We start from the raw sequence: 60,948 nt of genomic DNA, 5'->3' as shown, positions 1-60,948 counted from the left end.
TAATGGCTTTAAAACAAACTCACTGATAAATCAGATTACTCTGCTTTTTGTATTGAAAACACTTTTACTTAAAACACCTGTGTGATAATATTTCATTCACTGTATCCCAACGTTATCATTAAATATCAGATTATAAGTGTTATATCCAAATCGCCCCATTGGCATCATTATGTGATTAAAATAAGCATGAGAAACATATCGCAATACTATCGATCGAGCTTGATCGAACATGTTGCATAGGCAATAAAGGTTCAAACAGGTTCCTGGCGCCCTCATTATCATTATTAACATATTGTCAAAACATAATAAATAGCTTAGATACACCCCTGGCACTCAAACCCTGTGCTTGGTCTGGCACGACCAAGGCACGTAGCCCTTCGAGACCAATTAATCAGTGAGTGAGTGAGTGAGTTTAGTTTTACACCGCTCTCAGCAATATTCCAGCTATATGGCGGCGGTCTGTAAGTAATCGAGTCTGGACCAGACAATCCAGTGATCAACAGCATGAGCATTGATCTACGCAATTGGGAACCGATGACGTGTGTCAACCAAGTCAGCGAGTCTGACCACCCGATCCCGTTAGTCACCTCTTACGACAAGCATGGGTTACTGAAGATCAATATTCTAACCCGGATCTTCACGGGTCAATTAATCAGATTCCTGATCAAACCTCATAGTAGTTGTAAGAACCCACTATGATGTGGGCCAGATGGTCACGATGCTCGACCACTGTGACGTTGCATATGCTTTCAAGCACCAGAGCATCTAGTCTAGATTCGAGAACTTAAAAGCTCCTGTGGCAAATCTATGATATACTGAAAACCACAAACAAAACAAAGGCATTCTGTTCAGCGTATCCTTTACACAAGCAATGCGTTTTTCCGTTTGTCAGTAAATTGTACATGCCCACGATCCTGAAAACAATATTGTGAAAAATAATGAATATGTTTTGACCTTGTTATTTGAATCTATGTCACACGCGTAGGGTCAGATTGAGAGCGTAGACAACGTAATGATTTAATGACAGGAAGCTGAAGGTCTCGTCCGTCCCATATTCAGCCAACTAGACAGATCCGTACAAGGATCACATGCTGGCAGTCTCTGAAGGAACCCTTGTATTAAGGTAAGGGAACGGATCATCTACTTAAATGACCACTTACGTTTTTGTAACTTTTAACAGCTGAATAGGAAATCGTTTGTATATTCCAAAGTCACATACTGGCTGAATTATCCTCTATGTTTAATGTTGAATGTTTAATGTTGCCGAATGAAAACATTTAAAATGTCATTTTGCGTGTCTGACACGATTCAAGGACAATACCGAGTGTAACCTCCATGTGACTGTATGACAGCCAGCACCCTCCTCCTTATACCCTCTGTCAGGCTCCTGATCCTGCTATTCCTCGTGTAAAGCAGCTTCCAGTTGGGCCAGGGTCTGTACAAATATTCTCCAAATGGTTAAGATCGGGGCTCATTCAATCGTGATATTATGTCAGGGGGTGCTTGACTAAGTTCTTTGTGTATATATGTTTCCATATAGCTGGAATATTGAGTGCGGCGTAAAACCAAATTCACTCACACATTGTTAATCTTACCGTTTCCACGCTATATGGAATCGGCAAAACCCAGTCCATATCCTTAAGAAATTTGAGCTAAAAGGAAAGTCGATTGTACATTTCCTATTACATAATGAGCATGAGTCTATGAAACACCAACAAGTTGTGATGATAACAGATGTTCGCGAACAGGTGTGAGCATATCCTGCCCCACCCGTGGCACCCGTCATAAATACAAGCTGAGGTTATTATCGTTTTACAACATAAAATGAAGCAGGGCTCCAGATAATTTTTCAACATCAGGAGTACGTACTCCTTATTTGTTCAATACTGAGTACTGGAAAACCTTAAGTGTACATTTAGAGTACTGAATGGAAGTTAATGGACTATCAGTAATCTTGTTTCGTTTCATATATGCACCACAACATTGCTACTCTTGTGTAAACAGGTCAATTAACAATAAAACAACATTTTTTTCAGATAAATACGTCTGTAAATGATTCTAAGACCGTAAACCATTGCTGTGGTGCGTATCTGCTACATTTTCTAAATTATTTCCTACTGTATCGTGCATATTTTTTATCCGTACATACGCCGATACGGCCCTTATCTGGAGCCCCGATGAAGGTAACACAGAAAAGCATGATTCAGATTTTGGACCTGAACATTAAAATGACAATATCATTCTTAAAGTGAAAAGATATTTTGAAATGGTATTTGTATGATAACAAAAATAGAAGTACAGGGATATACCTACACCCCTTTGTTCTAAAAACCGTGTTCAGATCACAAATTGTCTCACGAAGAGTTTTAACGACAGTATGTATCCTGCACTGCTTAAAGAGCGAAGTTTTTTTCGATATTGAGTTTAGATTAATCTTCGATAGAGCGAGTTTTTGAATATAGTTTAGAATAATCTTCGATAAATCTGACTTCAGATTTGTCAGTACAAATTAAAACCAATTTGCATGGAAACAGCATCAACCTACCTGTTTTGCCTTGTGAATCAGAAATCAATACTGGAATTTGTTAAATACGTCTGGTATTAGTTCAGCAAGATCACACAGAAGAATAATACGTTCCTAATCGTTTCCGGATACCCAGCAGTCCTACACTGAATGCCACAGCAGTATGGTCAAGCAAGGAAGCAGAGTGCTAAGTGCGGGCCAAGTGACAACACCGGGTGTTCGGGCAGCTGCATCTGACAAGACACCCACACAGACATGCTGCACGACACGCGTATGGGTAGGAATCGGTGAATAATTATTGAAAATGAATACATCTAATACCTTTTGTTATCGGTGCTCATTCTCTCGGCCATTGGTTTGTCTGGTCAGGTTAACAGACAGGCATCTTAGCATAACTGGGATATTGCTGTGGCTTAAATCAAAATCATGTATTCGACTCTGTGATCATCCCGTACTATGTGCCATTTTAATCTCAGGCTTACAATTTGCCCATTGGATCTTGGATTCTCGTTGTTCTGCAATCCGAAATAATTGTACAGTAAATGTCATTTGCAGTGTATGTTGCTTTCCTACGTGTTTACAGATTGTCATAGTGACGTTGTGCTGTGTCATAACCATAACCAGTTTGGCAGTCCTTATTTGGAGAGAAGTGTAAGTACACCAGCCAATCCAATGTGGTACACGCGTCAATCCATACACTGAAAAGAAGTGTCAATACATTTGTCAATCCATTGTGGTACATGTGTTATTCCTTATAAGGAGGGAAGTATAAATCCGTGTGTCAATCCATTGCGGTACATGTGTCAATCCATTGTGGTACATGTGCCAATCCATTGTGGTACACGTGTCAATACTTATATCGAGAGAAGTAGAAGTACATCTGTCAATCTGTTGTGGTAAATGTATCAATCCTTATATGGAGAGTACATGTAGAAGTACATCTGTCAATCTGTTGTGGTAAATGTATCAATCCTTATATGGAGAGTACATGTAGAAGTACATCTGTCAATCTGTTGTGGTAAATGTATCAATCCTTATATGGAGAGTACATATGCCAATCCTCATATGTATCAATCCTTATAGGAGAGTACATGTAGAAGTACATCATCTTAAAATACAAACATGTTGTATATATGTTCAATCATATGGAGAAAGTGTAGAAAGTACATCTGGAGAGTACATCAATCATGTTCAATCTGTTGTGGTAAATGTATCACGCTCTCAATCTTTGTGGTATATGGAGGTACATGAAGTGTAAAATGTACATCGTGTCTCTCTGTATATGGAAGGAAGTGTATATGGACATGTATTCGACCTCAATCCTTATCAGATCTGTTGAGTACAAATGTAAGCACATGTATCCTCCTATATGGAGAAAGTGTAAGCACATCTGTCAATCTGTTGTGGTAAATGTAGGAAATATGGAAGTACATGTACAAGTACATCTGTCAATCTGTTGTGGTAAATGTATCAATCCTATGGAGAGTACAGTGTAAGCATCAGTCAATCTGTGTGGTAAATGTATCAATCCTTATATGGAGAGTACATGTAGAAGTACATCTGTCAATCTGTTGTGGTAAATGTATCAATCCTTATATGGAGAGTACATGTAGAAGTACATCTGTCAATCTGTTGTGGTAAATGTATCAATCCTTATATGGAGAGTACATGTAACACATGTAGAAATTGCATGACTGTTGTGGTAAAATGTATCAATCCTTATATGGAGAGGAAGTGTAGAAGTACATCTGTCAATCTGTTGTGGAAAATGTATCATATATCGATCCTTATATGGAGGAAAGTGTAAGTACATCTGTCAATCTGTTGACATGTGTCAATGCATATGGAGGCAAGTATAAATACGTGTGTCAGTCACTGTGGTACATGTGTCGATCCATACATGGAGAGAAGTGTAAGCACATGTGTCACTCCATTGTGTTACATATGCCAATCCTCATAACAAAAGCAGTGAAAGCACATGTTAAAATACAAACATGAATATATATGTTCCTCAGATGGAAAAAAGTGTAAGCACATGTGACGCTCTTTATATGGAGGGAAGTGTAAGCACACGTGACTCTCCTTATATGGAAGGAAGTGTAAACATATTCGACCCTCATTTTATGGAGGGAAGTGTAAGCACACATGTGACGCTCCTTATATGGAGGAAAGTGTAAGCACATGTGACACTCCTTATATGGAGGAAGTGGAAGCACACATGTGACGCTCCTTATATGGAGGGAAGTGTAAGCACACGTGACTCTCCTTATATGGAAGGAAGTGTAAACATATTCGACCCTCATTTTATGGAGGGAAGTGTAAGCACACATGTGACGCTCCTTATATGGAGGAAAGTGTAAGCAAACGTGACAGTACTTACATGGAGGGAAGTGTAAGCACATGTGACACTCCTTATATGGAGGTAAGTGTAAGCAAATGTGACACTCCTTATATGGAAGGAAGTGTAAGCACACGTGACAGTACTTACATGGAGGGGAAGTGTAAGCACATGTGACGCTCCTTATATGGAGGGAAGTGTAGGCACATGTGGCACTCCTTGTAAGCATGGAGGGAAGTGTAAGCACATGTGACACTCCTTATATGGAGGGAAGTGTAAGCACACGTGACGCTGGGAAGACGCTCCTTATATGGAAGGAAGTGTAAGCACACGTGACAGTACTTACATGGAGGGAAGTGTAAGCACATTATGACACTCCTTATATGGAGGGAAGTGTAAGCACACATGTGACACTCCTTATATGGAGGGAAGTGTAAGCACACGTGACGCTCCTTATATGGAGGAACAAGCACTCTCCTGTGACACTCACTTTGTTAGCATGGAGGGAAGTGTAAGCACATGGATGTGACGCTCCTTATATGGAGGAAGTGTAAGCACACTCTCCTTATGTGACGCTCCTTATATGGAAGGTAAGCACATGTAAGCACAGTGACGCTCCTTATATGGAGGAACGTGTAAGCACATGTGACAGTACTTACATGGAGGGAAGTGTAAGCACACATGTGACGCTCCTTATATGGAAGGAAGTGTAAGCAAACGTGACGCTCCTTATATGGAGGGAAGTGTAAGCACGCGTGACTCTCCTATATGGAGGGAAGTGTAAGCACACTCCTTATATGGAAGTGACACTCCTTATATGGAAGGAAGTGTAAGCACACTCTCCTTTATATGGAGGGAAGTGTAAGCACACGTGACGCTCCTTATATGGAAGGAAGTGTAAGCACATGTGACACTCCTTATATGGAAGGAAGTGTAAGCACATGTGACACTCCTTATATGGAGGGAAGTGTAAGCACATATGACCATACTGATATGGAAACAAATGTTAGTACACGTGGCAGTGCTTATATGGAGAGAAGCCTTGGTACATACGTCAAACCTCATATGAAAAGTATATTTGTCAATTCTTCTATGGACGAAGTGTACGAACATTTGTGTATGTACATTTGTCAGTCTGTTTATGTACAAAAGGGTATGTAAACGACAGTCCTTGTATGAGAGAGGCATTGAAGAGACCTGTAGGAGAGACCTGTAGAAATACTGCAGTAAGGACCATTTAGGCGTGGCAGATTAAATGTTGTAATTACTCCTTTGAGTGCACTGACTATGCCATCACCAATTCACGTGACGTGGCTGTGAATAAGATGTTTTTTTCTTTCACGTGATGTGGCTATGAATAAGATGTTTTTTTCTTTCACGTGAAGTGGCTATGAACAAGAATGTCAATGAACATCAATGTTTCCTGCAAAGTAACGGTTTGCACAATCTCTATTTCAACAAGGAACATCAAGTTGTAATACAACTTCAAATTCTTTAGAAGTAACCTGTCCATAAACATTAATATTAATAGCAATAATGATATGAAATGGATGCTCTTCCCTTCAGGCACACTGGGAACCTCGAAGACCAGGTCAGTGAGCGGTTCCCTGGGTTCTTCAGGACGGTGGAGCAGCAATTTGACTTCGAACAGACATTTTTCAACATCTCCTCCCAGTACCATGAAGTGAACTCCAGCGTGGAGGACGAGGCTTCTTGCCAAGTCTCATGCCACGCGACGCACACACCGAAGTACCACAGGGACCGGAGGATGGCCCCGGGCCTCGTTACATTCCACGCCTGTTGTCAAACGTACGTCACCATGCTCATGATTGGAGGTAGCTAGTGGTTGAGTGAGTGAGTTTGATTTTACGTCGCTTTTAGCAATATTTCAGCAATATCACGACGGGTGACACCAGATATTGGCTTCACAGATTGTACCCATGTGGGAAATCGAACCCGGGTCTTAAGCCTGACGAACGGGCGCTTTAACCACAAGGCTACCCCACCGCCCCAGGTAGCGAGTGAATGATGTTGAAACCATTAATGTAGCTATATCATGGTGATCTGCCTGCAATCGAGCCTATACCAACATAGACAAACTTTATAGATAACATCTATTCTATTTCGTGAGAGCGACGTTTCGATACAGATTCTTGTACCGTTCTCCGTACTTCCCAACTTCTACAATGACACTCAAAGAAGTGACTCTTTCGACCCGCATACCACCTCTACACTGTAATCCTATTCCTTTACATGCCCCAAAGAAGCTGACAGATTCTTGTACCGCTGTCAAGCACGGACAACGGTACAATAATCTGTATCGAAAGTGTCGCTCTCACGAAATAAAGAAGCTGTTATCCATAAAGTGTGTCTGTGTTTTACTTCCAAGCTTCTACAGTGCCACTCAAAGAAGACCAGACCAGACAAACCGATTGAAAGTGTTTTCTGACACAAGGCTTGGTGCTACACTATCAGCCATGTGCACCTTTTGATCATGTGATCGGACTCTTTGCGACAAGCATACCGCTTCTACACAACAATCCTATTCCTTTACATGCCACAAAGCAGTTGCCTTCATGCCTCTTAGGCATCATAAGACGTCAAGTATCAAGAGCCCTTGATCCTACTGAGCTGCAACACTGAGATTTCATGATTTCTTCATAAAAATATAAGGGGTGGGGGTAGCCTAGTAGTTAAAGCGTCCGCTCATCACGCCGAAAACCCGGGTTCGATTCCCCTCATGGGTACAATGTGTGAAGCCCATTTCTGGTGTCCCCAGCCGTGACATTGCTGGAATAATGCTTAAAGCAGAGGAAAACAATACTCACTCGTATAAATATGAAAGAAATTGAAATATTAATATCCGGCAATTTGACCGATATTGTATCCAATACAGTTGATCTTGGTCGATAATATGTGGTATTATTTGGTGAATGTTTTTGGTAATGCCGCAATGTCGTACTGCTTAGCACGACACCACTGATCTTGGGTTTTTATGTATTTCTTATCACGAAACATGCAGTATATGCACTTTCAGCTGGGAAGGCCTAACTCACTTGATTTATTAATTATACTTTGATACCGAGAACACACGATGTTATTTTGAAAACATATGACAGGCAAACTGTCAAATATTTCATTTACAAATGAATACTTCATATTGAGCTCATTGCCCATTTTCATTTTTGTTTGCAGGATAACGTATTTTAAGTCTAAAAGTCACCTTCTCAACGTGTACGGCGAGAAGAAGAAGATAGCCCAATTTCATACCGTCAAGCAGTTTTTCAAGTTTGAGCAATGTCAGTGAGTATAACAATTCGAACCTATCAGTAAATTTACAGTGACAGGGCAATAGTTGGAATTGCGAACATCAAATTGACAAAACTGTTGGCACAGGCGCAGTCAATAACGGGTGCAACTGCTCAGAGCGGACATAGCGACAACAGAACGTCTCCTCGTGGAGAACCTGTACGTACAGTATATTGTGATCGGAGGGCTAGCCCAAGTTCTTGCAAGGTCAGGGGTTTATTCATCTGCTGTCTTCCCAGCTCATCCGACATGTGTTCGTTCGAGTTCAAGTCTTGGAAGTGAGAAGGCCATGACATACAGCACAAGAATCGAAGCAATACTTTGGGAGCTTCGATTTTTGTGCTGTATGTCTCATTTTGTAGGTAAATCTATTGGCTTGAAATGTGTGCATACTTTAAATGGGATAAATACAGTGAGCATTGTTGAATTCGCCCTGAAACGAACTTGGTGCGTTGACCTCGTTACATCCCTTTCCCTTTATATAATACTGAGGCCCCGTCAGTGACAGTATTACTATCTACCTTGATGGCAGTTTTTAGCGTTACAGGCCCCTGTGTTGAAAATGCTGTGTGTTAGCTGGGCATGTACATAATATACATGTACATAATATACTTGCATTTAAAACATATATAAATTACCTTTAGTTTGCAAACAATCGTCAAAATATGTAACAAAAGTGTTGATAACGTGATTTTACACAATTGCACAAGTAAAAAATCGTCTGTACCTGAAAATGTTCATTTTGGTGAGATTTCTTACAAGGATTAAAAACGCACCGCCACAACGCAAAAAAATCACCTTCCAGTTGAAATTGTGCAACAAAAAAGCATGCACTGTCTGGCTATAAAAATCCAGATTACTTACGGAAATCGGCATTCGTTTTGAAGGAGTTTCCAGGTCAAATCACTACGCCACGTCTTGATGCTGCGACACGAACCATCGCCATTGAAAGAATGCACGCTGGAGATTACCAGGCGTCTGAATGTTAGTCTGAGCACAATATCACGGCTTGCAGCTCGTTACAACCAAACAGGTATAACAAATTACCGTCGCCTTACAGGCAGACCTCGAGTCACCACTGTAGCCCAAGATCGGTACATCTGGGTACTACATTTGCGTGATGGTACTGCCAGGGGTGAGTGCACAGCCGCCCGGGTGCCTTGACTTCGGAGGATATCCGGTCAAACGGTACGGAACAGGTTGAGCGAGATTGGACTGAGAGCCAGGAGACTGGACGTCGGGACCGTGCTACGTCGTCACCATCACGCTCACGTTATCAAAAATTATCCACTTGGTTGTACAGACATTTCCTTCTTCTAAACTGATGTTTTCGCAGTGGCATATGCGTTTCTTTTTTGGGATAGTATATTTGTGACTTGTTAGTCCAACTGTGAAAGAAATACTTTTTACAGAGGTATTAAGCTTAGTCTACACTCATCCTTGTCATACTTGGCAAACCATTCATCGTGATGATCAGTCCTGTTTCTCTCGTTGCAGACATGTGACGAACTTCCAGTATGGAAAGTGCATACAAAGGTATGAGTCGGCAACCGCTGTCACTGAAGACCCTCAACGTGGTACCCATGACAATCGGAAGTACAACATAGAATGGGTACAGGTACCCGGATGCTGCAAGTGTATCAACACTTAAAGGACAATTTTCAGAAAATGTAATTAAAAAACAACAGGCATTAAACCTTGTCTTTTACATTCACCTTTTACTTGCTTTTGTGAAACCCACGAAGACGTTGGCTGAAAAACCATGGAGGAATCTTGGAATAAAACACGATTATTGGTTTCTTGCAGGCAAAAGGGACGCTACTCTGAAAAGGAAATACAGCATCTTAACAAGTGTACAATTAGTAGCATAACCCCAAGATAAGACTATGTGCATTTAACAGATTTGAAATATTGAAAGGGATAACGAAAATCGCAATTATTTCATTTCTATATTTATTCCTACTGAACAACTGAATAATTGAAATCACAGATTATGGAATAATAGACGATGGGTAGTGTTTATCACAAATTCATTCTTAAGTGACAATACCCTGGAAGTATTCGCCATCACAGCTTTGTTTTGGAGGCACGTCGCCATCTTCATTTCTCTCATCACACCATCATAATTTAAAGTTTTGCACTGCTGTTTTTAGCACCATGTCGTTCAAATTGGGCGCACACCGATTTGTATCGAATTTTGTCACATATTAAGATGGAGCGAATGAGTTTGGTTTTACGCCGCACAAGCAATAATCGAGTCTGGACCAGACAATCCAATGATCAACAGCATGATCATCTATCTACACAATTTGAGATACGATGGCATTTGTCAATCAAGTCAGCGAGCCTGACCACCCGATCCCGTTAGTCGCCTCTTACGACAAGCATGGGTTACTGAAGATCAATTCTAACTCGGATCTTCACGGGTCAATTAAGGTGGAGATATAATACACTGTTATCGAGGATGGCTAGTGTGGACAAGAGAAATAATGAGTAAATCGAAGTTATCACCAGAAGAATTCGATTATTTCAAAGGTTCCTTTTACGCTTCAAGAGCGAACGAAACGCATTCCAGTCTCCGCAAAAGTGAAAGTGTCCCAGTCTGTTGGAGCGAGTGTGTTTATTTTTACGCCGCTTTTAGCAACATTCCACCAGGAATAGGCTTCACACATATGTGCTACTATGTGAGGAATCGAACCAGCGTCTTCGGTGTCAATCTGTTGGTAGACTGGATGTTGTGACCCAGATGCCACGATTCCTCCCTCCTCTTTTCGGCGGGAGGTTGGGTACCCAAGTGGTTTTACGCCGCACTCAGCATTATTCCAGTTATATGGCTGCGGTCTATAAATAATCGAGTCAGACAATCCAGTGATCAACAACATTAGCATCGATCTACACAATTGAAATAGAATGACATGTGTTAACCAGGTCAGCGAGACTGACCACCCGATCCGGATAGTCGCCTCTTTTGACAAGGATGTGTTACTGAAGACAAATTCTAACCCGGATCTTTGATAAAGTAAACTTCCCATTAGTGTTGTTATACAGTGTAAGTGGAACCACATGGACTCCACAGATACTTGATACTTGTTGATAATCAACTGCCAATGTCAAACTGCCAGCAGTGTTTCATCAGTAACACTTACATAAGAAGATGGGACAGCACCAACAGTAAGTACATGTATACGTTCGTGACAGAGTTAAGCCGATTAACTTGGTATCAGTAACAATTATGTTCAATAATTCGACTACAAATGCAAGGATGATAAACCTGATGTAAGGATATAGTGTAGAAAGCATATAGGCCCTTGTACTGTGGCTTACTTTGATTGTATCCTAGCTATAACACAGGATATACTTGCTATAAGTACATAGCTTTTAAATTTCTCGGATCCTATATAATAGATCAAAATATTTGCTTTTGGACCACAGTTTTCCCACAAATTATCTTCAAATTAGTTCAAATTCATGGATGTATATTTACACCTATCGGAATTGAAACCAGTTTTTAAAAGCCTCTCGTACAGTTGTGAAAAAACAAATATAACTCTCGTGCTTTGTGTTTGCTTTGATGACAATATTCAGGGTGATGTTGCAGCTGGGGGAATGTCATGGCGGGGCATGTAAACAAGTGATTCTCGTGCAGGACCTGAGGTCACGCTTACAATGTGTGTCATGTCAGTTTGACATGTAAAGGGAGCGTCTCAAAAGTGAAGAAGCTCTTACTTTCAACACTCATCTTGAGACAACTGTTCCTCAATAGCATTTAAGTGAGTGAGTGAGTTTAGTTTTACGCCGCACTCAGCAATATTCCAGCTATATGGCGGCGGTCTGTAAATAATCGAGTCTGGACCAGACAATCCCGTGATCAACAGCATGAACATCAATCTACGCAATTGGGATACTGATCAACAGCATGAACATCAATCTAAGTCAGTGATCCTGACCATCGGTCCCGTTAGTCGCCTATTACGACAAGCATGGGCTACAGAAGATCAATTCTAACCTGGATCTTCACGGGTTATATTTACTGTGTCGTCATCCTGGGCTGGGCTGACTACATGTTGGCTGACACGTGTTCTATGTAGATCACCTTTGAACCAATATTGCTTTCTACGTTAACTACAGGATCTCTGCAATGATAACTCAGATGCGGTATAACAACTGATAGTTCTTCTTTTACAATGATTTTTAACATCTTGCAGTTCGAGTGAAATATTTTTTGGTACTGATCTTTCAAATTACCCTGGATGAGTTCTATCGGGTTCAGGGCCTCCTTTCACAAAGCACTAAGGTGATCGTAAGTCACTGCGGTAACCTTAGTGCAATGTAAAAGAATGGGAGTTAAGGTTAACCTTAGTAAACACTGCTTCGTGAAAAGAACCCCAGGTCATAATGGTATGGGAGCAGACCCAAGACTGCTTGTCCATGATTCTTCAAAATTGTGTCTATTAAGTACATTTCAGGATGTTTGTTGTATGATTTCAAAGAGTTCTAGTGCCCCTTCTTGAGTACACTACACCTTGCCTTGACAACCATGAGGTCATTTTGGCTTTTTTCAAAGCCAAGGCTGGACCTATCTTCATGTGGGTCCCAAACATATGGTGTCCATTACAACCGAACTCTGGGGAAGCCATCCTCGATTATCTCCAGGTATACTTTCCGAGATTTATCGGAACGTATACCCTGGAGATTATCAAGGATGTGGGGAAGCAGGAGAAAGCTGTACCTTTGCAAATTCTGCAAATACCTTATAGTTCATTTCAGTCTGGTTGTGTTAATTTACGAAGAAAGAAAACAATTTGCAATGTCGTAAGAAATTCCAGTTTGAACCGCATTACAATAATAAGTCTCATTTCCCTTGTGGTTACAGACCCGTGAAGATCCGGGTATTTGGTTATGCAGAAATTTCTGACTTGGCGACCCAGGTTAGAACTGATCTTCAGTAACCCATGCTTGTCGTAAGAGGCGACTAACGGGATTGGGTGGTCAGGCTCGGTGACGTGGTTGACACAACTGAGTAGATCGATGGTCATGCTGTTGAGCACCGGATTGTCTGGTCCAGGCTTGATTATTTACAGACCGCAGCCATACAGCTGGAATATTGCTGAGTGCGGCGTAAAACTTCACTCACTTCCTTGAGGTATCTTACGAGTTTTGACTAATGTCGTGTCACTGATAAGATGGCGTTTGATTTGCATTTATCCACGTTCCATCAAGATAAATAGGATAAATAATTTCTTCTCGTTTCCCCGAATTGGTGCATAAAAAGTATGCACGCCTATTTAGCAAATTCAGTGTTTCACACAGAGCTAGTTTGGTGCTCGAGTCCAAAGATATCCAAACTTTTGTTTATCATATTTTAAGTTCTCATGATGAAAACTGGTGAAATCTTCGAATAGAGCATCTGTCTAAATCTGCTGCGCATGTTGGCTTAAAGATGGATTAGGAATAATTCTATACAACATTGAACAATGCTGTCAAGTTTTTCTCTTTAACCCTAAAAACTGCACAACAGACACTTTATGAAGAACAAAAGCAAATTTCTGATTCCTATGACCCCCTTGATCAGACTCTGAGCGATAACAGTGTTGCAGTCCTCCGATGTAAGTCATCTTAAACATTTAGCAACTTACATTAAACATGCCACAAACTGACACTGTAAAATTTTAAAATACTTCATTATATTAGCTGTACCTTGGCCTTGGGCCTTAATGACCCGTTAGACATTCCACCATTTGCTACTGCCTCGTGGATGCTGGCATCAAAACAAATACGAAATATGAATGGCAGTGGCACTGGTAACATTTTCAGAACTTGTCTGCATTGAGGCACAAGCAAACATGTTCTTTTGGGTGCAATTACGATTATATCAACATGGGTTATCTTGAAGATGATTAAGAAAAACGATGTCACAAAGTCAGTTTGACGGACGTGATTGTTTTGATGTTAGTTCCACATATATGTAAGTATTTATTTCGCCGTCCTCAAAAATATTAAAGGCATATTTGTATAGCCTGAATGAAACCAAAATGAATTTCAATTTTGTTGTGAATCTATACCTATGCACATGTTCATATGGGAATTTGGTTTGGATGTGCCCATTCAAGGTACTCTTACAGTACGTAATTATAGTAATAAGAACATGCTTTATAACATGCATAAATATGTTTCACTCTGGCCCTATCTTTCAGAGCTTGAGACTGCGAAGGGCAACATGTATTTACGTTATCTTCTACTTCTGTTTGGTAAGTATAATGATGAAGTTGTTCATTTGTAATCCTACTAACTCCACTTCAATGTCTGAGGTAAATGGCGACATTGAAGAGGGACAATGTTAAACTGCGGCTCATGGATGTCCCAGTGGAATGAATAAATCCTGAGTCTTTTACATCTAAGATTAGCCACCGTTCTGATTGGTCGTCAGTACGAAACCAGGGTTGTTTATTAACACCCTTCGTCTCACATACTGTTAATCTGAAACAGTTTTCAAAGCAGTCTTAACGCCGCTTTTAGCAATATTCCAGCGGGGACACCAGCAATGGGCTTCACCCACTGTATACATGTGGGGGTTCGAACCCGGGCCTTCGGCGTGATGAGCGAACGCACAAATCACTTTGGTTACCCCACCTCCCCTCACAGCTGTGTTACACTCAAACCAAACCAAACCAAACCAACCGACGTGTATACACCAGTCGACACTCTAGAGTTGCTTGGTTGTGTTGTTGTTTTAAGCCGCACTATTCCAGTTATATGACGGCGGTCTGTAAATAATCGAGTCTGGACCAGACAATCCAGTGATCAACAGCATGAGCATCGATCTACACAATTGGGATTCGATGATATGTGTCAACAAAATCAGCAAACCTGACTACCCAATTCCCCTAGTCGCTTTTTAAACAAGCATGGGTTACTGAAGACCAATTCTAACCCGGATCTTCACGGGTTCGACACCCGAGAGGCCGGTCAGCGTATCAGTGTAATTATCACAGGCTTGCATGTTACTGCAGCACACATATGACATAATAATACAATCGTTTTGTCAGCTTAACTATCTCCATGTTTCATATCTTTCTTTCAGCATTATCTGATTCCTGCTGGGGCTGCCAAAAGAATCACAGATCAGATGTAGATGTAGAAGGTATGTCTACATTGTGAGAAGTCTACCCTCGCATCCTTACCGATTGATATAGCATGGAAAGCGGACACAGCGAAGTTCGCGACAGGGCCTAAAATAGTAAAAATACGTCCCCTGACACCTATCTCACGGAGCTGTGTTTCAGTTAAAATGGCCTGGAAGGTGTCGCAACAGAAATTTCTTAGCTCAGTCTATTCGTCTCACGAGGTCCTTCATTTTACTGAATAACTGCCCTGGACTTAAACCAAGCCTGCACATCGATTGACACCTTGATTACACTGCAGTTTCTTGTCACCAGTGTGCAAGAGTTCATTTTAATTATCTTGAAAATAATCTTGAATGCTTTCATAGCGAAGTTTGAGGTTCATGATTGACATACCACTTACTTGATGAATTTCTGTATTACTTGTTTAATCAGATATATTCAAGACTGCAGACAAAAGGGAAATCACCGAGACGCCCTCTTACATTCATACCAAACGAAATGAAAACGACAGTTATATCGTCAAAAAAATATAGCTACCTCATCAGGTCTAGCAAACTTGGATGGCTGCCAAAGAGTTGATCACGTGACACCTTTGAATACTGACTTCAGATGAATTGACTCACTTCTGGTGCCGTTTCCGATGTGATAGAAATGCTTGTTATAAATTCATAGTGTATACAGTGACTATATGTTACATTGGCACCCTACCCGTAAAGATGCGGAATAAAATTGGTCTTCAGCAACCGGTGCTTGTCGTAAGAGGCGGTTAACGGGATCGGATGGATCTGGCTCGTTGACTTGGGTTACACATATCATCGTATCCAAGTTGCATAGATCGATACTCATGCTGTTGATCACTAGATTATCTGGTCCAGGCTCGATTATTTAGACCGCCGCCATATAGCTGGGATATTGCAAATATTATACTTACAATATTCTGAATTATTTTATTCCCGTACAGAGATGTTTTAGTATGAAAGTCAGTTCCTCAACAGCTGGTATGCTCTGGGGGCAATTTGTGTCCTAGTTTTAAGTACTTTGACCTACAAAATCAACATTTAAAGTAAGCAGTCTTCATTATTCATCGTATCCAAGTTGCATAGATCGATACTCATGCTGTTGATCACTAGATTATCTGGTCCAGGCTCGATTATTTAGACCGCCGCCATATAGCTGGGATATTGCAAATATTATACTTACAATATTCTGAATTATTTTATTCCCGTACAGAGATGTTTTAGTATGAAAGTCAGTTCCTCAACAGCTGGTATGCTCTGGGGGCAATTTGTGTCCTAGTTTTAAATACTTTGACCTACAAAATCAACATTTAAAGTAAGCAGTCTTCATTATTCATCGTATCCCTATTGCATAGATCGATGTTTATGCTGTTGATCACTTGATTGTCTGGTCCAGACTCGATTATTTACAAACCGCCGCCATATAGCTGGAATATTGCTGAGTGACGGCGTTAAACAACAAACCAACCAACCAACCCAGTTGGAAACATCCGCTTTCAGCCCTCAGTTCCTACAGTTCATTCGTATTTCTGGACATTTTGGGATGGCCTCATCATTTTCTCCCCATTTTCTAAAAAAGAACAGACATTAATTTATTGCTTTCCTTACAAGCTGATAGGACAAGGCCATCATCGAAGACGTCATGCTAAAGCAAGTGACGACTCTTTCAACCTTTGTTGTCAAACTTATGTTTGCTGTATGAAGCCGTATCATGTATTCCCAGGCTTACCACACATATCGTACTAAGCGTAACTCTACATTTGTAACAAATAAACATGCTGCAACCGTCAAATAAGCTGTTTCAATCAGAGTTTGTTATTGGGATTTGATACCTCTGCTAGAATCGGCATTGTGTAAATGTCCGGCTATCTATTTCAGAACCAAGAGAGCCCATTGACATTACCTTGAAGCTCGACTGTCCTTTTCGTTCTGACACATGGCGCACTTTAGCCGACATAAAGTATGACACTCCAACAGTAAGCTTGTTGGAGTCGAAATATAAAAGGTGAGTACAACCATGTTTCTGTAACTTGAATCCTATACACTGAATACACACTATAGGCTATGAACTAGTGAACAGGCTGGAGGGGGTATCAGGTGTTGAAAACAGTTCGAAATACAAACTTTCTATGGAAAACAGTTCTGCTGTCAATCCATATAAACTTGTTCCTCTACAGCTTACCAGATGAGTGAGTGAGTGAGTGAGTTTACCTTTAGGCCACTTTTAGCAATATTCCAGCAATATCACGACGGGGGACACTAGAAATGGGCTTCACACACTGTACCCATGTGGGGAATCGAACCCGGGAATCAAACGCCTTTACCACAAGGTTACCCCACCGCTCCGATTTTCAGGTGAAGATCTGGATATCTTTAATCGCAGTTCATCATGCATACTAACGACTTCAAAATGCCAAATATCACTTACATATTATACTAACGGCCATTACAAACTTTACAAATATCCATCAGCCCTGAACAAGGCGAACCTGCTCGCGTCACTGAAGACGACCCTCTGCCAGTCACGTCACTGCCAACGACGTACAGTTCGGACCCATGTCAGTCTCCGACGAAGATGTTCAGCGGTCAGTAACTGTCCTCGTAGTGGTCGTAATGCTCTAATACCTCGAGCCCGGAGTCGCCTGCTGACAGTCTGCCAACTGACTTGATGACCTAAGGCATTCGTCGCTGATGACGTCACTGTGAGGAATCGGTTTCGGAGGTGAAGATGCGCAGATACCGGTCTTCGTATGTTGGTCTGTATGAGGTCTGCTCAGTCTGTCGGAAACGTTGCATCAAGTTGGTTACAGCAACACGTGAGCAACCGAAGATTTGTGCAATGAGGGCGTGGGTGGCCCCGATCTGGACCATTCCGATAGCTCGTTCCCGCTCTGCAGCTGTAAGACGCTGCAAATTAGAGAGGTCATATGCACATTTTTAGGGACTTCTTTCACAGTGTAAGCAAACATGGCGTCACGCCCATCTATCGGCGATCGTGTCCGGATTGATGGCCGTGGTTACGGTACTGTCAGTGCTTTGATAAAGAAAATTCATGTGTGGTAATCATGATTGGAGTGAATTACGAAGCGAAGATAGAAATTCATGGGCTTACGAAGATACCAACACCAGATCCCCGACTGAATGTCAGTGTTAGCGAGCAGGAATCCAGGTGCAGAATGTCACTCGAACATTCTGCATCTGTTCAAAAAGTTAATTGAAGGTTTCTTAAGTTCCACACACCTTTGTTGTTCATTTTCAAACGGAAGCTAGGATCTGTAGACACGTGTTTTAACATAAAATCTTACTGGGAACTAGATGACCTACCGCAGTCAATTGAGTGATCAGTAGAAAATTGTGTCACCGAGCCTGTGACGTAACGTATGCCTATTACTACGCATACATTTGTGACGTCATGGATATCACATTCCAAGTTTAGTTTCATAACTTGTGGCAATTGAAATCGCATTCAGTAAATTAAAATTATAAAGTGAGAATGATCACACTCGTGTGTTTTTGGATTGTTAACATCCTGCTTTAGGCATAAACAAGGCTTGCCAAGGGACCGTTCATAATTTATGGCAAGGGGGGTGATGATGACTTTTATGCAGAAGCATGTACAATGTGAATGACCCCCCTCTAAAATTTACGTACAACGTAAGTGACCCCCCTTGCGTACCATGTGCAAAATCAATTAGCCCCCCCCCCTCCCCCTTCCCATAATTTCTAAGCATAATCTTAAAATACTTTTACACACAAAATTGCTGAACCCCTCTTAGTACATGTGTACGAAACTGATGACCCCAACCCCCTCTCCCCAGAACAAAATGGGTGACCCCCCTTAAAATCATCATCACCCCCTCCAGCCATAAATTATGAACAGTCCCTAAATACAATGATTAATCCTAATGCCGGATATTAACCATCCCAAAACACACTCGCGTGATAACCTATATTACTTCGTCTTCTCATCCACAATCGCAGCAATTACTGACACAGTGGTTCATTGGGTGAATTAATATCGCAGTATTTCGTTAGACAGATATAACTGCCATTGTAGATGACGAATACTTTACACATCATCTGTACTTATTAAATGATTTTGCACATGATTTTCAACGATTTTCACTACCTTCCATGGAGGTCAACCCATATCACTATATCCATTTGGTATACTTTATGAATAATGTGTAATGGGTTTACACCGTAACCTAACCTTGTTTATATCCAAGGTATATCAAGAAAGATGATCCGAACAAATGTTGTGATGTAACATGTTCCCTGAATACATCTCCCGAAACACTAGAACAGTCGAATGCAACTCAGGAAGGTGTCGAAAATGCATCGACAACAGCAACCGCAAATGTGAGTATAAAGTTTCTTTCAACACCAATGATCATGTGTTTCAATCAGAAATAGAAACAGCCTCACGTCCACAATATCCAACACTTTCCCACCAGACTTGCGTGTCAAGAACCGTTTTGACATTACCAAATCTGGTGACCTTACCGGCGTGTATCGTTTCTAAAAGCTGAGCCATATTACCGTCAGATGAAGCATTTACTTATAACAGGTACAGGGATTTCCGCACAACTGGTATCACTTCCGGTTGCACCTAGTTACTTTCTACACTCTCATATGCATTTCCATTTTAACGACATTACTCCCGGGTTCAAAAACATATGCCCCGTGCAGTGACCCTTTAAAAAAACAACACCTCCCTAGTGCTGCCAACCCAGGCTGGTCATGTAATACTTTGAATAACTGACAACGTTTTGTATAACATTTTACTTCATTTTCTCTTTCATGTCATCACTTCCGGTTTGGGCAAACATGGTAAAAGCAGCACAGTTTGAAACAGAAATCGCTGTACTTCTAGTCACTCGCGTAACACATTAGTAAAGACGTTCTTCTAGTTTGGGAAGGCGTATTGTATTCATGATCAGTGGTGTGTACATCAACAATAGAAGTTCCAATAGCTACCTTAGTTACACAGTGGTGGTTTTTAAAATACATAGTTACTGAAGCACAGTGTAACTTCATTACCGATCATACTGTGTCTAACAGTATCTGTGGTGATTACTACACCATATGTAATGACATCATCTGCAATATGTACCATGGAATGCATTCTCCGAGTTGGGAAGTTTTGCTAACACCATTTGACATGTGATTAAAATAGTTATATCAACTCTGAGCTAACCAACACAGCAAGTGAGATACTTCGAATTAACACATTTGTGTACATGTATGTAACAAAGGATGAATTCCCATTGGTAAATTCTTCCACTGGAATGATATACCTATGTTATTGCTTCCTTCCAGGAAATGTAATCTGTGTATGGGAATCGAAAAACCTGCTATATATTTTTCGAATCCGTAAACCTTTAGAGGGTTAATGAATTGTTCTTTAAATGTACACATTTCCATGCACTGTATTCAGGGAGACATAAATGGTTGTTTGTTTGTTGGTTACGTCGCACTCAGCAGTATTCCAGCTATATGGCGACAGTCTGTAAATAATTGAGTCTGGACCAGGAAATCCAGTAACCAACAGCATGAGCATTGATCTATGCAACAGGGAACCAATGACATGTGTCAACCAAGTCAGCGAGCCTGACCACCCGATCCCGTTAGTCGCCTCTTACATCATGTGTTGCCTAAGACCGACTCCAACCCGGATCTTCACGGGTGGGAGACATAAATGAAAGGACTATATGTTACCGACTTTGTAAAACAATCGATGGTAACCAATGTTGAACTGGAACGCAACTCTGTGACTTTAGGCGCTTTACATCACTGAGCGACATCCACATGTCAAATGTTCAACCACGTAAATACACTGAAGCGAACTTGAAATATTGTACTCTTGGAAAGTATGCTGTTATTTTGACCATCAAAAGCAAAATGAGGATGGTTTCATTTGTACTCATTTACTTCAAAAACGTTTCTAATCACTTACTATTTCATGTGTGTTTTATAATATACTCTTCAAAAACAGTATGGGGAACTTCATTTTATAATTTATTATTGAAAAGATTGGGAGATATGTCGGAGTCAATCAATGTTGATATAATAATGAATGTTTTGAGAGTGCATCACCACTTGCACTTCCTTATGACCATAGTTGTTTGTACAGTAATCGCTCTTGAAAGATGATTGGTGTATGAAGTGAATTTTCATTTTCAAACCAAAACAGTCCGGCTAGAAACAAACACTAACTACTGTGTGATGCAAGATGGTTGTCAAAATTAATGGTCTACAGTGATATATCGACCTTCTTGAAAACCGTCAAAATCAAGAATGACACCCCATGCACGTGTAAGGGCTACTGCGTTGTGCACGTGCATCGTTGTGTTTAGGGGTGGTGCTAAAGAGAAATGGTAGTGCGGTCATAAGATGCCTCTCTTTGAAACGTTTCAGCTTTGTTAATGCTTATACTTCCTATCCAAATTGAAAGTTCAGGTTCCCCTACGTTTTTGGAAGAGTATATTTCAACAGAAATACAATAACCGGATATGACCAGCTACCTGTCTGTCATTACGTATTCCCTTATAATCAGTTATACTTGTTTTCAGTTGTGAATGTGCACGCCGATTCGTGTTCAATGACGTTTCTGAAGAAAGGTAAGCAATATGTTGTAGCTTCGTTTCCATAGTTTCAAGACATACTCATACATGCATCTTATCAGGAATCTGAATGTTCTCAGGATCGGTTGTAATCATAAATAACATGCTTTCAATTCTTACCTGCACTTTTCAAAGGAAATTTGAAAACGAAGTATGGAAGATTTGAATTTGACCATACTGACGACATACATTATAACACAGTGACCAAAACCCCGATTTTAAAGGCACCCAACAATATTTGTCAAAAGTTAGACTAGACTTGCATCTAATGGACCATAGTTACATTTCAGAGGTATTTTGCAAAGTGCCACCGGGGCTTCCCAATGGTTTCCGTACTTGTTCTGATGGCCACAGGTCTGGGAGTACATGTCATTACACATGTTCTGACCGTTTCATTCGTAAAGGAGGTAGCAGCGTAACCTGCAACGAAGATGGCAATTGGAAGGGCACACCTCCAACTTGTACTGGTATATACGTTTTGATTGTCTTTTTACATAGGATAAGCACACACACAAACAAATGTGTGCAGTATTTATGAATTATGTACATAATCCATTATAATAATCATAATTTCTGTGTAACGTGTATCTGTTATTTGTTTGCATAAATTTCTGATTTGTGATTGCTTGTTAAACTAATGGACCAGATCTCAAAATGGATTCCATCCATGTCGATTCAGGTGATCTGCATGAACTGCAAAATGTGATATGTAACATTCTGTGTACCCGTGAAGATCCGGGTTAGAACTGATCTTCAGTAATCCATGCTTATTTCAATGCGTGGTTATGCGTCAACTGGGGAATTAGCTCACGATTAAGATGACGTGTACGTACAACACGTTGACAAGACGAGGGAAGACGTTGAGTTCAAACTTCTTTAGTTACATGACAAACAAATACACAAGACATAAATGAGGTGAGCGGAGTTCCTGCTCAACCCCAGGGCGTCTCCTACGAGCGGCATTATCCTGCTCGCGGTCGACCCTAAACAGACCGTCGGAAAACCGGAATCGTTGTTTTCCTTCAGAGTATAGATGTAAGCATACTAAGTATATATACAGTTTATGACAACAATGGACAGGCGAAGACTCAACAATGGACAGATAGAAAAAACAACAGCACTTCCTTGACCAGTTGATGCGATGGCAGACACGGCCAATGGGAATGACCAATTAGGTTATAAATGTCATATACAGTAATAAATTGCCTGACAAGTCAATGTACAATGCGGAAGTGATAAGGATTACATAGAATACAGATTAGCGTCATATAAATAATTACAATAAAGTCTCGCATGTCTTGAGTACATAGGTTTTAGTTTTTAAATATTTGGACGACTCGGCTATCCAGAATTAGTCCCCCTATAACACTTATAGTAAGAGACGACTAACGGGATCGGGTGGTCAGGCTCCTGACTTGGTTGACACATGTCATCGTATCCCTGTTGCATAGATTGATGCTTATGCTGTTGATCACTGGATTGCCTGGTCCAAACTCGATTATTTACAGACCGCCGCCATATAGCTGGAATATTGCGGCGTAAAAGTAAACTCACTCACTCCAAAGCTATGGTTTACTTCTGTTTATAGCCAAACGATGTGCCAAGTCCCTAAATCCCGACAGGGGAGAATTCAAATACCCGGATGGCACAGATATCGGTTCGTTAAGATTTCTACAGTGCGCACGGGAGGGCTACACGCCAAACCCTCAAGGTCCCTCTGTATGTAGTATTAGCCAACGGTGGCTGCCGTCCCATGCAAAGTGTGAAGGTAAGTTAATTTATCATGTTTAAAATGTTTACGTATTGTAATTTTAAATTAACGATTTCTCTTGAAACATACTTAACTCACATTACTGTATCCAAATATAGATCTTGTTTATCACGATTTAGGTTAAGTTCCCATAGTGTAGACATTGAAAGAGGTCGTTACTATAACATTCCCCGGGAACAAAGAACATGCAAAATGTGTAACTTAAACGTAATTGAAAATAAATATCACTTCTTACTTATCTGTCCAGCCTACATTGAATTAAGACGTAAATATCTTTTGTTGCAATTCTATGTCTTCCCCAATATACAAAAATTCAATTCGTTGTTATCATCCAAAAATGAAGACATTTCCTTGAATACTGCTAAATATCTGTTTTGTGCATTCGAAAAAAGGAAATCAATTTTGTCATATAAAGATTGTATATCTTATACATGCTTTCATTGTTATCATTATATTTCATGTCTGCACCGATGAGGTGTTTTTGTACTAGAAATAAAGATTTGATATGATTATCATGTAATGGAGGGTGTTATCGGTGCAATAAAGTAATCTGATAAACTTGGTATCCAAAGCGGATAAATATGCAAATTGGGTCAATACACGAACTACCTTCCCAAAACTCCATGGCCGACATGGGAATCCTAAAATGTTTAATATTTCATTGATGATGTCGAAGCGAGTTTACAGGGGATTTTCCATTGCGTGGGCGAGTTTGTAAACAAACATGGCTGCCCCATTATCAAAATTGGTGATTCTGTAAGAGTTGATGACAGCGGTTCTGGAGTCGTTACTGCAAAAGTTGACATTGGAAAACATGAAACGGAGTCTCCCTCTAGTGCCAGGGGATAGTGGAGATAGAGAGAAGGCGACGCAGCTGATGAACTATGTGGCGACGACTTGGATTGAGGGCTCGAGGCTCCGAGGCATCAGTCAATATGGAATCACTTTCAGAATAACAGCCTCGACACTAGACTAACGCTTAGTCTCTGAATATATATAATTTTGATAGTAACAAACAACCCATATAAACTGAAAAGGAGCCCCAGGGAGTCTAGAGATTCAGAACTTGAGGAAATCTTGACTTGCTTCATTTAGGGCTTTAGCATTGCAGAGGGGGCTTGGCAGTAGGGAAACTAATGCGCTTCAGGGACTGTGAGACAGACTACCACCGCACCAATAACCACATGGAAGGGTGGCATCACAAGGTAAACAAACTCGCGAAGAAAAGCCACCCAAACATCTACGAAGGTTCACGACTGTTGCAGAAAGAACGTGAACCAACCAGAAAGAGGCGGATGCGGAGGTCCCTGGAGGACGATTTGATTGAAAACCGTTTAGGTGACCAACAGTACACCGACCATGTTTCTGAACTTTTACAACATGGGTAGTTTTGTGTGAAATGAACTGCAGTCGAATGTATCTGAATGTAAATGTATTATGAATAGTATGATCTATGTTCAGTTAGTTTTACTTTATATAATGATGCATAAACGAAGAAGCGACCTTATTATACAATGCTGAAGTTTATTGAAAAGTTATATTCAAACCAAACCTTGTTATTTCACTGTATTCTTATCACAAGTTATTTAGCCATCGATGTCTCAAGTATTCTTAGAAACGTCAGTTAATTATTCTCTTCAGCACTTAATGTTCTTGTTCATTATTACGTACGACTATAATCTTAGTGACACAGCTGTTCTTATGCACACCTGTTCTGTGAGAGCATGGATGTTTTGATTTTGACGATGTCAAAATTTTGACCCTGTCTAAAATCGAAAAATGAAAGTGATGGGTATCATCTTAACATGCTCAGATGAATGCTTTGCTCATCTGGTAAGCGAACGAAAAACAGACAGGTTGCTTGGTCTTAAACGCACGTTTCTAAAGGTCAAGTAATGTTACATTGTGGTGGTCCGTTGTACGTCCTCACTTTCATCATCACTATGAAACAGATGAAGTTGTAACGGCACATGCGTATTTCCACGATACACCTCGAGCTTGTATAATAGGTCCTGGTCATGATTGCAATATGTCCGTCATGGCGGCCATTTTGAAAAAAACAACCGAAAACATTAGTTGCCGCTTCCCAGCAATGCAAAAATTTGGTTTATGTGGAAGCAGTAGTAAATCCTGTAATACCAATGATGCATGCAAGCAGAAGCCTCGTGCATTGATGGTTTCTATGTTTAATTGTTTTAATCGAATATCATTAGGCTCTTTCTGTTACCGACACTCAATGCCCGTAAAGTAATATATACTAATAATGTATTAATGCACTTTCCTTTGAAGATACGAAAGCACCGCAGATTAACAACTGCCCCAACGAGATAATCATCAGAGCATCAAGCGGTGAAAACGTGACGAAAGTGGAGTGGCCAGCGATTACCGTATCGGATAATTCAAATGAGAAAATCAAACTAACGAACATGGCGAAAGCAATGCCGGGCGAGGGTATGTTTGAACTTGGATCTACCTTGGTCAAATTCACAGCCAAAGATTCCAGCCAGAACCAAGCGGAACCATGTGTTTTCATCGTGGTTGTGCAAAGTAAGTCTTAAATGCGTCCGTTTTGATCACATTGATGGTTAGTTATTATGTCATGAGTGAGTGAGTTTAGTTTTACAACGCTTTTAGCAATATTCCAGCAATATTACGGCGAACTGTTTGAACTGTCTGTTGTAAGTAATAGGAAGACAATAGTCCATACACATCATTCTGGATCTGTAATCTCAAACCATATTGGTCTAGAAACAATTATGTTTATTATTGGTTGTTTTCATGCTGAATCCAAATGTAGTTACGCATAAAGATTCAAGTTTAAAAGTGCTAGAGTGTTCTTCATATCAATGTCCTGCACAAAGACATTCAGAAGAAGCTATTCATCGATCGTTGTGCGTAAAAAAAGTCCTCGGACAAAAAAGTACCGGAAAAAAAGTCCTAAATTTACCTACGAAAAAAAGTCTTCCGGAAAAAGTCCTATTTTGAAAAAGGAGATTTTTGACAAAAGAATAAAAAGTATTTGATAGTTTTTCATAGCGTTCATTGACATATTCATACAACAAATGTAAAGCAGACAAATCCTATATTAGTGTATACTCACGAATATGTAAGTACTTCGTGTAAATGTAAGACACTTTGAAACTTACAACTCATGCCTTTGAAAAGACAAAAAATGTAAGTACTTTATGTTTCTAAATGTCATTTAAAAGATCAAAGACCTATCTAAATATCTAATACGTCTTTTTAATCACCCTTTGTATGTGAGTTCATCATGTTTATATAAGTGTCATTAAAAAGATAAAAGATCATTTAATCTATTCAATAACCCTTTGTGTGAGTTATCAATGTTTTTCTAAAATATTTGAGCTCAAAGTTGATGAATAAGTAATCCTTTTTTCCGGTACTTTTTTACCGAGGACGTTTTTCCCTACAATCTATTCATCAGGGGGTATACTCCGCGTGTCCTCTTTGCACGAGGACATATAGCGCACCAATGTTAACATTACATTTTTCGTTTCACAGGTGTTATCTGCAGGAATCCGTATTTCAAAGTCAAATACCTAACTTCGCGTTGTGATGAAGGCATGTCAGTTAGGAAATCTTGTGTTCTGACTTGTGAACTGTCCCTCGAGCTGATTGGCGAACAGTACATCACGTGCACATTGAAAGGAAATACCATGGAAGGCTATTGGGCTTGGGATAATGGGACAGATGTGGATACATACAAACCGTCTTGTCGTGGTGAGTATCTTATTTTCCCGTTAGTGTTTTCGTTGTATATTACCACAAATATTTGTTCCTAGTGGGGAAAAATGATTGTACACTGTGACTTTGGTTCAAATCTACAGTAATTTGGTTCATTTGTTGACTTTCTTGTTTAAAGCCGCACTCAGCAGTATCCCTGCTATATGGCGGCGGTCTGTAAATAATCGAGTCTTGACAAGACAAACTAGTGATCAACAGAATGAGCATCGATTGGGAAACAATGGCATCTGTAAACAAAGTCAGCGAACCTGACCACACGATCCCGTTAGCCCTATTTTCCGATAAGCATGGGGTGCCTAAGACCAATTCTTCACGGGTGTTATCTGGTTCAAATCTATAGTAACATACATGTATACTCATAGAAACGAATAAGGGAACACATGCAAGTACAAGTGTTCCTTTATTTATTTCAGAACTCCACTCACAGTGCAATACATACCCTGTGAAGAAATCTGGAAAAGAATACAGGAACACTTGTACTTTCATGTGTTCTTTATTCGTTTCTATGAGTATATATCTGCCAGATTGTTGATATTGCTTTTACATAACCGAGCATTTCTAAACCTATGTTTCAGTACACAACTGTACATCCCTTCGTGCTCCAAACAATGGCGGAATGGTGTGTGACACTTGGGTAAAGGGCGCTCTGTGCCAGCTGCAGTGTGAGGAAGGGTATGACATTCCGTATACTGCCACGTTCGAACGCAAGTATATTTGTGGCATGGACTCGGGAGTCTGGTATCCAGATACCGTTCCTGACTGCAGTTGTAAGTTATTATTCATATGCCTCTTCACTTGCATCTTCATTTGCATCTTAATCTACAACTTCATTTGCATCTTAATCTACATCTTCATTTGCGTTTGTCTTAAAGGGACACTGATCCAGATCTATAGGGCTTGTAAGTCTCGCCTCAGAGGCGTGACTTCCGGCACTAAGCTTGTTCCCGGCTCCCTTTGCGGGCGCCAACTAGCGATATGCTAGACAGAGCCCAGCTTACCGGTACCAGATTCCCTAACCTCCAAGAATTGTGAAAATGGACGTGTATCACACTGCTTTCATCGGACTGTGGCATGATTGTATTGATTAAAAAAGTCTTGACCCTGAGCACGCCCCAAGCAACTGGTTCATCAAGCTTCCAAAACATGTTTGTCGTTCTAATACACCGTTTCACCTTTCCAAAGTCAAATTAGATCATATGAGTGTACGGTTAAACATATGCTACCCGTCAAAAGTTTAGACTCACTGGTGTAAATGTAGCCACTTACGTCAGTCACCTGTTTTATACTAGATTTTGCAAAATATTCCATTCTGTTTAAAGGCACTGTTTACACATGAACCGATGTATTGTAAAAGAAATTGGTAACGTTGAAAAGATTATTGTCATGAGTTTAGTAAATGATGAAGTTCAGTGAAAATTGGCAAATTCTTAACAAAACTTTACATCAAAACGCAGCTGTTCACATGCACGATATTTGCACATGCTTTTAGCAATGTGTTGCATGATCCTCCTGCAATTCATCAGCATAAAGTTTGCAGTTGGTTTCCCAAAGTTAGTTGAGAAATTCATTTTCGATGTAACCATATATATATAATTTCGTGCTTTGAAGTTTACACAGATTCCTGAACGTTGGTTGGTTGAGAGAGCGGTCATGTGATCTAAAATTCAAGGTTCATATCTCTTGAACCCTTCAAATCGTTCATACGTGTGTGAACGTTTTCCAGCTGATCTAGGTCATGTGCACTTTTGCCGGAACTACTTTCCGGGTTTTCCCAGGATACTCTCTGTCCAGCTTCACGTAAACAAAATAACAATTATTTGTATTCACACTCCTTTTAATTTCTACATATCACTTAGTTGTTCTTGTATATAACAAAGTTCATAAATCAAATAAAATGATATTTTTAATATTTCTTTATTAAAAAACAATGTTTTTCGCTCGTTTGTCGTCTGCTACTGCAAAGTCATGGCTGACAACATCGGCGTCGACTACGGCAATTTTTCTATTGGCACCGCAAATATTGTGGATATGGATTTTTTGCAAGATGTGAATCTTGAGCAACTATTTTCGAGATGACTGATGCGGGGACCTGTCCACACATCTGCGGATTCGATATTAAATGACCAGATCATAAAAATGGAAACGCCCGTGACCACTGATGACAAAATCGGTCCTCAAAAGGCCACATCCACATCAAGATTTGTAATTTCTTCGGAAGAAAAACTTCAAAGCCTTGAACAACAACTCCACAGCCAGTCGACAATGAAAAATACAAGATGGGGACTAAAAATGTTCAATGGTAAGTTGTTTTGTAGCCTTAAAAATCTAACCTCAGAGGTATAAACATACGGTATAAGGCCTATACACAGTAGACCTACATTGTGACTAAGTACAATAAACCCTTGTAACCCTACATCAATTGATTAGGCCTAAATTATAGATTAATTCTAAAATTTTGCAATGCTTACGTCAAACCTAAACTGAAAATACAACAATGAGAAAGTATACATCATACCTATATTTAAGAATTGAATGTCAGTTTGTGTGTTTGCACTGAAAAATGAACGATGTCAAAGCGTTGTTCAAACTCGTGTGAACGAGCGAGTTCAAACCTTGAATTTTAGATCACATGACCGCTCTCTCAACCAACCAACGTTCAGGAATCTGTGTAAACTTCAAAGCACGAAATTATAAGAATATAAATGATTACCTATCCTTTGAACATTAACCTATTTATGGGGGAATTAGAATGCCTTTATTGCAGTTTCCATTATCAAACCATCCAGTTGAAATTGGCGGTGTATAGAACTTTGCCCACAGGGAACTTTGCCCCCAGAACTTTATCTACAGGAACTCTGCCCACCACATGTTTTACAGGGAGGAATTTTGCCCACAACATCAATATTTTTCTCAACATGATAATATTAATTTATTGCATAACACAGATACAACATATTATATAGCACACTGATAGAGTAAATAATCAATACCGTATATTGAACTACACAGAAGAAGCATATAATATAGCACATTGTTATAGTAAAAAATGAATAACGTTTACTGAACTACACAGAAACAGCTAATAATATAGCTCACTGAGAGAGTAAATAACGAGCAGCGTATAATATAACACATTGTTAGAGTCAAAGATAAAAAGCGTTTATTGAACTACACAGAAACAGCATACAATATAGAACATTGATAGAGTAAAAAATGAATAGCGTTTATTGAACTACACAGAAACAGCTCATAATATAGCTCACTGAGAGAGTAAATAACGAGCAGCGTAAAATATAACACATTGTTAGAGTCAAAGATAAAAAGCGTTTATTGAACTACACAGAAACAGCATACAATATAGAACATTGATAGAGTAAATAATGAATAGCGTTTATTGAACTACACAGAAACAGCTCATAATATAGCTCACTGAGAGAGTAAATAATGAATAGCGTTTATCCAATAGACTACACAGAAACAGCTCATAATATAGCTCACTGAGAGAGTAAATAATGAATAGCGTTTATCCAATAGACTACACAGAAACAGCTCATAATATAGCTCACTGAGAGAGTAAATAATGAATAGCGTTTATCAATAGACTACACAGAAACAGCTCATAATATAGCTCACTGAGAGAGTAAATAATGAATAGCGTTTATTCAACTACACAGAAACAGCTCATAATATAGCTCACTGAGAGAGTAAATAATGAATAGCGTTTATCCAATAGACTGCACAGAAACAGCATATCACATAGCACACTGAATAGCACTTTAACAGTTTTAGTTCATTCTAATAAATCTAACCATTTTAGTTCAGTCTAATAGTGGCACCAACAGACTTCAGAAATTCTTCCATTGTTTTTTCTTTGCTGATGTAGTCAATACATAGTTGTTACAGTCTGTTTTGAAGAGTCACAGTTGGAATTCACATTCTCTTTCGTGGTGGCAGGCCTTGGGTCATCCGGAGTAACGCTGTAGATACCAAAGCTTGGTCCTTTTGAATTGATTCAACTGCCACCCAAAGAGATGGTTAATCATGACTAATCATTTCACGAACCCCATGGTTCCATGCCTCACAGCTGTTGTTCGTACAATGACGATCTTCAACGGTGACTATGAACATTCCAAACTTCTGGTGGAAACATGTGCTACCCTTCGTAATCACAATGATAGATGTTCCTCTCCTATGGTACCTGGAATTTGAATGGTTCGAAAGCTTCCAGATACATATGTGGAAGTGAAGTAAGCTACCAAGTCTTGCAGTTCATCAGGGCACTGAGACTGCAAGACACTCATCCCATCTTTGGCATCTTCACAAGGCAGAGATGCTAAAGCTAAGGGCACATTAACTACATTGTCAGCAATGATCTGGGATAGTTTACCTCTGGTAGCTGTATCATGATCCTTCATGGTAGTTTTGAGTTTTGCTGCTTGCACTTTGTTTTCATCACTAATGTGGTTATGTTCACTTTTACTTATCACAGTTCAATAGAAACATCCGTGGTTAATGAAACAACCAAACCCTCTTGTTTGGGAACATTTCAAATGAATGTAGAACTTTCTTGAAACATTTTTAGTATACATATATCCATCATAGCAATCCATCACAGTTTTTGACCACCTCTGTTATTGTTTAAAAGTTCCATCTTGTAATGCTATGTAACTCTGTAAAACACTGAAGTTAATGCTAACGAGATCAACCTTATATATACTTATCTAGTTTTGTTTGGTGATGTGCAAAACTATATTCATACGTCCTGAGCAGAGTATTAAGGTGTGGCTTATATTGTTGGCAAAGCAGAATCAGATACTTGTCAGCATATTTTACCCATCATCCAATGTACTCTATATCCGTTCATTCTAAGAAGTTAGCATACATAAAAATCTTAGTAATTTTTTGCAGTTGTATTTAAAACAATTTAAGCTCTCCCATTAAGTTTTCTGTATTTCTGCAACTGTGTCTACTTCATCCGCAATCTCATATATCTGGTATATATACAAATTATACCACTGTTTTGTAATCCTCGTAATCCGTGGCCCGTGGAGTGCAATTACAGTTTGGTTCTGCAGACGGGTCCTCAGACTGTATCTGACGGCTACAGCCGATGGCTCTTGCAACTCCTGTATCAGTGTGTGTCCTTATGTATCACTTTTCCATTTATTCAGGTCTTTTCTTCTGTTGGCAGGGCGTGAGCATGGCGAAAAATTGAGTATGCCAGAGTACTATTATTTCCAGGGTCCATGTGAAGATGCTCATGCTGAAATAAAGGATAACTTCCTGAAAGTAGTATTCAGCGATGGCCTCTGTCCTAACATAGACCACTGTACAGTAGAGAACGTTAAGGTCAAATGTGGAGACCAAATTGATGACGTAGAATGGCTGAGGCTTCGCAAGCGTGAAGCCCGGTATGGTCGAAGAAAGTATAGAGGAAGGTACAGAAAGCGACCTAGTAGGAACAGAAAGCGACCTAGCTACATCATGTTTGATGTAGTAGTACTAAATGCCAACGTCCATAACCGTGACTTTGCTGCAAACATGAGATCCTCGACGTTTAAACTTAAAACCATTGCTAGACGAATAGCTAAAACAGCCTTCCGAGCTGGTGGCAGACTGATCCGGGCAACGAGAGCACGAGTGAGAGACGCAATACCTATCTGTGGACCTGGATACAAGGTCGGATACTTCCATAAAGATTCGTGTGGTATGCAGTCCTGATTTATGTTCTGATATTTTCAGGTCTCATTACAACAAAGTACCGACAGTAACCTGTTTGAACCATTGTTGCCTGATCAAAATGTTCGATCAAGCTCGATCGATAGTAACGTGATATGTTTCTCATGCTTATTCTAATCACATAATTATTCCAATGGGGCGATTTGGATAAACACTTATTATCTGATATTTAATGATAGCGTTGGGATACAGTGAATGAAATATTATCACACGGGTGTTTTAAGTAAAAGTGTTTTCAATAAAGAAATGCAGAGTAATCTGATTTATCAGTGAGTTTGTTTTAAAGCCATTAAGCAATATTACAGGTATATCACAAGGGGGCGGTGCGGTAGTTTTGTGGTTAAAGTGTTCGCTCGTCACACCGAAGACCAGGGTTCGATTCCCCACATGGGCACAATGTGTGAAGACTATTTCTGGTGTCCCCCGCCGTGGTATTGCTGGAATATTGCTAAAAGCGGCGTTTAAACTAAAACTCACTCACTCACTCACATCACTCATTGTACCATATGATGAATCGGACCTGTGGCGAAATCTTTAACACGTTTCTACCATATCGAACACCATAGACATTGGGTAATACCATAAAACTATTCTGCCAAGTCACCCGTTCCGCAAAGCAATACTGGCGCTGAGGTGACCCTAACCCCCATACTTCAGCATTAGCTTGCGATAGTGATGGAGTTTTGAAAAGGGACCATCGATTCAGCCGTATGTTATGTCAAGATTTTGAATTAGAATTAGTCTTCAGTAAATCATACTTGTCGTAACTGGCGATTAAGGGGATCGGGTGGTCAGACTCTCTGACTTGGTTGACACGTCATCGCATCCCAGTTGTGTAGGTCGTTGCTCATGCTGTTGATCCCTGGATTATCTGGTCCAAACTCGATTAATTACAGACCATATAGCTGGAATATTGCTGGGTGCAGCGTACAAGAAACAAAAAAAATGAACCAAATTATTGTAGATTTTAACCAAAGTTTACTTATCCGCACAAGAATAGCTGTAAAAATTGCTGTGTGCGGCGTTAAACAACAAACCAACCTACCAAGACTTTGAGTGGTCCAACCTATTCTAATCTGGATCCTCACAGCCGTACGTGCCTTTAAAACATACCTCATGTACTTTGTAGCGCCATGTCCATCCGGGTCCTATCACAATTCCACGAGGGATGAATGCATGGCGTGTGGGTACGGGCAGTATCAGAGCCAGGAGGGACAGACCAGCTGTTCGAAATGTCCTGATGGCAACACCACGGTCACACTTGCTAATGTAAACGTTTCGTCCTGTGAAGGTATGTATCCTTCATCAAACATCAGGGTAATATCTAGGTCCTAGTTCCTCAACATCACCCTCACCCTCTACATAATCAAACAGTTTCATGTTAAGTGACCAAAATATCAAGTCCTGATGTGATGCATTCACCGGGAAATATGGCCGTATTAGAACAGAGGTACGTGAGAAGATATGACTTAAGTAACCTCTGTGGGAAGAGAATGGATGTGATGATGAAGGTGAGGTGAGGTGAAATTGGGTTTAGAGAGAATATTTCGCTCATATGACGACGTGCATGCGTGTGTATGTGCATGTGCGGCTGCTTGTACTAACCCAGACTGAAGCTGGTTTTATAGTGCTAGCCCACTGAGATACCTTGCCGCAGTGAAGCATGAATACCCCACTCAGACACATTATACTGACTCCGAGCCGACCAGTCCTTGTTGTACCCATTAATGCCGAGCGCCAGGCAGGGACCAACAAGTATCATATTTTAACGTCTTTTGGTGTGACGCGGTCGGGGATCGAACCCGCTACCTTCTGCTCTCCGGGCGGATGCAGTAACCACTACACCACGGATAGGCGGAAGACCGTTACATTCTATATACGTGGATCCCAATATTTGATTGTTATTCTTTGAACATACTTCTTTATGCTCTCAATTGTTTCACCAAAGAAACCCAGTTCATATTCCATTTACATACAGGTGCTAAATGAAAGCTTATAATCATCGTATTTAAAAAAACCCAAATATAATACTTTTAATTAGCTCATCAGCCACCTAAACAAGACACGTCTCGCTTGGTCCCAACAAGGAGTGTCTACGAAGTGCTCAGATGTTTGTGACTAAGATACATATATTTAAATAAAAGTGAGGTTGATTGTTTCAGAAATGTGTGATCCCGGAACATATTCCAACAACGGCGTGGTTCCATGTTTCAAATGCCCATTAAAGTCTTACCAACATGAAGGTAACAAGATGGAGTGTATTCCATGTCCGGTTGGTACAACCACAGAGGAGGAAGGTGCAAACTCAGCTAAACAATGTGTTGGTAAGAATGCATGTATTTCTGTCTTCCATACACGTCTAATCGTGTTAGAGGAACTCCGCTAAGTGAGTGAGTGAGTGAGTGATTGTGTGAGTATAGTTTCACGCCGCTATCAGCAACATTCCAGCAACATCACGGCGGGGACACCAGAAATGGGCTTTACACATTGTACACATGTGGGGAATCGAACCCGGGTGACGACGAGACGACCAAACACTTTAACCACTAGGCTACCCGACCTCCCCCACAGTTAAGTGCTGGTGTTTAATAATTTCAACTTCGGCATCGAGGAGTGCCACAATACTTAGCTGAAATACAGTCAACCAGTTTCAATGTGAAATGTGATTGACCAACCAGTATAACGTTGGATGGCTAAACGGAACGTAATCGATTATTTCATTCACAGGCAAACGTTGCTGTATTATGGCCGTTTTACTGAATCGCACAATATCATGTTTTGTGTGTCGGTTCCAGCATTCGACTTCTTGTTGCGAGGACCAATTACAGTCCCCTTGGAAGGCATGAAACCTTCTCGAATTTGCGACTTCACGTTTTCTGTCTGGATCAAGCTCGTAGACACAGATTACGGTGGAATCAAGTTCCAGGTGTACAGCCCTACTATTGGGACGGCCTTAGATATTTATGTTTCTTCCGACATTCGAGTGATCCTAAGAGAGAGGTAACAGTGGATATTTCTTTCGAACAAATATTGTTTGTGAAGACGTTCACTTTTAAACCTAAATGACAATACCTTCAAAAATAAGCTTATAATCATCTTATGTGATGATACCTTACAATGTTGTCATATTGAATCAATGTGCTCCGCTCAGGTAAACCATCTCCTTAATGCAAGGTTCGGGAGTACATAGAGTGCATTGCACCACGCGACCAACTGACTGTACTACAAAAGCGCCACAAAACTCAAACTGATAAATTATCCTTCTGGTTATTGTTTAGTAATCTTGGTACAAATAAATATCATGTGTAAAACTCGTCTCAAGTAACCGATCAGGAATTAGCTGAGATCCACTTGGCTGTGTGGCTAACCTGTATAATGTGATGTCGTTTTTCTCATTTGTTTAGATACTACGAGTATATAACTCACGTAAAGAAACATCTTTAAGATGCGTTTATAGTGGTAAATGTTAAAATCTTCTCTTACACCCTGGACTTTTCTTTTTGAAAAAGGAAACCAAGAGAAGGTTTGCTTTCTTGAAGAATTTTTTTTGTACCCAATGAAAACAGGAAATATTACACATCAAGTGACAAGACTTATTTCAAAAGGAATACGTTTTTTCCTTTTGTCTTAGGGATGAATTGCATGTTGAGAACGCTGTGGAAAACAAGTGGCTTCATGTGGCAGTTACATGGTCTCACCCAACGCTCACGATGTACGTCGGAGGGACAGCCATTGCAGAAGAGGTATTTCAAGAAGCCCAAGACTGTCCCTCCTCGACACCATCTGTGATGGAGATTACAATAAGAGGACATGCTTGTGAGTTGTTTTGTTTTTGTGTGTTTGTTGTTCAACGCCTCATTGCGCAATGTTCCAGCTATATGACGGCGGTCTGTAAATAATCGAGTCCGGGCTACAGAATACTGTGATTGCCATCATTGGGATTGTTTAAAATGGTTGTTGCTGACAAATCTGAGAGATCTCATTTGATTAGTGAAGTGTCATATGGCGGTGGGGTAGCCTAATCGTTAAAGCGTCCTCTCGTCACGCTGAAGAGCCAGGTTCGATTTCCCACATGGGTACAATATGTGAAGCCCATTTCTGGTGTCCCCGCCATGATATTGCAGGTTTATTGTTAAATGCAATGCTTACTCACCCGCTCATTAATGAAGTGACACTCGTGAAGGTCCGGGTTAGAATTGATCTTCAGTAACCCATGCTTGTGGTAAGAGGCGACTAACAGGATCAGGTGGTCAGACTCGCTGACTTGGTTGACACATGTCGTCGTATCCCAATCCCAGATCGATGCTCATGCTGTTGCTCACTGGATTGTCTGGTCCAGACTCGATTATTTACAGACTGCTGCCATATAGCTGGAATATTGCTGAGTACGGCGTAAAACTAAGCTCACTCACTCACTAATGAAGTGTCTTATGGCTTCCGATTGCAATGCTCTTTCAGACATGTATCTACGAGACCTTAACTTCCTGCCGTCAGCCAATTCGGAGGTCGTGAGGAACATGTCTACAACGTGTAGTTCGTACAGCCAAGACTCTCTCTTCTCCCTGGTGCAGAAGGACATGGCTGCTTTAGACAAGGTGTTGGAAGTTGTACCCAGCACTTGCATGAGTAGGTACAAGTATGAAAAATCTCGCAACTCCAATCTTGCTAATATTTCCAGAATGCCTTGGGCGAAATATTACCACATGCCGGCAATAGGTTTCATGCAATGAGGAATTATTTCATCACGACCCCGGTGTAGACTTTGGAACAAGGTTATAACAATAAGGTTCTGCTTGGTGCCTTAGGTTTGGTACCTCAGAATATACATTGATACTTACATTGACAGAGTACCCGGGTTTGGCACCAGCAACACGAAACCCTTCTGAAACTCTACAGTCTTCCTGTTCTTCGAAAAGGTTTTCGTGGGATTTGGAAGGTTCAACTATGCATCGTTTCCTGGAAGTCCCATTCGTTGACGCTGTGCTGGAAGACGTGATATTCGCTGTCTGGGCTGAGTGTGGATGGGTTGCCGTAGGTCCGCGGCATTGTATTCTACACTGTCAAACCTAAAACAACAACACACGATACAAAAAAACAAGGACCACAATAATATAAACACAAAATAATAATCATAGCTGCGGGAAGCGATATCGGTCTCAAATAACCTGTTTTACTACAGTATCAACAAGGTTCCTTACTTCATAGAACTAGTGTTGAACATTCCTTGTTTTGATTCTTGTTCAATGGAGGTTTCTGATGCTGACTACCTTAAAACTTCAGATGAGGAATGTATTATGTTACTTCCTTTTAAACTTGTGATAAGAATTCATGTAATCGCTTTTCTGATATAAATGCTGCAAGAAAGACAATAAAATATTTGTAAATTCAAAAATATTAGTCAAGAATAAATATGCAGAACCATGACCTTCAACCCAAGTCTCCTTCAGCCCAAGTCATAGGCATTTGATAACACTATAAACTGTAATTTGTAATTGGATGAGAACAGTCGACACTTCCAGTCACAGTTTCTGAGATACTGGTGGTCACAAGCTGAGATATTTGTGACCTAGAAACTATTTGCGAAACTAGATCAGATGACAAAATCTCTAGAAGTCGACACGTGAAGATCCGGGTTAGAATTGGTCTTCAACAACCTATCCTTGCCGTAAGAGTTGACACATGCCTAGATCCATGTTGATGATGTTGACCACTGGATTGCCTGGTCCAGACTCGATTATGTATAGACCACCGCCATTTGGCTGGAATATTGCTGAGTACGGAGTAAAACAGCAAGCAATCAACCAACTTTCGTATGTTGACCGGTATGTATACACAGCGATTTGGTTCGTTGTGAGTGTAACGCAGTAGTGTGGCGTTAAGCAACAGACCCACCAACCAATCAACCAATCTCCAGAAGTCTTTCTTGGCCCTAGATTGGCTGTGAGGTCTGGGGCTCATGTACTCTCATGCAGTTATATTGTAAAAAAAATCCCTTTTTATTAGGCGATAACTCCTTTGCCCCCTGGCTCTCCTGTTGGAACTGTGAGTGTTCCTTTGCCTGAAGCACGGCTGTCTGACGCACATGCCATTTCGCGTCAATACGAAATTGATGGTCACCAGATAACGCTCCATGTACCAAATGAGGAAAACATTAGCCTCTTGTAACATATGTTATAAATGACACCTTTAAACTCTCTATTCATTGGCAGAACCCGATGTCTGCATCAGTCAACCATGCGGAGACAACGTCTGTATCCCTACCGGAAGTGCGTTCAGATGCGTATGCAGGGGAGGTTACTCTGGTGACAAATGTGACGTGCCTCCTGATTTGTGTAAAGATAACATATGCAGCAACAATTCCACGTGTCTAGTGACCTCATACGGGTATCGGTGTGAGTGTCATCCGGGATACAGAGGAAATCTGTGCAGAGACAAGATAGGTAGGTCACTTAGATGCAATTGGTTACTGTAGTAATAAGATGCCATGTTTTTCGCGCTTCATAACAGACTGTTGCTATGAGCTTATGTCATTTATTGCACGTAGCATGGCTTCCATCTTGTTCAATGTAGACATTCAGTCCAGTGAAATGTAACTTGCTGTACTAACCCAGGTATGTAAGCTGGCATTAGGTGCAGTGTTGGATTTCCAGCAATAGAACCATTTCCATTGTGATGCAAGAGGTCCTCTCAAAACACTACCTTCTTCAAAATAGTATTTTCTCTGAATCATTTCCTTTCTGAAAACAGACGTCCATGTTACCATCAAATCGATAGGTAAATCATACTACTGTGGCAACAACGATGACTTTGCCCCACTGCTTTTAATGTTGAGATAAGAACTGGGATTATTTGTCTAAAGGAACGAGTATGGTTTAAATAACGTATTTTTAAACATGCTTCAACAATATCGCAACAATGTTGCCAAATATGTTTACCTTTTCATGAAAACATTTTATAAACTGTTGCTGATCTACAGAGACGAGAATATCTGCAACAAGGACAATATGACCAGCAAGGAATGCCTACAAGGTTCCGTACTACCGCATGGTAGTATTCTTTTCGTTATTGCAACTGATTGGGTTGGTTCGGTAGCCTAGTGGTTAAAGCTCCCGCTCCTCACGCTGAAGACCCGGGTTCTATTCCCCACATTGGTACCATGTGTGAAGCCCATTTCTGGTGTTTCCCGTCGTGATATTGCTGGAATATTGCTAAAAGCGGTTTAAAACCATACTCACTCACTCATTAATGAAGTTTTTTATGACCACCGATTGCAATACTCTTTCAGACATGTATCTGCGAGACCTTAACTTCTTGCCTAAAAGCGTCGTAAAACTATACTCACTCACTCACTCATTGCAGCTGATGGCGGCTGGGGTGGATGGATGGACTGGGGACCATGTTCAGTAAGCTGTGGTAAAGGCACGAGGACAAGGCACCGTTACTGTGACAGTCCTTTCCCCGACATAGGTGGAAAGCCATGTGATGGCAATGCACTAGAAACGACACCCTGCCAAAGGCAGATGTGTCCAGGTACCTCTTAAAGAAGTCTTTGCTCCTATTTTCTTGTTAATGCTTGTCACTATGCCTGGAGTCAAATCATACAGATTTCGAAATTACCTTGTCAACAGTTAAACAGTGATTAAAAGACACACCAAAAATCATGTTATTATCTTTTTGCTTTAAAAATGGCAAAATATCAAATAATGCACAGTAACTTTATTCCAGTAGTATATGTAAGTGTGTGTGTTTGTGTGAGACTAACACGAGTTTCTATCTCATTGAATCTATATATGTTCCTTCAAATATTAGCACCATTACATATCTGACAGTTATGGATCAATTTAATCTCAGTCTATTCTTTTAAGGTGTTGGCATAAAAGATTTGAAATGAAAGGAGCACTCGTTTTCCCACTTTTACAGAATGTCTTGCACAAGACCTTATCGTCGGAAAGGGTATCATAAAAACCTGCGATAAAGAACACGGATCGATTACCTGCAACGTGGAATGTGAAATAGGTTTAGTGTTTCCAGAAAAGCCATTTGTCTACACCTGCAAGGAGGGTACATGGAGGCCAACAAAACGCACTGTGTCATGTACAGGTTGGTTGGATTCTATAAATTTCCCTCTATGTTGTAGCCTCGTTGGGGTATATGGCTGCCTACAAAACGCACTGTACCAAGTCCAAGTTTTATTGCCTTCTCTGGGACCAGGGTATTTTGGTGCGTGACGTTTGAGTACACAAATTCGGTTAGTTAGTCATACAAATTCTGAGCAGGGAATTTGGCTCGGAATCCTGTAATAGGATATTTACAGCTTTGATACATCTATGTCTCATTCTGTAGCTAGATCATTTTCTTGAAATGCGTGCATTGTTTCATAGGGGTACAGTGAGCAAGGTTAAATTCGTCGCAATACATACCCAGCACGCGTTTGTTGTTTGGATCTGATCACATTAGTGGGATAGTAATATCACTGGTTTGTGATCACAAACTCGGCTGCAGCTTTACTTTCACTCACTGACAGTCACGGGACAATGGGGTCCGAGACCCGGGTTCGATTCCAGACATGGGAAGCCCATTTCAGGTGTCCCCTGCCGTGATGTTGCTGGAATATTGCTAAACGCAGCGTTAAACTGAACTTACTCACTCACTGACAGTCACGGGACAATGGGGTCGGAGACCATTTCAGGTGTCCCCTGCCGTGATGTTGCTGGAATATTTCTAAAGGCTGCGTTAAACAAAACTCACTCACTCACTGACCAATTACTGAGGTGTCCTGTTGCTCATTCAGAACCAGTCACCCCCATTACAGTTGGAATCAACTATACTGTGGTGTTTGGGAACTCCGTCGACAGCCATGTCATCAGCACAGCACTGAGCAAAGTGGGAAGCAATTTCAGTTGTGCTCAAGATGAAACCTGTTCTACTGCCGTTGGTACCTCCATCTGCAGCGACTACGTTAGACTCTGTAGGAAATATGGTGGAGTATATTATGGCTCTCTAACGGTTCAGAGGACCATACAACAAGACACAATTGATGTCTATAAACTGCAAAAGAACAAACAAGGTATATTACTAGTTTCAACTTTCAACTTGAGAAGTTTTACTTATATTTTCAAGATTATGATTACCCAACAGCAGCGATTTTCCTTTTATTATACGACATTAGAATGCCAATGTTTTCTACGTGCTGTTGATACTTGATGCTAATTGTTTATATTTTTCTGGCATATTGAGTTCACAGATGTCATCCTATTTCTTCAAATCCCATTTATATAAATGATGATGTGATTCGAAAGACATAGAACTGATTCAACCAACTGTCTTGATAGCATTACATTTTGATGGTCAGTCACGATGTGGCTGAAATATTGCCGATTTGACTTAAAATCTTAACTCACTCACTCACATTTTGATGACTGTTATATGGTTGGTTGTTTCCAATCCGTCGGATATTCTGGTTTTGGCATCTTCTGTATTTCTCAAAGAATTACCTTCAATAAAGTTATATACTTTTATACTACGTTAAATGTATTATACACAATGCCATTTAAAGTTTTGTTATATTGTTTCTTTGTCAATATGTATTATACTGATTTCATAAGAATTATCAAACGCATTCAGAAGGAATCCTATGCACACATTTTTTTCCGGCATTATCAGCAGAAAATGGATTGTCTGCATTGTTGTATAAAAGATTCACATATAGTTCATATAATAATTATCAAACATCTGCAGTGATGACGTACCTGTCCCCACTGTTCGCAACCTGGAATGTGTTCACCTACTTCAGCGATGAGGCAACAACGGTGGATCACAGGGAGTTGGAAATGTCTGTTTCTAACGACACTCTTATGGTATATCCATATGAAAGACCATCAATGGCGGTTGAAGGTGAGAAAAAGTCCTAAAACGGGATTAGATTTAATCACCTTCTTTATAAAATGGCTTTCAATTGAAAAGTCAGGACTAAATATTGTGCCCTCTAAAACAATCAACCCTGTAAGACGTGGACACAGATCTTGAGGACGCTGCATGTCTCTGTGGTGACGTAGTGTCTGTGCATCTTTCTCGAGTCAGGTCGGAAAGTATCAACCAGTAATTCCAGTAGGCAGGTAATGTTGATGGTTACAGTCCTCCATCACAAGATGACCTACTCGTCTAGGACACACAGTTCGTTGTGTTACTACAAGATTCGTGCTGACTGCTTCTAGCTTTGTCAGCCCAATATCCCCACCCCTTCCCTCGTTTCACCAAAGAGGCAAGACCTGTCTCTCCCCAAACCTTCATTCCCACATCGAGCCGACACGTCGTAATAGATATGAATACCCTTTATAGATAGCCACGTTAAGCTGCTCACAATGGAAAAGGAACATTTCTGTTTCAATTTCTGAATTAAAGTATTGGACAGTTCCATTGATGACAGTTTAGTTTTACATATTGAACTTCCGGTAGCTGCAATTGCGTGTAAGCATCAATATCATTACTTTCCGTAGAATGTATTTCAGGAACGGAATCACAGATCACACATCTGTGTCGCGGGTTTTGTTTAGTTTACATGAACCTAGATTATCATTACATGGCATGACCATATGGTCTAATCATTAGGGACCGCATGTTGCCGCGAATGGTGTCGAAAAGGATTCGTACCCTGGATTAACCCTGATCGTGATTCTACCGAATGGTATTGTTGCAGTTGGATCATACGTCAGCTCTTCCTGTAAACGCAATGAGTCCAAGATACATATTTCGTCAAATAAGATGAGTGAGTGAGTGAGTTTGGTTTTACGCCGCTTTTAGCAATATTCAAGCAATATCACGGCGGGGGACACCACAAATGGGCTTCACACATTGTGCCCATGTGGGGAATCGAACCCGGGTTTTTCGGCGTGACGAGCGAACGCTTTAACCACTAGGCTACCCCACCGCCCGCAAATAAGATGAACAAATTTGTGAAGTGTTTATCTGTTGGCAGTATGGTCGACACGAGACCGAACAGATTAGAATAAACGTCGAAACCTATTGAGAAAATAGAAATTTAAACAGGTGATGAAGACACATCCAGCGGAACTGTTAGTCGTGGAACGATCAGTATGTTTACTTGCCATGCCAATGACACTAATTCGTCCTTTTCTCAATGACCACGTGCTCAGTTCCTGGACAGTTTGGCACCATCATGAAGACTTGGAAGCTCCTTGACAACTCCAACTGGGAGGTGAGGGGCAACGGTTACTCTGACTTCCAAATTACTCTTGCGAATCAGAGTCAATCACAGGAACCGAAAATCTTGGCAGCCTTTCAGACCATGACCTGTCCTCGTGGAGCCGTTCAAGGAGGCGTTTTTTGTAGTAAGTAGTAATGTATTGAGTGCAGCATTGCTGTTAAACCGTAAGACGATGCCATGTAGGTGACCCTCTTGCCCAGGTGTAAAGGATGGACTAATTTTGTCAGAGTTTGATACAATATATAATGAGAATGCATTGTCGGTTATCCAATGTATTATATAGAAAATGTATAATTGATACATTTGACCAACTCGCTACCTCGGTTTGGTAAGTTAAAAGGAATCGCATCGACCCTGTGGGTATTTTATTCAGGTAACACAAATATTTTGGCTTTATCATTGGTCTTGGACGTATGATATCCTTAGCTGACGTAGCGATTCTGTTACAATGCTTGAGTGTTAAAATGTTTCGTTTTCTGTCGGTGATAGAGTCCATGTATACGTAAACAAGCCTATACATCACACAATATTGGTTGTATTAATATTCATTAATACGTTTTTAAATTGTAATGGAACTGTGTCGTAGTTAGCACATTTAACTTTTTATTCATTTCCAACTTATTTATCATCACGGGTTGGTCTGTCGATTATAAGACAAACTGGGTCAAATTTGGTTTTGTTGCAATTATTAGATTTTGTGTTCGTGATCAATTCATCGGTCTCAAATGAAGTCAAACGGACCGTTCGGGATCTGTGAACACATGCACGTGTACTTCCAGTCAAGTGTCCACCAGGGAAAAGGCACGACAATCACAACTGCAAACGTTGTCGTCACGGATTCTACCAAGATGTTCCGGGAATGTCTGCTTGTGTACCTTGTCCTGGCTTCCAGACCACAGAGCTTCTGGGAAGTGCGGACATCGCGCAGTGTAAAGGTGACCCACACAAACCCATTATCACACTGCACATAGTTTGCATCACCTATGTTAATCAGATAATGATTTGACGGTTGGAAACCTTCCAACGTCTGAATGGCATTTTAGGGCGGTGGGTTAGCCCTAGTGGTTCAGGCGTTAGCTCGTCACGCCGAATACCCGGGTTCGATTCCCCTCATGGACACAATGTGTGAAGCCCATTTCTGGTGTCCCCGCCGTGACATTGCTGGAATATTGCTAAAAGCGGCGTAAAACCAAACTCACTAACTCACTAAATGGCATAGGCTTTCCAGAGGAGTGTTTCCAGTGGTGCGCACCCCTTTGTCTAAAAGTATTACAATAGTGCACATGTAATCCATTGAAATGGGTGATGGCTCCATGCAAGGTGTGCATTAATAGCTTTCAATAACTGTATCCGCCCCTAATGACACTTTCAGAAGTGTTTCCATGGGAGTGAATTTAGTCTCAATAGTGCACCGCGTTTATTGCAATGGGTCCAGCTCCAAAGCAAGGAACACCAATAATTTCAATAACTTCACATAATGATAAATCCCATATGTGGGTGAATCGAGTCCGCCTCTTTTAGCGTGATTCCAGCAATATCACGGCGGGGACACCAGAACCATGGGCTTCACACATCGTGCCCATGTGGGGAATCATCTTTATTGAAGGTAGCGAACGTATTAACCAGTAGGCTACAACACCGCCACTGGTGGTCTTTAGTGGTGGTGGTAGTAGTAGTAGTAGTAGTAGTAGTAGTAGTAGTAGTGGTGGTAGTAACCGAAACGTTCGTAATATGTATAAGTTACTTTGCACACTATTTCAAGTTCATTTCGCCTATGAAACGTACAAAATCCAGCTTGGTTAAGACAACTAGTGATATTATTAGCAACAATTCGATGACACGTAATAGACCGAACGTGACTGCCCATCTGTTCTTCCTCTTCTGGACTTCAACGGGGCTCCTCTGAAGTAAACACTCTCACCACAACACGTGTGTACAGCTGTTATCAAACATCGGCCCAAACTGTTCTCAATAGGGGATAAAAAGATATTCGACGCATGGCTACTTTCCCACAGTTTAGAGCCAACATTATAATGTCAATAATTGTTAACTCAATTAATCCAGGCGCGTTTCAAAACTACAGTCATAGCTGAATAAAATGGTCAAGCCTTGACCAGCTAGCAAGGTGGACAACATGGCATGCCAACAACCATAGCACCCAGCAAACGACCCATTCAGTCGCTTCTTGCTAGTGCTTGTAGCTTTCTCTGCACCTATATTCTTGAACCGTGTAGATCCGGTTATTAGAAGTGATCTATGCTTGTCGTATCCAGGCGACTAACGGTAGGGTGGTCAGGCACATGTCACCGTATCCCAATTGCGTAGATCGGTGTTCATACTGTTGATCACTGGATTGGCTGATCCAGACTCGATTATTTACAGACCGCCGCCATACAGCTGGAATATTGCTGAGTGCGGCGTTAAACAACAAACCAACCAACCAACCTATAGTCTTTCTCGTAATTCTCACGGGAGGTAGATGTAGCTGACTGATCTTGATGTCATACTCATACACCTCTGTTGACATCTTGCAGATACTGATGTGTTAGACTTGACCCTCGTCCTCGGGATGCGTGACACCAAAATAGGCATCCTTCGCCTTCACAAAATGCAGTTTGATAGGGTGACCTTGAACAGAACTGATGGATTTGTTGATCTCCTCGCCTTTGACCCGACAGATGAGTTTATATACTTCACTACTCAAGAGCCCACCACTATAGGGAGAATAACAATGGGAGGTCTGAACGAAGAAACGCTAATTAAAAGCCCACAAGGTAAATATCAGTTACTCATCATTGTTAGAACCAGCCCAGCGCTAGCTTCATTGATGTACTCTGGATATCATGCAGTGTGACGCGACGCGTTGCGGTACATTGCGATACGATGCAGTGACGGTACGATGCGATGCGATGCGGTGCGGTGCGGTGCGATGCGATGCAATGCGATGCAGTGCGGTGCGGTGCGGTGCGGTGCGACGCGATGCGTTTACGTGCGGTGCGATGCGATGCGATGCGATGTGCGGTGCTGTGCGATGCATGCGGTGGGGTACAATGTTAGGCCGTGCGGTACAATGCGACGCGATGCGTTTACGTGCGGTGCGGTGCATCTGTAGTACTGTAGCAAAAGATGATGGGGAAGAGACGCGGCAGAAATCGACTCAGAATGTGTTACTTTTAGGGGCAGAGCTGTAACGACAAAGAGCGATCCATCTTCAGGACTGTTAATCTAGACGTAACCTAGACCTATGCTGACAATAATTGTATGATATCCTATCAGATAATGCCGTTAATAAACCTTTGTATGTTATGCAATTACGCTGAAAGGTTTCTGTTTCTTTGGGGTTTATTTAATTTCAAGAGCTCGTATTTTGTCTTTGTTACAGACACCATTATAACTGGATTAGACATAGATATTGCCAGTGGTCTTTTGTTCTACACAACATTTCACGGGGTGCTGGCTGCTCTTCACGTCAGCTCTCGTGCAGAGCACATTCTCCTGTCCAATCTAACCAAACCTCGAGGCCTTGTCCTTGACCAAAAAATTGTAAGTAATCCCACTTTGTTCAAGTATTTTGCAGTCCTTGAATCATATAATGCAGATTGTGCACATTAAAATACATGTAGATAACGGGAAGAATGCAATGCATACGAACACTATTAACTAGATTACCAACACTGATGGTCCCAATTTGCAGAAATCGCTGTTCACGTGACCTACGTGTTTATCCCTTTTTAAATTTGTCTCTTATGGAAAAACACCATTTAAACAAACAAACATAATTATTCGTGTCATGAAACGTGCAGTTTAAAGTTCTGACGTATTCGCCAATAATGTTTCATTGAAGCTTAATGTTTTGACTGTACGACAGCGGAGCCTACTGGGTCGAGAGCGACACCATCTACTACCTCCACTACAGCAGTAAGATGGCTAAAGCAGTTCTCGTGGACACCAACGCAGTGTGGAACCCGACCTTACACAAACATGGTGCGTAACAAACATTAGGTTGTTCCCTGTGGTGTGGGTGACACGCAGTTTATAATAAATTAGTCAGCTTTGACGTTAACTCTGTGTGTGTGAGTGAGTGAGTTTGGTTTTACGCCGCATTCAGCAATATTCAAGCTATATGGCGGCGGTCTGTAAATAATCGAGTCTGCACGAGACTATCCAGTGATCAACAGCATGAGCATCAATATACGTAATTGGGATACGATGATATATTTATATGCATTTATATTGAGCTAAATCCACACTGACAGCATGCTCCTAGCAGGGCTATGATTACCCCGGACAACCCAAGCTGCCTGTGAGGCGCTACAGAAGGTTAATAGTCACATGATCAGAGGCAAATGTGATCAAACTCACTTGTCTAAGGTGAGACCACATGTATCACATGTGTTTCTTTGACAATCTTTATGATAACAACTTCTTTTATATCGCGAGTGCGACGTTTCCATACAGATTCTTATTGTACATTGCTCTTGCCAACATATAAAGTGTCACTTAAAGATGTTATTATTACCCACTCGTTCGAAGATGCTACGCTCTGCTCACGGAGTTATGTATGGTTCGTGTTTGATATTTGTTACTTACTTCCCCTGGTTTAGGAAATAAGATCACGTGGAACGCCTACACAAGACTCCGTGAAGCGTACATCAATGGCTCCAATTTACAGACAATTGCTTCAAACTTCACATCCAGATTCGGATACACGGAAGAGTATTTCTTTTACCTCGACAAAAACTCAGTGTGCGTATGACTTAAGACTTCAGTGAACCGTGTTACTTAATTGATGAATATTGGTCAGGTGGAAATAGAATCATTTTAGTATGTATGAATTTCATTCTGTTAAAGTGCCTTTTATGTTATTATTATTATATGCAGTATACACGGTATTTCAAGCTGTAACCAAATATCATTATATCACAGACACCATCCTTGCAAACATGGAAACGTTTGAGATAAATATTAACTTGTAAATAAATATAAAAAGATTCTTTATAAGCTGTATTCGAGATGAAACTAATGTGATCGGTATAATGCGTTTTTTCTTTGTGGACGAATTACATGATAATGAGATACTGCCAACTCTATTACCAAGACAATGTCTATGACTTTCTGTTTAAATATTGTGCTGGGGCATTCATAGACGGAACAGTATGAACACGAACTTATGTATGTGGTCTATATCGGCACAGTCCCCATAAGCCAATAATCCCTTCAATATGTACAATCGTTTAAATGGACGTATTGGGTTATACACAGCGATATACCACATGGGCAACACCTGTTAATACGGACATGTGTTATATCAGGGGCGTTGGGGTAGCCTAGTGGTTAAAGTGTTCGCTCGTCACTCCGAAGACCCGGGTTTGATTCCCCACATGGGTACAATGTGGGAACCCAATTCTGGAGTCCCCGTCGTGATATTGCTGGAATATTGCTGAAAGCGGCGTAAAACAAAACTCACATATGTGTTACATCATTGTAGTGTAATTTATCAATATAGCTAGTTATTGAAAGCTAATAGTATTGTATGAGTCTGTTGTCCGTATCACCTGCTGTACCACTGGGATGTTGATGAAGGGATGCAATGAAACTTCCTACACACCATCTGATTTCAAATTCAGTTAAAAGGTCAACGACAAATTCTAATAGTATACAACATTAATCATAGTTGACATATAGGTTATCACGCGAGTGTGTTTTGGGATGGTTAATATCTACATTAGGAATAATCATTGTATTTAGCGAGCCTTGGCGAGCTAAATATACATAGTGTTTATTCCTAATGCAGGATATTAACCATCCCAAAACACACGAGTGTGATAACCTATTTATCATACAATGTAATTTTTGCTTTATAATTTCAAAAAATACGATTTCAAATGCCACAAATCATGAAACTAAACTTCGTGGAATGTCTATGACGTCACAAATATGTGCGGAGTAATACGTTATGACACAAGCCCGGTGACATAATTTTCTCCTGATCACTCAGCTGACTGCGTTAGGTCATCTAGTTCCCAGTAAGCTTTTATGCTAAAGCACGTATTGTTGTCAACAAATCTTATCTTACGTCTAAGAAACTTTCAATTAGCCTTTTGAACAACAAACTACGCTTTAATGTTCGCGTGACATTGTGCACCTGGATTCCTATGCCGTTCTCTCGCAAACACTGACAGTCGGTCGGGGAACTGATGTTGGTATCTTCGTAAGCCTATGAATTTCTATCTTCGCTTTGTAATCTACTACATCTATCATAACCAGGCATGAATTTTCTTGGATCAAAGCACTGACAGTACCGTAACCACGGCTGTCAATCCGGACACGACCGCCGACCCTTGACGCCATGTTTGTTTACACTTGTTTCGTTGTGTCTTTGTTGAATAAGAACGAGATACTTGAGCATGGATCTTTAATCTTCGAGCGGTTACATCCCGAGTAGCGTCCCCTGACGGGAGCCTTCGTTATTGACATTTAGGGGAGAATTAATTGTTTATCAGTAACGTCACATCCTTCCCCTTAAAGATATGCTCTTTACAGTAAACATTTGAATAAAGGCATTAAGGCAGTTGTACAACATTAACTTTAAAGTCTCTCAAAAGACACACTACCTTAACACAACTGAACATCTTTTCAGCTTTAGGTAACTGAAATATTACCACTTAGAGTCTTCCAGGAAATATGAAGAATACACAACTTAACTTTCAACTTTTAAAACTGAACAAAGTCTTTGAATCTTGATGGAACTGCAACTTGTCTTCCACTTGAGGTTCTTGCAGCACTCTGTCCTCTAACATCGACTACTGGTCGGTCTTCTCCTCCACTCGACAGTGTCGTGCCTGAGCTACGCCTCGTTTCTCCCTGTTCTGGAGCAACTTTTGCTGAATGATCTGCCACCTCTGGTTCAGTGTGTCTCGGGTAAAAGTCAACTAGTGGACTCTTATCTTCGTCTGGCTCAGGTGCTGGTTCTCTCGACTGTCTCAAGTGTTTTCTGTTTCTCCTCATAATTCTTCCATCAGGCATTTTCACTTGGTAAGATCTTTCACCAACCTGTTCATTCACTACTGCCTTTTGCCACTGTAGGTTTCTGTTATAAGGTTTGATCCGTACGACATCACCTTCTTTCAGCAAAGGCAATGAATGAGCTGACCTATTGTAGTACTTGGCCTGTTTTGTCTGTCTGGCAGCGAGCTTGTCAGTGATGTCATCAGCTGTACTCGGTCTGAGCAAACTCTCAGCCGTTGGTAGGCGAGTTTTCGTTCTCCTGTTGAATATTCTTTGTACTGGTGATGTACCAATGCCTTCTGTTGGTACATTTCTCCAGTCCAGCAATGCAAGGTATGGGTCTGATTGAGCAAGTTTTGACTTTTTCATGAGTCTCTTAACAGTCTTTACCGCACTCTCAACCTTGCCATTCGATTGAGGGTATCTAGGTGAAGAGGTTTGATGCTGAAATTCATAACTGGAGGCAAATCTGGCGAATGCATCCGAGTTAAAAGGGGGGCCATTATCTGTAATTATTTGGCTTGGTATGCCATGTCTTGCACAATGAGCCTTGAGTTTCTCAATAACCTCTGTTGCGTTCTTACCACTCAGGCGGTCTACTTCGAAATAGTCGGAGAAGTAGTCCACGGTAATAAGATAATCATGCTCATTAAACTCGAAGAGATCACTTGCAATCTTATCCCATGCTCGGGACGGTAAATCATGGTTTAGAAATGGTTCTCTCCCCTGATCTTGTTGAACACTATTGCAGATTTCACATTTTCTGATATGATCAGTTAAATCTCTTGTCATGTTTGGCCAATACACGAGTTCACGTGCTCTTCGGATAGATCCTTGAATTCCAATGTGGCTGGAATGTATCCGTTCTGTGATTTCAGTCCGCATACTTCTGGGAATGACCACTCTTTCCCCTTTAAAGATCACATCGTTCTGAATTGATAGTTCTTCACGGAAAGTGAAATAATCTCTAGCAGCATGTGGCAGGTCATCTTTCTCTTCAGGCCAGCCTTGAGTGATAATCTTTTTCAGGGTTCTCATTTCATTGTCAGACTGTGACTCATGTTGAATCTTGCTGAAAGTTTTGTCCGAGACAGAAACATATTGTTTCATGTCAATAGACTCTGTTTCAATTTCTGTTGGTGATCTCACATCCATTTCAAAGATGTCATCCATTTCAACATTTCTTGTGCCCCTTGTGCAAGGCAAGTGTGCTCGACTGAGCGTGTCTGCAAGATACATTTGACAACCTTTCTTGTAGACAACAAGCAAGTCAAACTTTTGTAGCCTGAGCATCATTCTTTGGAGACGTTTGGGTGCACTGTGCAAACTCTTGTTCATAATTGACTCTAACGGCTTGTGGTCCGACTCAACTTTCACCTTTCTTCCATATGTGTAATGTTCAAACCTCTCAACTCCAAATACAATGGCCAACATCTCTTTTTCAATCTGGGCATAGTTTCTTTCGGAGGTGGTCAGGGCCCTTGAAGCATATGCAATAGGTTGACCTTCCTGCATCAAACACACACCCAATCCATTCTGTGAGGCATCACATTGAATTACAGTCTCAGCTGTATCATCAAAGTACTTCAAGAGTGGCGGTTCGGATAGAATATGCTTGATCCTCTCCAGAGACTTTCCTTGCACATGTTCATCCCAGCGAAACTCAACGTTGTCCTGTAACAAGGATCTCAAAGGTGCGGTTACTTCAGATAGTTTTGGTGCAAACTTTTGGACATAATTGACCATTCCAAGAAGTCTCTGTACACCTTGTTTGTCTGTAGGAGTAGGCATCTGTGCAATCGCTTCAACTTTCATGGGATCTACTTTCAATCCATCTCTTGTAAGAATATGTCCAAGGTAAGGGACTTCAGGTTGTTTCAGTTTTAGCTTTGATTTGTTCAGTTTGATACCCTTTTCTCTACAACGATCCAGGAATGCAACCAGTTTCTTGTCATGATCTCTCTCTGCTTCAGTATCTGTCAGACCAACACCAAATATGACCACATCATCATGAATAGCTTTTACACCTTCAAGCCCTTCAACAGCATTATCCATTCTTCTTTGGAACTCTTCAGGCGCAGGAGATATTCCAAATGGCATGCGTAGCCATCTATATCTACCCCAAGGCGTCTCAAATGTGGTGAGTAGACTGCTTTCCTCATCCAGAGCGATGTGCCAGAACCCATTCTTGGCGTCGGCTAGAGTAAATTATCTGGCATGTGATAGTTCGGGAAAGATATCATCCATGGTGGGTGTCGGGTAATGATTTCGTTTCAAGGCTTTATTCAGCGGTTTTGGATCTATACAAAGACGAATCTTTCCATTAGGCTTTGCAACAACAACCATGGCCGATATCCAGTCTGTTGGCTCTGTTACAGACGTAATCATTTCCATCTTCACAAGCCTTTCAAGTTCATCTTTTAGTTTGGGTTTCATGGCTACAGGAACTTTCCTGCAAGGTAGTTGAACTGGGGTTAGTGATTCATCAAGTTCCAAATGAAGTTCCCCATCCAATTTTCCTTCGCCCTCAAACAAATCTTTGTATTCCGTAGTTATATCTGTCATCTCAATTCTGGACAATTCTCGACCTGTGGCGTTTGTGTCCTGAGCTGGATTGATGGACATGATGTTCTCCTGGTTCAGGGTGATAAGCTGCATGTGTTGGACAACTCTTGATCCAAGAAGTGGTCTTCTGTCACCTTTTTACAATCAACATTTCCACACTATACTTCCTCCCATTTTTGGGGTTTGTAATTTTGACCCGTCTCTTACCTATTGGTACAGTCTCTGTGTCATTGTACATGACCAAGGTTGTTGCAGTTTCATCCAACATTTTCAGCTGTGGATCCCTAAAGACCTCAGAGTATACTGCTTCAGGTAGAAGATTAACTGTTGCTCCACAGTCCAGCTGAAACATCACATCTTCATCATTAACTTTCATCCAGGCAAACAACTTTTTCTTGTATTTCTCTTCTTCAACACTTGCAATCTGTTCTCTGCTGTCCATAGCCAGAATATATTCTTCCTCGACCTCAGAGTCGTCAATATCTCCATAGTCTTCAACAGCATGGACTTTATCCCTGTACTGTTTCTTCTTTGTACCTTCTGTCATCGAACACTTTCTTTCAAAGTGGTTCTTTCCTTTGCAGTTCTTGCATGTATGGCCAAATGCTGGGCACCTATCCCGTCCAAATATATGTTTCTGTCCGCAGAACTTGCACTCCCACAAATTTCTATCCTGATATCTGTCTCTTTTGTCCCTGCGTTCGGAACCTTTCCTATCATAGGCTGTTTCATTCTGTTTTCGTAGATGATCCCTTCTACTTCTAATAGCTTTCACTTCTTCTGATTCTGATGTACTGATAGATTTCAGCTGTTGTGTTGCCGTCTCATGTGCCTACATATGGAGACACACGTTTGCAAAGTGAGCTTAGATTCCTGTAGAAGTCTCTTTCTAGTGTTCTGATCCCTGATCCCCATAACTATTCTGTCACGGATTAAGCTGTCTTCTTTATCCCCATAACTGCAAGTTCTAGCCAGTGTACGAAGTACAGTGGTGTATGTGTCAATGTTCTCTGAGGATTCCTGATCCCTTTTATTGAAGCAATACCTTTCAAATGTTTCATTTGTTTCGCCAATGCAGAATTTTTCTAACTCATTCAACACCTTTTCATCATCTTCCTTGTCTTTTTCATTGGCAAACACTAACCCTTCAATGACGTCAAGAACATCTGACCCAATACATGTCTTCAAAGTGGCACACTTGAATTCTTTGGGTTCATGTGACAGTCTAGCTGCTATAAGATAATTGTGCCAGCTTCTTTTGAACTTCTTAAAGTTAGTGGCTAAGTTCCCTTTCAAATCTAGTTTCTGGGGCAAGGGAATATTTACAGGCATATGCAGAATTTGTGGGGTAATAGGTGCTTGTTGCTCCTCTTGGTCTGACATGTTTTGTGATTCAGGGTCGATATAACGTTACTGGGCAGATTTGAACATGCAGCGGTAAGATACTTGCGCTGATGATACGGAGGGGTCAGCTATACCACGTGCTCCGATTTGATTTCCGTCGTGCATAGATTTGTGCACTCGTGCATACATTAGATTAAACAACCAGTGTCTGGCGAGTATCAATAAACAGTGATTTCATTATCAGAATGGTTACCGCTTCTGACACCATGTTTCGTTGTGTCTTTGTTGAATAAGAACGAGATATTTGAGCATGGATCTTTAATCTTCGAGCGGTTACATCCCGAGTAGCGTCCCCTGACGGGAGCCTTCGTTATTGACATTTAGGGGAGAATTAATTGTTTATCAGTAACGTCACAACACTGTGAAATTAGACCCTGAAATTTGCATATGACCTCTCTAATTTGCATCGATATCCGTATATGACCCCAACGGATACCGAAAATATCCGTTGGCTTTATCCTGCCGAGAACACTATCCATTGTATGATAAATAGATGTATTTTCTTTTGCCAACACCGTTTTAACATGTTATTTATGTACAGGTTCACAAGCATCACGTGTGTGATGAGGTTATCGCGAATTGACGTTCTAAACACTAGTTTTAAAGAATCATATATATCACAAGTTTCTTGAGATATCAGTGAGATTTGGAAAAGGATATGTGACGCTCCCTTGGCGACAAGCGGTAACGTTTATTTATAACCCACGTTTATTTATATGTCCACAGACAAGTAGACTGCTAATAGCAGTAGAGATCTACTAACCGAATATACTTGGACACATGGGAACTAGAATACTTGTATTAATGTGAATTGTCATCTTCAGGCTGATGCGAGTAAATCGAGATCAGAGTGCGAGGGCATCTGTGTTCTCTCTACCAGAATCTGTGGTCCGGATGCGGGTGATCAACACAACCCAAACCACCAGCTGTGAGTTGGCGGCACTGTTTATATCAATTATATTTGTCTTAGTATGTGGGCAATGGGGTAGTCTAGTGGTTAAAGCGTTCGCTCGTCACGCCGAAGACCCTGGTTCCATTCCCCACCATTCGTTACTGCTCGTGTCATTCCGGCAAGCCGGATGGCGTCTCGTACCCCCTTCTCGTGGCCATGTTTACGACTAGACCCTGTCTAAGCGCAAACGGGCACGGAGATGAAAATAGTCTAGTACTAGTACCAAGGAAAGATAACTCTAAATTTCCAAACATGGCTACTCCAAGAATATCCTATAGCTATATGCCTTGGACAAAACAACTATACAGTCATACCCTTTGTAAGTATGTTTCTGTGTTGAAAGTTGCTGATCCTTTAGCTCAAAGTTTATGTTTAAAGTGTGCTTTGCATAGTTAGCGAAGTTTCAAAGTTCTACGGTGCCGCCATTTTCATGCTTCGAAATGCGTTTTACTACGCGCGGTTGATTGGTTTGCCACGATTCTTGGCAATAATGGCGTACGATTCGTCTTGTAGGTCACGGAAAGAGGCGAGTAGTTACGAATGATTCCCCACATGGGTGCTGAAATATTTAGCGGCGTAAAACTAAACTCACACACTCAGTTATATCATTATGTGGCAGTGTTATTCGTTCTGTGACGATGTTTCATCAGTATTACGTTGTTTCTGTTCAGCAGCGGTACGGGTAGTGTTATGCTATATTTAGACGTGTGCTATAATTAGACTGGGAGTTCTTGAAGGCACTACAACTGCATCGGTCTTTCCAGAATATTCTGACCAAAAGAGTTAGGAGAACTTGTAAATAAGGGGATTTTTTGTAAATAAGGGGAGCGAACTCTTGCCTCACATCAGCAGTTGTGTGGAGAAATTGTTTTATTGGTCTGTCTACTCAGCCGGGGCCTATTTAAAAGACTTCAGCACTGTTGTAGTAAGGTGAATGTTACCATCATTGTCTTAATTGTTGTATATAGTCACTGCTTTCATTTTGCCTTTGAATTTGTGCGGCCACTCTATTTTGTACCGCCATTGTAATACCTTTTGTAGTGCTTTGTATTGTTTTGTTAAAGTAGTTAACTTAATGCAGGTGTTAATTATGCAGATTGATTTGGGTTTTTTTCTTGGTTCTACACCATGTTCTTTTACGGACTGATTTCCGGTTAACTACTAGCCTAGTGGTTAAAGCGTTCGCCCTTCACGCCGAAAAGCGGGTTCGATTCCCCACGTGGGTACAATGTGTGACGCCCATTTCTGGTGTACCCCGCCGTGATATTGCTGGAATATTGCTAAAGGCAAGGTAAAACTAAACTCACTCACTCAGACTCTGATATGTTAGCTATATTGATAAATCAATAATTATTGCATTGACTTATTTTCAGGTTAGATACATTTCGAACTGTGTGATGTTTCTTTCAGCTGAGAGTGTATGTAGTCGATCTGAGAGTGACTGCGACCACGGCTGCTTTCCTCTTAATGCAACCACCAGGATCTGTTTCTGCGCCCTGGATTACACTTTGCAGAGCAACTATAGAACCTGTAGAAGAGGTAAGACAGTGAGTGAGTGAGTTTAGTTTTACGCCGCACTCAGCAATATTCCAGCTATATGGCGGCGGTCTGTAAATAATCGAATTTGGACCAGACAATCCAGTGATCAACAGCATGACAATCGATCAGCGCAATTGGGAACCGATGACATGAGTCAACCAGGCCAGCGAGCCTGACCACCCGATCCTGTTAGTCGCCAGAAGAGGTAAGACAGCCCATTGGTGGTTGGTTTGTTGTTTAACGCCGCACCCAGCAATATTCCAGCTATATTGCGGCGATCTGTAAATCATCAGCATGAGCATCGATCTACGCAACTGTGATGCGAGGACCTGTGTCAACCAAGTCAGCGAGCCTGACCACCCGATCCCGTTAGTCTCCTTTCACGACAAGCATGGGTTACTGAGGATCAATGCTAACCTGGATCTTCACGAGTCCAGCTGATGGTTATTGGGCGTCAATGAAAACTGTTAATGCTATAAAAGTACATTATATTTAAAGCTATTGATCAATTACATTCACCGTGTTTAGATCAGATATACAAAATCACAGGCTATTGTCCAAAGTGATTTTATGCTCTTCAGATTCTCTTATGTTTTTATCTAAGGCGAATGAATAAAATAATTCTGCAATAATAACTAGAGTAAGTTCTCCTTAAACACAGACTGTTTCTTGCAAATATATAGATATTTTAACGAATGAAAACCTTCACCATTAATGGTGTTCTATGGCACTTTTTTGTCATCCTGGTCCCTATTGGCATTTACGTTTCAGCCATTGCTCTGGTAACTTGAGGTAGAGCAGCCATAAAGCACATGATAACTTTGTTCTGTGATTCAGATTTCTCAGGAGAACTAGAAACCAAATCCAAATCCTGGTTGAAGCCCTTGTCCTCAGACTACTCCGTGCCACCAAGCATGTCCTTAAAGATCAAGGTAAAGGCATGCCACTCAGCTCGCGTGGCTTTGGCAGAGACTGGCAAACGGTTGTACCTTTTCGAACTTGACAGAAGTCGTGGCAACGAGACTGAAATGGCGATCAAGAAGGTATGGCCAGGCGCTCCTCCTGTGGTGTTGGTTCATAAAACCTTCAGCAGACTTGACTGCGATACCTTCCGTCTGTTCTGGATCACATGGAATGAGAAAGTCTTGCGGATTGGTAGAGGCAAAACATTGTATTCCCGTCAGATCCTCGTAGCGAAAGATTCACGTCCGTTCACTGTTAATTTCGTCATGTTTGGTTCTGGCTTCAATGCCACGGCTGTGTGGCAGTTCTAGTGGTTCTGTTTATATGTGCGTCCAACTGGCATGAACTACATTTCAATGTTGAATTGGGGACATTGACGAACAGCTTGTACACCTCCCAACATGTTTCATTGACTTGTTACCACCCCAGGGTCCCGATCCACAAAGCGTTCGTAGCGCTACGACATTCGTAAGCCAATGCTTAACTAAAGAGTTACGACAGGTCGTAACGTTACGAACGCTTTGTGGATCGGGGCCCAGGGGACCGATCCACAAAACGTTCGTAAAGCACTCTGCATATTTCATTCGTAAGCCAATGATAAATTATAGAGATACGATAGGTCGTAACTTTACGAACGCTTTATGTCATTTCTTCTATAACTGGTTCATATTTGTAAATAAAGTGGAGCGTGGAGTTAGCGTGTTGATGATGGTGCTGGAGAAGAGGCGCTTCAGAAGACAACAACTTGTTTCGTATCTTATCTGATTTCGGAACCACTCTGTCAGTACTGCAGATGTACCTTAAGTCCCCGTTGACGTCGTCATGTTCTATTTACCCAAGAGGGGCGACCGTCTCGGTGATGTAGTGGATAGAGCGTCTGAGAGGTCGGTTGTCCGAGACATAAGTGATTTGGTAGATGATATTTCTTGTTACACTGGCGTTCGGTATCATTGGGAGGAAACATGGCAGCACGGAGTCAGACCAATGAGTTTAAAATGTTTAAGTGCGGTACCTCATGGACTAGCACTATGGCACCGCCAGAATTCCTCCTGGAACAAGCAATATGTGTGTGCAATCATATTAAACCGACCCCATCTCATTCCACGTCATCACGGAGCGGTGGGGTACCCTAGTGGTTAAAGCGTTCGCTCGTCACACCGAAGATCCGGCTTCGATACCCCACACGGGTACAATGTGAAGCCCATTTCTGGTGCCCCCCGCCGTTATATTGCTGGAATATTGCTAAATGCGGCGTAAAACCATACTCACTCCACGTCATCATGCGAGTGTAACCTTATGACAATTCCACACCGATTCTCAACCGGCACATGTGCCTCCCGTGAAACATGCATATGGAAGGGAACCAACTTAAGTTAAAATTGAAGTATAAAGGAAGCAAAATTTAATTTTCAGACGAAACATATTAAAATTCATGTTGACATGTTCCTGTCCAGATATGTTTTTGTAGGTGATATGACCATAGTTGTAAAATCTATCTCACTGCTTGTTTTCATGAAATGGGAAATGGTGCTGTGATTGTAAAGGTTGTGTGATTTGACATGACCGTCTGAAGAACTATTCCCTAGAACTCATTTAAGAGTTGTTTGAGTAGCATTCTAGAAGTTTGTGGTATGGAGATGACAAATCTTTATGGATGATCTACTTCTATATTTTGCCAATAGCGACGTTTCGGTATAGATTCAATACCTTAAGCATATCCTTGAAAACGGTATAGCTATACCGAAACGTCGCTATTGTGAAAATAATGAAGTTGACAATCCATAAAGCTTTGCCATCCCTTATTTATGAGGTTTGGCGGTGCCTTGTTTTTGGACTTTTGGGTTTTTGAACTTAATAAAAGGTGGCCTGGGCCTCTTTGTTTCAGTTTTGTTTTTGGTCGAGACGCTGGGTATTTAATTAAATGTAGTAGGTTATATTATGGAAGGTATATTTTATGGAGAGGGTTCTATTTATTGCCGTATCCCCTGTAGACGCCAGCACGGTACCAGGAGTGATCATGCAAAATTGACCTTGAACTGAGGCATTTCAGAGAGGACAAAGTAGTGTCAACGTCACAGGT

At 40.9% G+C, this 60,948-nt stretch overlaps 3 protein-coding genes across 5 annotated transcripts; all 3 read left to right on the top strand.

The window, feature by feature from the left end:
• The first annotated feature begins 997 nt into the window (after positions 1 to 997).
• LOC124291147 lies at positions 998 to 9,881 on the top strand. 2 transcript variants are annotated; one of them, XM_046728070.1, is made up of 6 exons: positions 998 to 1,123; positions 2,661 to 2,801; positions 3,108 to 3,175; positions 6,429 to 6,671; positions 8,058 to 8,165; positions 9,669 to 9,881. In XM_046728070.1, the coding sequence occupies exons 2-6, from the start codon at positions 2,688 to 2,690 to the stop codon at positions 9,820 to 9,822; spliced, it is 687 nt and encodes a 228-aa protein (XP_046584026.1). In that variant the 5' UTR covers positions 998 to 1,123; positions 2,661 to 2,687; the 3' UTR covers positions 9,823 to 9,881. The 2 variants fall into 2 exon arrangements, with proteins under 2 accessions (XP_046584026.1, XP_046584027.1); XM_046728071.1 differs by having other exon boundaries at positions 1,020 to 1,123; positions 2,664 to 2,801.
• Positions 9,882 to 11,310: 1,429 nt separating this feature from the next.
• On the top strand, positions 11,311 to 20,643 carry LOC124291136. Its single transcript, XM_046728048.1, has 6 exons — positions 11,311 to 11,342; positions 14,366 to 14,419; positions 15,253 to 15,312; positions 17,191 to 17,317; positions 19,542 to 19,674; positions 20,635 to 20,643. Exons 2-6 carry the CDS (start codon positions 14,389 to 14,391, stop codon positions 20,641 to 20,643), a joined length of 360 nt encoding a protein of 119 aa, XP_046584004.1. The 5' UTR covers positions 11,311 to 11,342; positions 14,366 to 14,388.
• A 1,250-nt stretch (positions 20,644 to 21,893) lies between these two features.
• LOC124291149 (sushi, von Willebrand factor type A, EGF and pentraxin domain-containing protein 1-like) lies at positions 21,894 to 49,151 on the top strand. Of its 2 annotated transcripts, XR_006902151.1 has the most exons (23): positions 21,894 to 21,935; positions 22,229 to 22,405; positions 23,527 to 23,706; positions 25,999 to 26,256; positions 27,232 to 27,450; positions 28,050 to 28,241; positions 32,666 to 33,181; positions 34,343 to 34,504; positions 35,376 to 35,537; positions 36,009 to 36,213; positions 36,845 to 37,029; positions 37,672 to 37,839; positions 39,423 to 39,653; positions 40,573 to 40,743; positions 41,134 to 41,313; positions 42,005 to 42,280; positions 42,952 to 43,107; positions 44,367 to 44,561; positions 45,217 to 45,372; positions 46,972 to 47,211; positions 47,820 to 47,980; positions 48,306 to 48,421; positions 49,042 to 49,151. XR_006902151.1 is itself a non-coding variant. In XM_046728073.1 (22 exons), the coding sequence occupies exons 1-22, from the start codon at positions 21,917 to 21,919 to the stop codon at positions 48,357 to 48,359; spliced, it is 4,263 nt and encodes a 1,420-aa protein (XP_046584029.1). In that variant the 5' UTR covers positions 21,894 to 21,916; the 3' UTR covers positions 48,360 to 48,422. The 2 variants fall into 2 exon arrangements, 1 of the variants encoding a protein (XP_046584029.1); XM_046728073.1 differs by lacking the exon at positions 49,042 to 49,151 and having other exon boundaries at positions 48,306 to 48,422.
• Positions 49,152 to 60,948: the final 11,797 nt, after the last annotated feature.

The sequence above is a fragment of the Haliotis rubra genome, unplaced genomic scaffold, assembly GCF_003918875.1.
Source record: "Haliotis rubra isolate DU_JTF1 unplaced genomic scaffold, ASM391887v1 Scf483, whole genome shotgun sequence".
NCBI classification, from domain to species: Eukaryota; Metazoa; Mollusca; class Gastropoda; order Lepetellida; family Haliotidae; genus Haliotis; species Haliotis rubra.
The sequence above is the reverse complement of the archived record's forward strand: the minus strand, read 5'-3'. Positions and strand labels throughout refer to the sequence as shown.

Excerpts from the sequence above, each read along its gene's own strand:
- LOC124291149 (XM_046728073.1), top strand. Across the intron at positions 37,840-39,422 it reads TGTACCCAGCACTTGCATGA|AACCCGATGTCTGCATCAGT; the intron begins GTAGGTACAAGT and ends ATTCATTGGCAG. Across the intron at positions 42,281-42,951 it reads ACTGCAAAAGAACAAACAAG|TGATGACGTACCTGTCCCCA; the intron begins GTATATTACTAG and ends AAACATCTGCAG.
- LOC124291147 (XM_046728070.1), top strand. The coding sequence starts at position 2,688 with ATGGTCAAGCAAGGAAGCAGAGTGCTAAGTGCGGGCCAAGTGACAACA. Across the intron at positions 3,176-6,428 it reads GTCCTTATTTGGAGAGAAGT|GCACACTGGGAACCTCGAAG; the intron begins GTAAGTACACCA and ends TCTTCCCTTCAG. Across the intron at positions 8,166-9,668 it reads TTCAAGTTTGAGCAATGTCA|ACATGTGACGAACTTCCAGT; the intron begins GTGAGTATAACA and ends CTCTCGTTGCAG.
- LOC124291136 (XM_046728048.1), top strand. The coding sequence starts at position 14,389 with ATGTATTTACGTTATCTTCTACTTCTGTTTG. Across the intron at positions 14,420-15,252 it reads TTATCTTCTACTTCTGTTTG|CATTATCTGATTCCTGCTGG; the intron begins GTAAGTATAATG and ends TCTTTCTTTCAG. Across the intron at positions 15,313-17,190 it reads ATCAGATGTAGATGTAGAAG|AACCAAGAGAGCCCATTGAC; the intron begins GTATGTCTACAT and ends TATCTATTTCAG.